General features: G+C 45.2%; 11 protein-coding genes across 11 annotated transcripts in view; 5 read left to right on the forward strand and 6 right to left on the reverse strand.

The window, feature by feature from the left end:
- PtA15_8A512 (uncharacterized protein) overlaps nt 1-2,511 on the reverse strand; it is a gene marked incomplete at both ends in the record, with an annotated part of 2,595 nt that extends 84 nt beyond the window's left edge. Inside the window, 13 exons of the mRNA XM_053171950.1 lie at nt 1-38; nt 106-171; nt 258-300; nt 376-424; nt 514-618; nt 713-871; nt 966-1,364; nt 1,448-1,639; nt 1,721-1,792; nt 1,889-1,958; nt 2,079-2,095; nt 2,206-2,390; nt 2,467-2,511. The exon at nt 1-38 is cut by the window's left edge and continues 84 nt beyond it. Coding sequence (XP_053023162.1) covers nt 1-38; nt 106-171; nt 258-300; nt 376-424; nt 514-618; nt 713-871; nt 966-1,364; nt 1,448-1,639; nt 1,721-1,792; nt 1,889-1,958; nt 2,079-2,095; nt 2,206-2,390; nt 2,467-2,511 — 1,440 coding nt within the window. The remainder of the gene's footprint in view (nt 39-105; nt 172-257; nt 301-375; nt 425-513; nt 619-712; nt 872-965; nt 1,365-1,447; nt 1,640-1,720; nt 1,793-1,888; nt 1,959-2,078; nt 2,096-2,205; nt 2,391-2,466) is intronic.
- A 9,307-nt stretch (nt 2,512-11,818) lies between these two features.
- Nucleotides 11,819-13,329, reverse strand: PtA15_8A513 (uncharacterized protein; the record flags this gene model as incomplete). Its single annotated transcript, XM_053171951.1, has 7 exons — nt 11,819-11,978; nt 12,047-12,252; nt 12,336-12,401; nt 12,483-12,626; nt 12,693-12,809; nt 12,889-12,999; nt 13,054-13,329. 7 exons carry the CDS (start codon nt 13,327-13,329, stop codon nt 11,819-11,821), a joined length of 1,080 nt encoding a protein of 359 aa, XP_053023163.1.
- Nucleotides 13,330-13,431: 102 nt separating this feature from the next.
- PtA15_8A514 (uncharacterized protein) lies at nt 13,432-15,899 on the forward strand (the record flags this gene model as incomplete). Its single annotated transcript, XM_053171952.1, has 5 exons — nt 13,432-13,477; nt 13,693-14,228; nt 14,593-15,031; nt 15,639-15,700; nt 15,777-15,899. The coding sequence occupies 5 exons, from the start codon at nt 13,432-13,434 to the stop codon at nt 15,897-15,899; spliced, it is 1,206 nt and encodes a 401-aa protein (XP_053023164.1).
- Nucleotides 15,900-17,259: 1,360 nt separating this feature from the next.
- On the forward strand, nt 17,260-17,752 carry PtA15_8A515 (uncharacterized protein; the record flags this gene model as incomplete). Its single annotated transcript, XM_053171953.1, has 2 exons — nt 17,260-17,334; nt 17,411-17,752. 2 exons carry the CDS (start codon nt 17,260-17,262, stop codon nt 17,750-17,752), a joined length of 417 nt encoding a protein of 138 aa, XP_053023165.1.
- A 45-nt stretch (nt 17,753-17,797) lies between these two features.
- On the reverse strand, nt 17,798-18,272 carry PtA15_8A516 (uncharacterized protein; the record flags this gene model as incomplete). Its single annotated transcript, XM_053171954.1, has 2 exons — nt 17,798-17,908; nt 17,982-18,272. The coding sequence occupies 2 exons, from the start codon at nt 18,270-18,272 to the stop codon at nt 17,798-17,800; spliced, it is 402 nt and encodes a 133-aa protein (XP_053023166.1).
- Nucleotides 18,273-20,426: 2,154 nt separating this feature from the next.
- Nucleotides 20,427-22,144, forward strand: PtA15_8A517 (uncharacterized protein; the record flags this gene model as incomplete). The annotated part of the gene is made up of 4 exons (XM_053171955.1): nt 20,427-20,594; nt 20,738-21,011; nt 21,099-21,418; nt 21,500-22,144. 4 exons carry the CDS (start codon nt 20,427-20,429, stop codon nt 22,142-22,144), a joined length of 1,407 nt encoding a protein of 468 aa, XP_053023167.1.
- A 92-nt stretch (nt 22,145-22,236) lies between these two features.
- On the forward strand, nt 22,237-23,949 carry PtA15_8A518 (uncharacterized protein; the record flags this gene model as incomplete). The annotated part of the gene is made up of 5 exons (XM_053171956.1): nt 22,237-22,602; nt 22,666-22,777; nt 22,857-23,491; nt 23,608-23,728; nt 23,807-23,949. 5 exons carry the CDS (start codon nt 22,237-22,239, stop codon nt 23,947-23,949), a joined length of 1,377 nt encoding a protein of 458 aa, XP_053023168.1.
- Nucleotides 23,950-29,819: 5,870 nt separating this feature from the next.
- On the reverse strand, nt 29,820-30,210 carry PtA15_8A519 (uncharacterized protein; the record flags this gene model as incomplete). Its single annotated transcript, XM_053171957.1, has 2 exons — nt 29,820-30,004; nt 30,072-30,210. 2 exons carry the CDS (start codon nt 30,208-30,210, stop codon nt 29,820-29,822), a joined length of 324 nt encoding a protein of 107 aa, XP_053023169.1.
- Nucleotides 30,211-30,367: 157 nt separating this feature from the next.
- PtA15_8A520 (uncharacterized protein) lies at nt 30,368-37,176 on the forward strand (the record flags this gene model as incomplete). The annotated part of the gene is made up of 8 exons (XM_053171959.1): nt 30,368-30,765; nt 30,866-33,479; nt 33,638-33,934; nt 34,038-34,221; nt 34,318-34,955; nt 36,022-36,357; nt 36,429-36,942; nt 37,046-37,176. 8 exons carry the CDS (start codon nt 30,368-30,370, stop codon nt 37,174-37,176), a joined length of 5,112 nt encoding a protein of 1,703 aa, XP_053023170.1.
- Nucleotides 37,177-38,599: 1,423 nt separating this feature from the next.
- On the reverse strand, nt 38,600-39,559 carry PtA15_8A521 (uncharacterized protein; the record flags this gene model as incomplete). Its single annotated transcript, XM_053171960.1, has 5 exons — nt 38,600-38,659; nt 38,727-38,812; nt 38,880-38,936; nt 39,003-39,183; nt 39,257-39,559. The coding sequence occupies 5 exons, from the start codon at nt 39,557-39,559 to the stop codon at nt 38,600-38,602; spliced, it is 687 nt and encodes a 228-aa protein (XP_053023171.1).
- Nucleotides 39,560-44,862: 5,303 nt separating this feature from the next.
- PtA15_8A522 (uncharacterized protein) lies at nt 44,863-47,145 on the reverse strand (the record flags this gene model as incomplete). The annotated part of the gene is made up of 4 exons (XM_053171961.1): nt 44,863-45,057; nt 45,156-45,380; nt 46,903-46,997; nt 47,076-47,145. 4 exons carry the CDS (start codon nt 47,143-47,145, stop codon nt 44,863-44,865), a joined length of 585 nt encoding a protein of 194 aa, XP_053023172.1.
- Nucleotides 47,146-70,428: the final 23,283 nt, after the last annotated feature.

A 70,428-nucleotide genomic window follows, 5' to 3' on the forward strand; every position in this document is an offset into this window, starting at 1 on the left:
TTGGCAACCAGCTTGTTCACGGATCGAGTGCATCGAGACTGAGCAACGGTCATTAACATCAGCGTGGCAAAAGATAACAAACAAAGAAAAGCAGATCATTCTCACGCTGCGGACATCCGATGTCGACCGTGCGGAGGCCGATCTTCGAGACCAGCGGACCAATGGTCGAACCTTGCAACGTTTAAAATAAAGAGCAGGAAAAAAGTCAGCCGCCACGGGGAACTTCACCAGGGGATCATGAGGGAAAGCAAACTAACCACAAGCCATATCGTTGCGGACTTCGTACTCTTGCAAAGGCACCTGATAGAAACGAAGAAAGTTCGGTCAGACGACAAGCTTATTCAGCTTCTTTCTCGATAAATGTGGGAATATTACCTTAGCAATGGCAGCCACTCGACGCAGCAAGAAGGTCGTTGCAGCAGTACTGTAAGCCATCGAGGGAAAAATGGAACTCGGTCATTCAGGCTGTCTCCCATGATGGAACAGTTGCTCATTTCACTGGGTAGATCTTACCTGGCATATCTTTGTTTGGCATTTGTTTTGATCGCCGGCCCTTGGTTGATCAACGGACGATGGTTTTGCTCATGTTTCTCAGGATAACAGGGATGCACGGCGTGCCTAGCAAAACCACGACACAGAGACAAAACATTATCTTTATATCAGTCTCAAATAAATGACCTATTTGGAGTGGGGAAGAAAAATGCAAGCAAACCCCATATCACAACTAAGCAGGAACGAGGCAGCAAGAGTTTGTTCGGTCAATGCTGGAGAGGGTTGGTTCGTGAATGAGCTGGAGACTCGAGTGAGAATGGCTTCCAAGAAGTTCGATTCGGCTCCTTGATGAGAGACCGAGCCAATCTCTTCATTATCCCTGAATAATTACACATAGCAACAAAAAAAAGTTGTTCAAACCGAGTTAGCATGATGAGTGAATGAAAAGAAAAGAAATATATAAAAAAACTTACCAAAGAGCGATTGTTCGAATCAAACCGCTCTGTTCAAGGCCTTTGGAGTTAGGCCCACCCTCGACGGATTGGGCGAGGGCCTCGACGGCGGCGAAGGAGCTGAAGAGATTGTCGAGTCTGGGGGAGAAGATGAACTCGGCCCGGCCACCGCCGACGATGGACGGGCTGGTGTCGAAGAGTGACAGTTCGAGGTCGTGGATATCACTCTCCTTGACCGGGGTGCCAAGCTCCTCCGATAGCGACTCTGCCAGAATGGACAGCAGTAACGTATGGTGGTTCTGTTGTGTCGACAGCGCAGACTTGGTAATTGGCGGTGTTGAGTCAGTCGGTTTGACGGTCTCGTTCAATTGTTCAGTGGCCATTGATAGAATGGGAATCATCTGAGTCTCGGGATTATATCTATGTGTATGGGATAAGAAGGACTAAATAATCTCCTCATTACTTCTTCCTCTGTCTCCCCCGTGAAAGTCACGTGATCTTACTTGAGTTGGTCGGTTTGAGTTCGTTCCAAGTGAATTGCCAGAGTTGGGAAGCGAAGGATCGGACGCGGAATATGGACGAGGTGGGAGGAAAAGCTATCCGAGTCCGCCGATCCGTCCTTGCGGTCTTTGACTATCACTCGTCCAGCGATACCAAGGTCTCGATCCAACCAGGTGGGCCAAATTCCTCCTCCACTAAAGTCAGGACATTCACATCAAAACTCTGGCAAGTCACTAACGATAATAATTTTTGGGAATGAAGCAAAAAAAACCAACTAAGTTTCAACCCCAACTTGCAGATAACCCATTTTAGTCTGTTTAGAAACTGGACGGATTTTGAAACAGGGTCTACAAAAGGACCAGTAAAATGAGAATCAAAGGAGTTACCGGACGTAGGGAAATGGAGGTATGAGGGAAATCTCTGCAATGGAAGCCCTCACTCACGAGTCTGTGTGGCAGCCTACGATCGCCAGTCCGTTTCCAGGCTCATAGGCTCCGCCAACGGCAAAGGCGACTAAGATTGTTCAAGAATTAATTTTTTGTTTCAAAACGAACGAAAAAAACGAAGATATTAGATCAATAATCATCATCTATGAGAAGAACTCAAGAACGATTCTGATCTGAAACACTTAACTGATAGAGCTCTGGTTCCTGAGAAAGATCAATAAAAGGGCAAAGTATAATTCAGTCAAAAGAATGATCCACCGAATAAAATGTTTTGTTTTGTTTTTGGCGTGAAAATTGAATGGTCTGGTACAGACCTAGTCACGTAATACTTCTCGCCCTTTTGGATCAATCCAGCCCACTGGTCTCGCTCCTTTAACCGCTTGAAGCCTGCGGATTCGAGTCGCTTGATCGCGTTTGAGACCGCATGGAAGGGTGTAGGCGACTGGTTGATGAAGGCTAGAAACTTGTCAACGATTGCCGGGGGTGGTGGGTGGTGGAACTGGATCCAGACGATGTATTCAGTGTACTGTTCTCCTATCTTATCTGATCTGAACGAGTGATAAGCTTTGACTGACCATGTTTCCTTGTCCAACTCCGGGGTGTTCGAGCGGAATTAACATTTACAAAATATCCAACTATACTTCCCAGTGTGGAGGGAAGTGACGTAGTACAGACAGTCCCACTCCCCCGGGGCTGTCGGACCAGGTCGGACCACACCGGGCGTATTGTATGTGCGCCATATCGACCAAGTCGATCATTCGTCCAGCTCCCAAGCTATATGTAGTGCCCTGTGGACAACTGCGCCATACATGATGTTGTGATAAGGAAAGTAAACTTTTTCTGCCGCTTTCATAAATAACCTACTGGGACGAGACGAGACGGCCGTCATTCTCAATCGGTTTTGCGGGCATCTGAGGTGTACACACTTGTCGGCCCTACTGTGTCGAGGCAAAAGAGTCGTCGGGAAAGCTTTACATAAATACATACTTCATGATGTGACCTTTCCCATCAACTGTGATTGTTTCGAGTATCATCTGAAGTCTGCTATGTTTGTGTCCTGGTCTCATGAACAGTACGAAATCACGTGCAAAAGTAAATATCTACTTCGCAAGAGAATAGGCACTTCGGGTACGATACACTTCTACTATCTACTTCGCAAGAGAATGAGCACTACAGCTATCATACAATTCTTTGTTTGACCATGGCAAAAGAGAAGCAGTTGAGAGTGATAAATGCCCCTGCCATTTTTTACCTTGGCAATTCTATCCCAGTGCTTCATCAATATTTTTCTACTAGAGAATTGACCTACAGGCCATGATTTTAGCCAACTTTGTTGTCTCTTTACAAATACTACATTGCCACATCATTTCAGCCAACCCAATTTCCCATCCGAAATCTTGGGTAAAGAGAGCGGAACAACTGATGCCAGCAGTTGCTTTCAGATCTATTCAAGATGAGGGAGCAGCAACAAAGTTAGATTGTATGTTGAGATATTCATCTTGTCTTTGTTTCAAATCACAGATCAAACATAAAACAATCCCATTGCAAATACTAAAATGTGATGATTCTTATTCTATAGTTACCAGAGAAGTTGGAGAAGCAGGTCTTTGTGCAAAATTTTCATGTGTTCTTTTTTACATTTTGTATGCTAAAATTTGATGCTCTTTGTTCTTTAGGAGGTGAAAGAATTGAAGAATTTGAAGGTTAGTGGCTTGAGTATCATTGAATGAAACCTTTCAGATTCAGAAAGACCTGATACAAGGATAACTCTGAATTTTTATTCAGTTCCATCCAAAAAAGGGGGAAGAGCTGTGATTCATGGATTATGTCATGATGAAGATTTGAGTGGTGGGTAGTATTGGTTCACACTCCTTGTCCATTCCACTCAGATCAAATGAGAAGGTACTGAACACGGGTCTCAACCTTCTGCTGAAACAGATGAAGGAAATATATCAGCCTCAGATAATTCAAAATCAAATGAAGATCATTATATTGAAAGATTTAATGATTTACTAGTAACTTTACATGACAATTGGCAAATAATTTATGAAATGGAGAAATTGGGAGCTTTGAAATCCAGGCAGACTTCAGAAAAAAATGATGATGAATGTTCTATTTCAAAAGTTGATACTTTCCTGAAAGCTTTAACTCAAACTCAACAGGAATTTCTAGGGCCATTAGTGCAGCATCTAAAGCTTAACTTGCACAATTATGATCATTCAGAAATTTTCAATGAAAATTTCCACCCTTTGAAATATGAGACTTTCCTCACAGAAAAATTGAACAGCTCACAGTTAGCCATGGTTTGGGGAATTGCATTGAAGATGGGATATCTGCCCACAACAAAAGAAATTTCACAAGGGACGTCTGCTCAATTCACAAATAAGATTTGCTGCAGAAATCCAGATGAAATTCCCACAAAAATTCCAGGTGAAATTGCAATTCAAGCTTCAGATGAAACTTACATGAAGACTGCAAATGAAATCTCAAATTTTACTGACAATGAAACTTCATCAAAGGAGACAGATCAACTTATAGAATCAGTTTCAAGATTAAATAGTAATGATGATGTTCAACAATTAGTCAATAAGTTGTTGATAACTTCCGAAGCTACTGAAGACAAAGAGAATACATTGGGACTTCTGGAGTATTTGGATTTTTTATACAAGTTTGAAGCATTTGAGAAAAGTAATCCTCAAAAGTTTCAGGTTCAAAATGTTATTTGAAACTGCTCCAAATCAAATTAGGAGTTGATCCATGATAAAAATTAAAAAAACCTTGAACATAAGTTCAGATTAGATTCAACTCCCATTCCACTTAATAGTGAAATAGGGTTTATGCTTAGCCACACCGCCTTGTGACTGTGCCCTGATCATTTCAACATTCTCACATCAAGTTTTTATTGCAACTCCGCAGACCCAGAGCGTGCAAGATTACTTTTGAAACTTTTACTTTGTAGGTGGACAATTACACATAATTTAGGCCTCATTTGGAAGCAAAATGATGCAGGAAATATGTGATTTCTTTTCCTTACATCCCATGTGAAATCTGCTCAGGTCTGCCAAAACTTGATCAGATTTCAAAAGAATCCGGATCATATCACCTATATTGCTGGCATACAAGGCCTTGACTTTAAGCTTCCCATATTTTCTTGTCAGACAGATAAATTTCTCAGAAATCAGCAATAGGACATGCCAGCGCAACCCTTGTAAACTCCCCATATTCCTCATTACATGACCTGTTCTACTGCTATTCAAATTTTATTACAGTTATCATTCTGTAACATACAAAAAATATTGAGAAGAACCTTCAAAACATTTTTTGACTTCCTTTCATATCTAGGAGCCTCCCGGAGTCCCAGATGTTGGTTTAGACACAAAAAATCTAGATTTCCACAGGTAAACATACATACCTTATTGGGCTGAAAATAATATCTGGGGGGGCTCGCAGATCTTTGGTACTTAACGTAGTGTAATGGAGTGGGGTGATGTCCAAGGAGCCGGGCCTTGAATTGCGGCCCGCGGGGCCCGGACCGATCCTGGGGAGGAGTTAGGTTTGGGCCCACGGCGCGGGGCTGCGGGTACCGGTGCAATCCTGGACCGGAACTCAGTAGTAGTCCGGTTTAGCGATCTCCCTAACCGAACTGAGGCGCCAAAACCCAAAGGAGTCCGGTACAATCGAAGCAGCGAAATCAGAGTAAAAATTTCGCCCCACCCACCCACCCAGTTTGGGGTCCCACCCGCCCGGCGGGCTCGACCTTGATTGCTAAGTGGGGCATAAGCCTGGGGCTGCTATGCCTTTTTCCCCCAAGAGGGCGCGCTCTCCGTGAGAAGCGCGCCGCGAAAAACGCCTGATGTCTGGGAGACAGCACACAAGGCGAAAAGGGGGGAAGAGAGAGCACCTCTCCAACCCATACCCGGCCAACTTGAGGAAAAGGAATTCCTGGGTTGACCTAGACAAGAAGTGTGATTACTTCCCAACTGACTCCGAGTGAGTCTAACCATTGCAATGACCTAAGGTTAGACTCACCAATACCGCAAATCCCTAAGGCGGATTGGATGATGGGAAGTCTTCCATTTTACAATTTGTATTTGCAGATCTATCCCAGCCAGGGCCAATTTTACACATTGCTTTGCATCACACAACCACACTAAAGATTACCAGCAACTGCATCGCAGAAACACGAGGTGAATTTTGAGGAGAAAAAATATTTATTGCTGTGTGCGCATCTTGCGGGGTCATGCTTATGGCAAGGTAAATCATTTTTTACGCCTTCACCTTGCGCACAGGAGAAAACTATTGACCCTTCAGTATTTTGGTCATCCTGACGTCGTGAACCTCCCGTGCGCACCTCACCAAACCGGGAATCACTTTGCGCACATTAATTTCCAGGTCATTTTTTTGAGAGGTGTTTCTTCCTGGAAGCGCAAACTAGAGGGGCCCTGAAGGCCCCCCAAAGATTAATTATGCGTGATACCGAGGGGGAGGAAAGACATCCTCTTTGACTTGGCGGGTCAGTTCACTCTGCACCAACATGCTGATGGGGCAGTCTCCGGAGCACGCAGGCACCGGCCGATGAGGATCTCTCCTCTCCGGGGAGGTACAGTCTGTACTGACCAGCCAAAGACCAAGAGGCCTCCCTCTCAGCAAGCAGGCACATACTCCTGCCGTCACACATATTTACCTCCTATGCGTCAAGGAGGCTGCTTTATCCGCCGGTTGGTACCGCCTGTAACGACACGCCGAGGTACTCCTCGGCGTCGTAATCGTTGTTTGGGGCCATTCCACTTACGAGGGCCCCCTTTGTATGTATCTCCAGGAAGACATGCCGATGAAAGAAATCACTGTGAGCAAAGTCACTCCGGGGTGCTTTGAGAGGCGCTCGCAGGACGTTCGCGTGGACGAACAAAATCCCCGTGCGCCACGTCTTCTCTCCTTGGAGCGAAGTCTAACAATTTTTAGGAGATCATATTCTCTTCGGTCTTATTTAGCCTGACAAGCACGAGTCGCAGGCCCACGGCAGAAAACCAACAAGATTGATATGTACAAACCCAGGCTATCTCGGATAGACAGAAGGTGGGCCCAGGGCCATGAGCAACATACGGCTGATTCAGGCTTCGGCCCAAGAGGCTTGGTGGAAACATCCTTAGCGTCAAATCTGCTTCACGTGTTATCTTACCAGAAAGTATTAGGGGGATTCATAATTGAATATTCTTAACTTCAGGGCAAATTTGAAGGTGTTTCTGAACAACTTAAAAAAAATGATGAATTGTACTGATTGATCAGAAGCACCTCCATGTGGACAGATTTCTTTTTTTTTTTTTTTCAGAAGCACCTTAGAATTGACTCCAAAGTTTTGTAAAATTCAATTCTGAACCCCCCTAATTGGATGCACTTGGGTGTCCCAGAGACAGCACCCAAAATATCATCCATGCCTCTGGCCAGAGGCATCCAAATCTATTAAGTCAAGATCCTCTCTCACAACGGCGTCACAAGCTGTCACCATGGGTCTGTTGGGATACCTTCTTGGACTTCATGACAGTGCTCGGACTTGGTCGTCCCAGTGATGGATCCACAATCCCAAAATGCACCGGCGCCGGTGTACCATTTATTTTTCTTTGGCTCTCTCCCTCCCTCCGAAGGGCGGAGGGTTACATAATGCTCCACTACATAGGGATTTTTTCCAAAGATATCTAAATATGTTGTGGGACAGATACCTCTTTCCAGCGGCCCAGCTGTAAACTCTAAAAAGCACAGACGCGCTGAGAATCTGCCCTCAAGGTAGTCAGCAGAAACTTGCGCATGAGGAGATCCGCCGCTTTACGGGACCCTGCGCAAATTTGTCGGTTTCAGGACTAAGCTGAGAGGGATGAGCAATAGCCAGGTTTATCCTCTCAAATGCTTCAAACTTGCATAAAAAATCCAAATACTCCAGAAGTCCCAATGTATTCTCCTTGTCTTCGGTAGCTTCAAAAGTTATCAACAACTTGATGACTAAACGTTGAACATCATCGTTTATATTTCAATCTTGAAACTGATTCTAAAGTTGATCTGTCTCCTTTGATGAAGTGTCATTGTCAGTAAAATTTGAGATTACAAAAAGGATCAGGCCATTGGCCTAACCTCCCGGTTGTAGAAGAAATACCATGGTCGGTAGAGGTAACGAACACGACCTGCCATGGTCGCTCGGACCAAGGGCTTGCTGTCAGATTGTCTGCGCAGTGCGATGTCAGATTAAGGGGAGACAGGTCATCATTGACCTGCGCTAACCTAAATGTTTCCCCACAGCGGGGCTGACGTGCTGGAATCAAAAGACCAGCCTGCGACTCAGCAAGATGAAAAGCTCAACAAATGATACACCACGCCACAAACCAACATTCATTGACAGAGGCAGCTGCGCCATAGCGCTGTGACAAGGATACAACTCCTTGAGACTGTACGGCTTTCAGAAATAGCCACTGACAAACAAGTACCTGTCGGTCTCAATCGGATCTCGGAGCATGTGATTTGTCTAAAAAGTAATTTAGGATCGATTGCAAGCTTCATTTGATATTTCTACGTTTTGTCTCATGGAAAGGAGGCCACATAGTTTAGGGATCGTAAACTTCCGTGCTGCTGTCATTGTTTTATCGCCGGAAAAGTGAGGCAAGTTGACTATATATTGCTGCTACTTTTTAGTTGCACCCTTTTACCATCCCAGTTCCTCATCATCATCAATTATTAAAATTTCTACTGGATACCAGCCAAGATAACCATGCTTTTAACCAAGATACTAGTTTCATTACAACTCTTGTGTCACCATGACATTTCAGCACACCCAAATTCTTCCTCAAAATATTTAGGTAAGAGATCAGAACACCTTGTGCCAGCAGGGGCCTGGAGCACCATTGAAGACGAAGCAGAAGTATCAAAGTTAGATTGTATGTCAATCTTTTCATCTTGTTGTGGTTTAATATCACAGATCAGGGATGAAGAAATTCTATTCTGAATACCACAATTTGATAATTATTTTTCTGTAGCTGTGAGAGAAGTTGGAGAATCAGCTTGTATGCATGTTGTGTCTTTTGTTACCTTATGTCTGCTAAAATTTGGTATTAATCATTTCTTTTCAGCCAAAAAAATGAAAGAATCAGAAGGTTAGTCCTTTGATCTCAATGAATGAAACAACTGCAATGTGGACACACCTCTGATACAATCAGATATCTGAATTTTCATTCATTCTCATCAGTAACTTGTGGAACATCTGAGATTGAGGAATTGCATCCTGATGAAAATTTGAGTGGTGAGTAGTATGATTTGACATTCCCTTTCCTTTAGCCTCAATTCAAATGCAGATGCACTGAATCATAGTTATGCAACTAATTACAATGGCAAAAGATAAATTTAAAAAATTACACATAAACACTTCAGGATCAAGTGTTGATCATTACATTGAGAAATTTCTTAGATTATTAGGAACTTTTCATAATAATTGGCAATCTTTTCACAAAATTGCTAAATTCATTGAGTCTCAAACTTTAGATGCAGATGAAGAAACAGTCTTTATGTCAAAATTTGTTATTTTCCTGGAAGCTTTAACTAGTCAACAAAAGTTATTTCTGTGGGAATTGATAGAGGGTCTAAAGCATCCTTTACCCAATAAGGATGGCTCAAGCATAGTACATGGGCATGTTTATCCCCCAAGGTATGAGTATTTACTCAAAAATTTATTGAATGAATCACAACTATCAATGGTTTGGGGAATTGTGAGGAAGATTGGATATCTTCCAACAAGAAAAGAGGCTTCACAAGAAGACTACAATATTTCCCATACAATTTTAAATATTAATACCATCAAACATCCTGATCAAATTGACATTCAAAATTTAGATAAGATTGACCTTGAGATTCCCCAAGAGCTTTCAGATAGGATCAATAAGGAGAAGTCCGCTGAAAAAGCCACAGATATGCTTTTAGAATGGCAATCAGAATTATATAAACCTTGGGATGTTCCACAAATAGTCAAGCATCTAATGACCACCTTGGAAGATACACATACCAAAGAATATGTTTTGGAACTTATGGAGTACATAGATTTTAAAGAAAAAACTGTAGAATTTGAGAAAAGAAACGCCAAACAGTTTTGGCTTCAGAAATTGGATCCTGAGCAATCCAAAGCACTTCAGAAATTAATTATGATATCACTTGTTTCAGTTTGAATATAGATTCAAACAAATTTCTCCATAGTCTAAAGTGTCTTTCCATCTTACAGAAAAGAGGAAAACTGGCAAGAATACTGATGTGCTATGATTCTACTTGATGCTCTGAAAATGTATCATATTCCTAAAGGCTAGGTTTCCACTTAGAATTTTTCAAATATTCCAGTGAAAGTTAAACTACTGATATTTTTCCTTTTATCTATGCTAAATACAATCTAGGGTATTTCAAACCTGTTTTTGTGACAAAATAAACCTTAATAAACAAGAATTCTCATGTTTCCACATCTCATACACAGCCATTTTTCATAAAAAAAATCATCCACAAGAACCATCTGAAAGAAATATGTCTCTTTACACAGCTATCACATGTTGGAATTCTTTGATCATCCCCAAATGGGGTGTCACACCTTTTTTCCTTTTACTCATTCATTTTCACAAATGTTACTGCTACGAAAAATTGAACATTCTGTTCATAGTTTACTTATATATGCAGGCTACAGTGAATGAGGTTTTGATTATCCATGTATTTTGAGGGCCCTTTTTTCCACTTAGCCATCTCATCCGAGGCTGAGGCCCATTATCCCTTGAATAGATTGAGTTTTTATCGGCCTGTTAAGCTACTCTACTTTAGCCTGCGCTAATGGTGCTCACAGGCTCATGGTTTCTTCCCTCTCATTACTGGTTAGAATTTAATCATCATCATGGCATCTGACTGAAGTTGAATTTGAGAATAAATTTTTCAAGCAGAGAATTGTATACTGGTAGATTGTGACTGCCAGTTAAGGAGAGAGGTTTGAAAATTGAGCCATGTAAGACAGAGTAAGGCTGGGATCCAGGTCTCACTAGATACATACTTGCATTACAATTGGCTACAACACAATGTTTAAAAACTAGAGTGTGTGCTTTAGTCAAGGAAATCTTGTCTCTGTTTAATAATGACGGTGTCTTAAACCCTTGTATGACCATTTGTGGTGCCCCCAACAACATGATTCTACACCACGGGTGCAGTCTGACGTCGATCCGACGTCGCAATTTGCGTCAGCGCCCACCTTTCCGACGCCGCGCTAAGCCAACGTGGAATTCACGTTGGGAGGCAAACCGTCGGACGCGTCAGATTGCCGCTGGCGTCGATTCGGGGGGTCGGATTGAGCCTGGCGTCAATCCAAGCCGTCGGATTCATGCCGGCGTCAATTATCCCGTCGGATTGATGTGGGCGGCAAATTTTCAGGTTTTTTGACTAGCGAGACAGTCAGGTCGTCAATACCCTACAGTCAGAGCAAGCTGGTCGGATTGACCCTCACGGCGGATCTAGAGCAGCTTTCCCGACGTCATATCAGGGTTGGGCTGACTCCGACGCCAAAATTGGGTCAATCTTTCTCCCTCCAGGCGGATTTAATCCGGCAAATTATTTTGTTCCAGGTGGGTTTTGCTCCGCAAATGAATGCCCAATCAGATTTGGTACAAACCCGGAAATTATTCATTTTGCCATTTGTAACGGTGCTGAAATTGCGAGCGCAGGAAATTTATACAGGACACGTTGTAGATAATAAATATAAAAATGGTGGTGTAGTTTGGTGTACGACTTTTTTGGGGGATGGGAGAAGATGTGTATGGCGTGTTCTAGGAAAAGGGGGGATGAGGATGAAAACAAGACTACCAGCAAACAGTGATGGATTCTTTATGGGCTTGAAAAACACGTGAGCCACCCGGGTCCCGAACTACAGGCAGATTAGGTGGCAACAGGGGAAGGCGCAGAAGGCTCAGGAAGTTGCATGGCGTCCTGAACTTCTTGCATGGTCGGCATGAGAATCCTTGCCTTCACAATATCTTTATAGAGCTTACCCTGGCCAAAGAGTTCCTTGTCCTTCGCAATGACCAGTTGAGCATGTCTAGTTTGACCAGTAACAAGAGGTTATGATCAGATCGATTGTTCTCAAGTGAACCAGAATAAGCTTACTTTTGTCGGAAGGCAGTAGACTTCCATCGGAGATCTTCTAAACGTTGATCAATCATTGTCCACTGTGTGACACCTTTGGGGTGATGATTGAGGTAGTTCGAGGCCGTCTCCAATCGTAGATGGCTGAATCGGATTCGTTGCTTCCAAGTGATGTTGGTGTGGACTTGTTGCCCCTTCTCACTTTTTGGAAGGAGTTCCTGGATCATCTGTGACCAACCAGCAAAAGGAATTTGTCAGCTTGCACTCGCATTTGTAATTGTAGAAACAGTACAAAGAAATAACTTATTACCGCCTTGATCAGCGTGTCAATATCTGGCACCGGTGCACTTGGCTGAATTTTTTGGTTCTCCAACATCTGAGTCAAAAGCTTGGAACAAAAGTGTCAACCTAATGCAAAACGTTGAGCATTTTCAAAGAGGAGCAGGGTGCTGCTTACCCAGTCTCTCAGCTGTTGTCGAACGTATTTCACCAAAGAGCTAAGTGCCTGACGATAAGGCGACTTTCCGGTAGCATTGTTCCCATCATGGCCTTCCGGGTAAAACTTGGCTTTGTATTCCTCTGGTTTTTGATCGGCTGCGTCCTGGGTAGTTTGATGAGAACAAAGCTTCCAAAAGGCATCAAATCAAACAATCGAAAGGATGCTTACTCTGGTTAATTTAGGAAGCGACTTGGCAATAATATTTGAGTGCTTATCCACTGTAGCAGTGTAAGCTTCAATATCAGTCTTGACTATAAAACGCCTGGCAGTGTCGCGAATAAAATCCTAACAAAGAGAAATTGGTTATTGTACAATATGTTGAGCGCATCATAATGCAGATAACTGATTGATCAGAATCACTCACTTTGAAAGGATCCTGAGTAGTTGTTCCGGTGGTTTTGGGCTCAGTCGCAAAATGTTGCGCAATCGAACTCACGAGATAGATGGATCTTGCGTAATGCTCTTCGGGGGGAGACTGTTCAAAAAAAAATCAGGATCAGTAACAAACAGCAATAATGAAAAGACTGACCTTAACAGCTTTGGAAGCGAGTGTACCAAAGTGATCATTGAGGTGGAAATCGTTTTGAAGCTCTTCAATCAGAGAGTCCATCAGATGATCAGGATCTTCCATATGTTGATCCGACTCGGCTCGATCTTGATCAAAGCCCAATTCATCGCGGCCAAAGAGTTCGGAATGTTCAGTCTCTTGCGGCCCGTTGGTGGATCTGTTGTTTTCATCATTGATCTGACTTGGGGCTGGATGGTTAAAGATGTTTGAAACATTGTCTTCATTGTTGTCAGACATGGTCAAGGGATGAAGACTTGGAAATTTTTTGGAAGGTGTTGATTGGCTGATGGATGAGAAGAGAAAAGACGAGGTTGTGGAGGAAGAGAGACCACGGCTGGGATGGTTGAATTGGAAAAAGTGACGCAATTTAAGTCACAATTGAAATGTCAGAAATGCTGAAAAGGGCAAGAGGACATCAAATCGCTTGAATTCCTTTTTACTCACAACGCACCCTGAAAAACATCATCCGAGGTCCTCCTTTGTCAAAATCCGGCCATGGCGAGACACATAAACAACCTGGTGGATGATACTTGTTAGAACATTCCAACAAAATAAATTCGAGAAAACAGATTACTTACATTTTTAAATCTGGTCAAAAAGGTTTTAACGAATATACAACACCCGATGGACCACGATTTGTTTGCAAACCTTGTAAAAGTCGGCCTCTGAAGAATAAAGTCAAACATTCAAGGCTCGGCAACCATCTGTCAAAAGCAAAGAGCTATTACATTTCACTCGAGAAGGAGAGGCTTTCTTGTACCGGGAATTCTACTGTTGGCCATAACGTACAATCACAAGGAGGTCCTAGTAACAGTACTGGCTGGGAAGAAGAGGAAAACTTGAATCAAGATTTCGAGGAGATGTTTCTAGATAGGAATTTTGGTAATGCAGAAGATGATACTCACATGGAAATCAACAGTCCGCCCAATGATATGCCGCCTCCAATTGAAGAATTTGACGAACCCGCCTTGGCCAAGGAATACTATGACTCTGACGACGATCGGGAACTAGATTGGACTGATATGCTACCGGAAGATGACGATGATCAGTGCTCAGAAAAAGAGGAGAGGAAAGAGGAAAAGAAAGAAGATGAAAATGGAGAAAACTCAGCTTGGCATCCCTTCCGAAATAAACTCGTAAGCTCTGAGAAGCCAAAACTCACTCAAAAGATTTTTAACATTCATCCGTGTTGCTTTGAAAAGTATTTGGCGGGATCCTTGATTGTAGGGTTCTTACATAAAATTATCTCACGCTCAATTTATAACCACATACGAGTGGTACTCCTCACATTATGTAATCTAAAACTTCCCGGATATGAAGCCTTGCGACAAGAAAGAAAGAGGATACGTACTGCTGTCCACTATCCAGTAACACAAAAGAATGCTAGCACGAGGAAAACTTGTTTTTCTCTTTCGGCGAAGAACATTGTCTCCCATGTACGTGTATTTTTTGCTTTCTTTTTGATCATCTCACTTACAAATTCTGTGTTTTGTTTCTTAGGAACTGGCCAACCCTTTAGTTAATCCACATTTAGATTTTTTTCCCATTGATGCCGAAGGGAAAGATATTTTCAAGCTATCACAGTCCCGGAGATGGTTGGAAGACTTTTCGCGCACTCAACGCGTCCAGATGTGTGTCTCAAATAAACAGCATTACTACATTTTTGAACCGGTAATGCAAAAATCCTCCTCAGATATTATTGTTCCTATATTTTTCTATAAGTACAAATGTTCTACTTATTCGAAGTGCTTCAAGCCATCCATTACCTCAAGTACCGGCGGCGGCAATGATAGCTTAGTAATCCAGATTCCATCCAACATTCGGTTCGAAGACCCTAATTTGATAACATTACCCGTTGGAAAATTGGGATCAATTTACTCGGAAATAAAGACTAAGAAGGGAAAGAAATTGGCGGAAGTTTGCGGAAGTTTCATGGAAGGTTTGTGCACTTTTAATTCATATTCTATTCGAGTGACTGCCATTTCCTGATTTTATTTGAGATTACCATACACATCATCTCTCCATCAAGAGTTCCACTGTGGTCAAGTGACCAAAATACCTCTGCCTAATCCCTGGAGGACCGAAGCGCACAAGAGGATCATTCGACACACACCAATAAGCCTTTACTGTGATGACACTTCCGGGAATGTGTCAAAACAATGGAACAAGCATGTTTCATATTATTTTACGTTGGCCGGACTTCCTCCGGCGATTTCAAACCAAGAATTCCATTGCCACTTCTTGTGCACATCAAACACCGCCGGTCCTTTGGAAATGGGACAGTTGATTGTCCCAGAACTCAAGTAAATAATTCATGCCGTTTATGTGATGTGGATTCCGAACTGAAAATGGGTTATTATGTAGTCAAATGTCCTCTCGAGGATTTGATGCGTATGATATTGGTCTCCAGGAGGAGGTCTTGGTTATGACCCCGGTGATGTCCTTCCTTGCGGACTCTCCGATGCACGCCGAAATTACAAATACTCCGGTACCTTCGTCCTCCCTCAATCCGTGTCGATCCTGTGTGCTTTCGGCTCCTAGTCTAGTTGAAAAAGTGACAATGAAATACCTGAGGGAGTTCTTACAGATTAGCTCGCATGGAACTCAGGTATTTATGATTTCCCCCTCATTTGCTTAACAAGTTATTCCAGCTTCCTGATATCATTCTCTCTTTGATTGATTAGGCTTTCAATCAACACCGGTATTGGCCTAAGATGATCAAAGATTCCGAGGCAATCTGGGAATTGGTGAAAAAGAAGAAAAGCGAAACAGCATCCGATAAACTTTCAATTGAACGTGGCGTTTGAGATCAACTCAATCGTCATTTCGCATTGGAAATTTACCAATCAAAAAGACTGAAGAAGAAACTTAAAAAGAAGAACGAGCCAATTCCGGCGCATCTGACTGCCGTTATTCCACCATACATAGCAGATCTGATCAAAAATGATCCCAATTCATTACTCAATCCGTACTTGGAACTCGAAGGTAGGTCAAATTCATTCTATTTTGTGGGATATCTTTCTCTGGAGTGTATATCTGATTCCTTCAATGATGACGCCAGGATTTGACGGTTCCAGGCACACTCCTGTGGAAATCTTACACATCTTCTCGCTTGGTGTTGTTAAATATGTTTTTCGTGATTTTATGGACCACCTCAAACCCGACGAGAAAGCGGATCTTATAGGCTTGTGGCGATCATTTAACACCAACTCTTTGAATATTCCATCACTTAAACCCGTGGGTATGGTTAAATACTCTTCGAGCTTAGTCGGTAAAGATTTTAGAGTCATAGTTCAAGCAGCTCCATTTTTATTCTTCCAATTCATGGACGAGCCGACGCGGAATATTTGGCATGCTCTTTGCCATTTAGCACCGCTTGTATTCCAAACCCATATTGAAGACATGGACGAGTATCTGATTGAACTGAAGATCTGTATTGACATTTTTTTATATCATGTTATACAATCATCTGCGCAGTGGATTAACAAACCGAAGTTTCATATGTTACTCCATCTACCAGATTCTATTCTTCTCTATGGACCCGCCGGTCTGTGTTCAACTGAGAAATTTGAAAGCTACAACGGTATTGTGCGCAATGCTTCAATCCACTCAAATCGACAAAGTCCTGGTCAAGATATTGCTATCACTTTCAGCAGTTATCATTCATACCGTCAAATATTTTCTGGAAGCGTTTTTTTTGATCGGTTCAAGAAGAAATTAGCAAATGTTTCATCCCATGTAACAGATGTTTTCGCCCTCAATACCAGCATTCAAAATCTCTTTGGCTATAACAAATCCATCTCATATCCAACTCAAACCTATCCCTTGATCAAAAAAGCATACGTCTCAGAAATCGATACACTTGCGGTCCCTCAAAGGCTACAGGATCATTATCACGGCCACAACATCCAGCAAATCTCCGAGGTGCATCTGAATGATAAGGAAATACTGAAGAAGAGTTATTTTATCTTGGTATGTTGGCCCTCTCCACCTGCACATCTCAAATTCTGATTTCTACCAACTGAACTGCGGTGCGACCAACAGTTTAATCTTCCTTCAGGTCAAAACTCGAATAATCCTACTGTTGGTCGTGTGAATTCGATTTGGTGCATCAGGAGGCCTTCAAAACCATGTCGGTACATTCTCCACGCAAGTATACTCAAAAGGATGGAAAATTTAAATGAGTGGTATCAAATGGCCGAGTTCAGAGTTACTGAACAGTCCCTCTTTGTCAACGCAAAGGTATGTAATGAACTCCTATGCTTCTCCTGCAATATACTGAATGCTGCTTCCCTCTTCGCTGTTCTAAAATTATCAGGAAGTTGAGAGTTGTTTAAACCTGCAGCACAATTGCCACGATGGTAACTGCAAGCTTACGAAGACGCGTAAGCTGAGAATAGAAAGGAACGATAGCGAGGTTAGGGCGCTTGAGACCACCCATCAGGACAACAAGCGATTCATCTTGAATTCCTGCTCCTTACGTTCTGTCAATTCGCATCAAAAGATATCCGGCCTTGTTTTTAAGAGGATCGAACCACTTCAATGGATTGATACTTTGCACGAGGGCTTGAATAAATGGAAGGCTAATAAAAAGAAGGGCAAGACAGTAATTCCCTCCAGACCTTCAACCTCTCGTGTTGATCCTAGCTTTCGTATTTAGACTACACAGTGTATGTATTATAATATAGTACAAAACAATTTCAATTTAAGCCTTGGTGCTAGATTCCGGTGCCTTGTGATTCTTGTCCAACTCTGGTAAGTTACGAGGTGGCGTCTGGCTTGATAGGCGATGAAAGACAACAAATCCACCATCGCTCTATTAATAAATTTCAAACCTGTATGTTAGTATTGATCATGAATGTGAATTTGAATGACGAATGAGAACATACAGAGAACGGTTTCTCATCTTCCCTATTTTCCTTCTTAACCGCTTTGCGCGCTGGATTGTTTCCCTCCAAAACATGTGATCGAGGGCTTCCGGGATAAGTCGCATCTATACAGTATACATGAGTTTGGCCGATGATGTATGGGTGGTCGTGACTGTTTCCGGGGAAGCTGTTTGAGGATCTGTTGTTGATTTGCGGCCCATCGATGATGTATGGGTGGTCGTGGCTGTTTCCGGGAAAGCCTACTGGGTTTCCTCGACGCATCGCAATGACTTGAGCAGGAGAGTTGTTCATGTTTTTGGTGTTCTTGAGGTGATTGCTTCTTGAATTGGTGGTTGTTACTCGACAAAGTTTATAATGGCACCGTCTTGACCTCTGGTCAACCCAGATGGGCATGATCCCCGGGCTATCTCGGGTGAAGAATCAAGCCCATGAGGTCAGATCAGTCGGCCAAGTTGACATCACAAGCCGACCAACCCGTCTAGTGGGGGGGGGGGTCAGATGGGTTGGCTCGCCTCCTCGGACAGCAATTACAAGCCGACCGACCCGTCTGGTGGGGGGTCAGATGGGTTGGCTTGACTCCTCAGACAGCCAACCTGTCAAAGCCCACTGACGACCTTTCAGGTGAGCCGACGCTCATGCCCCGGCCGTCGGGACCGTCGCCTCGATCCATGCGCCAGGCCGACCATGCTTACCAGCGCATCTGCACGGTCGGACTGCCCTTCCCGTCAGGGAGGGCTTTTTGGCGTCAATTTACCCCGGTCGGACAGGTCAGGCTGACCCTTTGGCGTGTCCGACGTCGCGCCCGGTCGGCCTGACCATAATCCGACGCCGGGGCAAAAACGACGTCGGCACCGCTCAACAACTGGAGCCGTAGTGTACTCTTGTTGGTTGTGGTGGTATTGAACTAGCCACTTGCACTGCTCTCACAGATGCAAATATCATTGAAGAGTGGGAGAAACAACATTGTTGACAAATGATGTTATGTACAAATGGGGCGCTGATGTTTTGGGTGGTTGATAGCTCAAGAAGGCGGCAGAGGAAGGGGAGCTACCTGCTTCTGTTGTTCCAACCATTTCACAATCATTGTCTCTGTGGTTGGCCGTGAGTACCAGTAGTGATTGTTGAGCTTGACATGGCCCCTTGAACAAGGGTCCCAGGGACCCCATGCGAAGCGCTCTCCAAAGGAGAGGCACATGTTATCCCTCAGCTTTGGCTGGAGCAGCAAGGATTTTGAGAGGTTATTAGAGGAGTTCTAGTCAACAGCATGGGTCAGAAGGCTTACTTGCTGGTGAAAACTTGATCTCAATCAATACTCTCCAGGAAGTAAGGTCTAACTGTCCAATGAATGGAGAGGTGCTTTACATAACTGCTCAAAATTGGCAGATTAAAGCTTTTAACTTTGGTGGAGTGCAATCTCCCGGGAGAGTGTTGGAGTACAGCCCGGAGGCAAGCCATGTGTGAGGCTTGCAGAAGTTTTGCAGTTGGGACTTGGCAGGACACAAAACAGAAAGCTTGTACAGCCTCTCCATTGAACGCACAAAGTGCAGGAGAGGCTTGTGTCTAAAAGGCACATGCTTGCATGTCACAGTTGGGCTTCTGAGGTCCTTATTTTTTTTGTAAAAATCATATAGAATACACACAACCACCCAGTGGATAATAATGTTGAACAGGGTGTGCGCAATATGGGAGTCTTCATCCCCATCAAGAAGGATTTTGAATTTTTCATAAATTGCATGTGTAGGATTTTTTTCAAACCAATTTTAGTCCAACATGACTTTTTTTTTCTTTTTCTTCAAACCAAGCCATTCCTTATGTAATCAATAGAGGACAAGACTGCCATCCCAGGGTGTTAGATAGAAAAATTTGGGAGGAAATTTGTCAAGGAGGAATCCTGATTGAGAAGCTAGAATCAACTTGAGTTCAATCTTGACACTGCCAGCATATTTGGCTGGGTTGAAGTCATCCCAGTTTAACTGGGATGCACTCAACCAATTTAAACTTGGTTGATCTCAACCAATTTAATATAAACCCAAGGGGGGTACCTTGGATTTATATTTCATCAGTTCAGATCACCCAAGTTTAAATTGGTTGAGTGCATCCCAGTTTAACTGGGACAACCTCAACCCAGGCAATTGTGCTGGCAGTGTGAAGAGTCAGATTGTTGGATTTTTGTGATCTTGCAAAAATTCCTGCTGGTCCGATTTTCAATATTTTCTTTTGAAAAGTGGATGAGGAGGTCCGCGCCACCCTCCTCTATCTCTGGCCCAACTTTTTACCTCCGGGGAGATGGATGTACAGGAGGTGCAGCCGTCGAAAAGTCGGCTACACCAAAACTGGCCAACCGTGACGCGGTTGTAAGTCGGTTTCCCTCCTTCGGACTGCCCGCCCCCGCGCAGAAGAGGGACTTCGACCAGTTCGACAAAACAGCGCAAGACGACCGGAAGGATGAGCACACTGATCAGCAGCGTGGCACGCTCGGCCAAGAAAGCATTTGATGAATACCAATCGATCGACGATCCAGCCGCGAAGAAGACAGAAGGACTGCGGAGGCTGAAGCAGGCACTGGTCGAGCGGAAGGAAGAGATCCTGGGGGCAAACGACTTGGATGTCCAGGTGAGAATTAGAAGAACAGACAGTCAATCAAAAGAAAAAAAACATCAACCATCCCCACTAAAATCTGCAAATCCGTATCACACCAAGTTGATCACGAGAACCTGAACAAATAAATAAATAAATAAAATAAAATGCATGTTTAGGCAGCAGAAGGACTGGTCAAGGAAGGCAAACTGTCGGAGTCGATCCTGAGTCGGCTGAACCTACGCTCGAGTGCGGACAAGTTTGAGTCGATCGTCGATGGGATCGAGGGAGTGATCAAGCTGGAGGACCCGGCAGGGAAGATCGAGTCGGTGACCAAGCTGGACGAGGGACTCGAGCTCTACAAGGTCAGCTGTCCGATCGGGGTGCTTTTGATCATCTTTGAGGCTCGCCCCGAGGTGCTCGTCAACATTGCTGCCCTGGCCGTCAAGAGTGGTGAGCCAGAAGAAGAGATGTGTCTGCATGGGGGTGTGGGGCAGGAGGGGGGATACTGACGGATGATCTGTTTGCATATCTACATAGGCAATGCGGCCATCCTCAAGGGCGGCAAAGAGTCGATGAAGACTCAAGAGATCCTGACGACGATCATCAACGAGGCGCTTGCGAGCTGTCTGCCAGCCAACCTGATCCAGACCATCTCTTCTCGATCGGATGTGGACGAGCTCCTGCAACAGACCCAGTTCATCGACCTCGTCATCCCTCGTGGAAGCAAAGAATTGGTCCAGTATATCCAAGACCATACCAAGATCCCCGTCCTGGGCCACGCCGATGGTCTCTGCAACATCTATGTCGACCAAGATGCCGACCCCGAAAAAGTTATCCGGTGTGTCCTGGATGCCAAGGTAGGTTCTCTCTTCCCCTCAAGAACGTCTTGGATTGGGAGAGTTTGATTTTTTTTTTTTTTTTTTATCTTCTTAATGTAGACCACCTATCCGGCAGCCTGCAACTCTGTGGAAACGCTGCTGGTGCATCGCGCATGGCTCGGGCCGGCGTTTACGGAGCTGGTGCTGCATCTGCTGAACGAGAAGGTGACCCTGAAGCTGGACCAGGCCAGCCTGGATGTGCTCAAGTCGAGTGCCGAGGTGGCGAGCCACCTGCTGTTCTGGTCGAACTGCTCGCTGGCCCGGGAGGAGGACTTCCGGACGGAGTGGCTGTCGCTGACGCTGTCGATCAAGACCGTCGCCGATCTGGGTGCCGCGATCGGGCACATCAACCAGCACTCCTCGCACCACACCGACGCGATCCTCACCGAGTCGGCCGCCAGCGGCCGCCGCTTCTGCCGGGCGGTCAACAGCGCCTCGGTCTATGTGAACTGCTCGACCCGGTTTGCCGACGGCTACCGCTACGGCTTCGGCACGGAGATCGGGATCAGCACGAGCAAGATCCACTCGCGCGGCCCGGTCGGCCTCGACGGCCTGGTGATCTACAAGTGGATCATGGTTGGCGGCGCCGGCCGGGCACACATCACGGCTGATTACGGCCCGGGCAAACCCAGACAGTTCCTCCACGCCAAGCTTCCCGTCGACCATCCCCATCCGTTCTCTGCCGATGCCGAGAACCAGCAGTAGCATCCCCCCTCTGTCTGCGTCGTGTTGCTTGTACATAGCCTACACACATACACAGCCATAGCACGAGTGTTTTACATTTCCAATTAGCTCCCATGCAATCCAAACCCCACTTCCACCGGGAACCAGCCATGTCGACTGCTGGGCTGCTGCTCGACGCCTTCCTCGGCGGCACCCTCCCCGCCCGCCTCGTCCTCCTCCAGGACTGCCCCGCCCAGTCAGCACAGCCCATCCTCCACCAGCTCGCCACCAAGTCGAGCCGCCCCGCTCCCGGCCAGCAGCCCGCCAGCCACTGCTCCCCAAGCAATCCCCCCACGGTCCTCATCAGCCACCCCAGCAGCCTCGGCTCGCTCGACCTCCCCCCGTCCTGTGCTCGCTTCAGCCTCACCGACCACCAGGACTGTCTCGACTCAATCCTCCCGCCTACCCGCGAGCTCATCGCCCATGCCCTCTCCCTCCACGTCCGTCATCCCACCCCCCTCGCACACCCCTACACGCTGATTTCCGATCCCCTGCCTCCATAGAAATCATCCCCCGTCTCGATCGTGGTCGACTCCGTCCAGGAGCTCTTTCGCCTGACCTCTGCCCAACTGGCATTCCGATTCCTCAGGAGTCTGTTGGACCTCTTGCCGAATCGTACGCATCATCACTCTCATCCCTATCGATCGATCCCCGTCAATTCATGTGCATTTTATCCTTTCTGCACATGTCGCAGCCGAATCGCGTCTGATCGTTGTAGATTCGCCTCATCTGCAAACCAGTTCTTCCGATCACTCGATCGTCGACCCCTCAACCGCACTCAGGTCCTCATCTCTCTCGGCGAGCTACTTGCATCTGAAGATCCATCCGACCGGCCTTCTCGACCATCTGATCAATGTCTTTGGCCTCCCCGTCCCGGTCCCATCGGCGCAGCAAGCGGGCACCCATTACGACGTCCGACTGTTTGGCCTGCTCGACGAGCTCGCTGGGGACTGTAATCCGTATCTAGAGCCGATAGGGGCGGAGAAGGACCGGCTGACGGTCGTCCCACAGGCGCTCATGGTCCCCCCATCCCTCGCCCCATCCTCGGCCAACACGGGCACATGCGTGATCGAGTGGACCGCCAAGAACCTCCCCCACTGTGCCGCCAGCCCGTCCACCTCCATCGGCCTCAAACCCATCACAAATAAGAAAAACTGCCGCGTCGGTCGGCCTTCCACTCATCTCGCCTCCATCCAGCACGGCCTCGAAGCCCTCAGGCTCAACCTTGGACACCCCTCTCCATCGCACAGCTTCAGGCTCGACCCGCTGCCGCTCTCTAAGGTCCTCGTCAAGCGAGCCTTCAAGCTCTCGAGTCGGCCGACCGATCAGGTATCGTTGTTTCTCTCTCCCTCAGCCCCCGCCCACCGTCTGCAACAGTCCGACTCTGCCCTTCATCCAGCACGCTTACTGAATCCTCCTCATCTAACGGTCATCTCTATTCTCAGCCCAATCCTACGCCTCTCGATGGCCAGCTAACCTTCAATCTGTCCTTGACCGACAAGCAACGCGCCGAGCGGGAAGCCGTGGCGCTGCCGTTCCTGCCTCGACGGGCGAACGACGGCACAGGTGAGAGAGGGAGAAGGCTCGCCCATCTATCCTGGCCAGCGTCCCATAACTGATCTTCTTCCCCGCGCTTCTGCATAGTCATCGAGGCCCCCGGCGAGATGTTCGATGGCTCGTTCCAGAATAACCCCAATGCTCCGAATACCAACACAAGCGGAATGATCCTCTACGATCCTGACTCGGCTGATGACATGGACGACGAAGAGCCGGATGACGACTTTTGATCATTTCCTTTCCTTCCATCGACCCCCCCTTTTTTTTGTTGGCAAATAAACACAAAGGAAAAAGATACATTTGCAGGATCAGGGGCTTTTATCATCAATGAAGAAATTCCGTCCGAAGATGTGAGAGAGAGACGAGGATGAGTATTTTTTGAGCGGACTCGGTGATCACAGCGAGGGATGCGCTCAAGCTCAGATTATGAGAACCAATGATGTTATTACTTGTGTAAATAAAGTAATATATACATGATTTTTGATGAACAAAAATGAGATAGAGACAGGCATCAAATTAGAATGAATACTAGAGGCTATTCCTCAGGGCTCTAGACTACCAGACGAGGAGGAGGGGTTGAACAAGGAGCTGGTTCTGAGGACTAGGGCACTGTGGGTCTTAGTTGTTGTTGCTCTGACTCAATGATTTTATTTCTTCTCTGAGGAGCAGACACGTACACACAACTAGAGAGCCCCCTGCACAAGATCCAGAGGGGGCCTGAAAGCATGTAACACACAGGACAACAGGAACAAGACATGTACTGGAACTGGACAGGAACAGTGACAGGAACGGTGTAAGACTCAAAAGTGGTAATGAAACCCTTTTGCTGAATTTCAAAGGGTATGATGGAGTTGCAAGCTCTGCCCTTCTGTTATCAGTCAACAAGACTCACCAAGCTCAGCTTGGCAAGTTTTATTAAGTGATAGGTCTGGTCTGTTCCAGATGAAATCTGTTTGACTGGCAATGTGTAAGTGTTTTAATTACTTTGTTATAAGGGTTGAATTCCTTTATTATAAGGGTGGTTATAAGGGTTTTAGGATTTGAGTGTGGATGAGTGTTGGATGACTTGTGAGTTCTGGGTGAGGAACTGGGGAGCAGACCACTGGGGGTGGAGAGAGCTACTTTTATAGACAAAAGTGGAGCCCCAGAGGGGCTTGTGGGTTAGGGTTTCAGCTTATCGAGACAACAGGGTGAGGCACTGTAAGAAAAACTCTAGAAACTGCTTGCAGTTGAGATGCAGCAAGCCTGAATCAAGCCTCAGCTCAAGCTGGAGACTGGAGTCAAGCACCAACGGTGGGCCGCTACGCTAAACTATCCGTAGCGTGCGCTATCCGCTAGTTTAGCGTTGTGTAGTTCCTGACACATTGCTGTTAGTTGTAGCGCCCGCTACGGGCCGCTACGCTACGCTAACGGGCGCTAACAGCGCTATCAGCTTTTTTAGCGGTTGAATAGCACTGCTAGCGCTGATAGCGGCGATAGAGGCCCTGTAGTTTCAAGGGGTGCCTGTTAGCGGTAGCGGGCAATCACTGCCCGCTAACGGAAAACCCTGTCATTTGTAGTTTAGATCCGCTACGCTGCGCTGAACTACGGACTAAATGTAGCGTAGCGGCCCACCGTTGCAAGCACCCAAATTCCGTGCTGGTGCACCTTGAGTGTGTACCATGTTCACCATCTCAATGCTGAACATGCTGTAGTGCTCATGCAGTAGGCTGAGGAAAATGAGCATCCTCCTGAGAACCCTTTCATTTGCTTTTAGTAAACACTCCATGTGCCATTGAATCCAGCCAGAATAACATAAAAAGGGTATGAACACATGAAAGGGATATGTACATATGAAAGGAAGATATACACATAAAAGGGGAATGACAGAAGGTGTATTAACACATAAAAGGGATATGTAGAAATGATGAAAGGGGCATGTTTGCATGAAAAGGGTATGTATGCATGAAAGGAGTTTGTGCAAGAAGGAGTATTTGCATGTGGAAGGGATATGTAAACATCAAAGGGAGATATAAACCTGAATGATGAAAGGGGTATTGAAAGGGATGTAAAAAACTCAAAGGGGAAATGTAAAAATGAAAGGGTCATGAAAACATGATGAAAGGGGTATGTACACATTGTGAAAGGGATATATGCACATGAAAGGGATACACGCACATGAAAGGGGTATGTGCACATAAAGGGGTATGTACACATTATGAAAGGGGTGAATGCATACAAAAGGGATATGTGCAAATGAAAGGCACATGAAAGGGGAATTTTCACAGGTACCAACTCAGTATTTTGGAGCCTGTACTCAGTTTTTTGTACCTTACACTCACTCTTGCATGAATTATGCAATGTGCATGGAATCAACCAGTGCTTGATTCTTGAATGAGGCACAGCTTGCCTTGAGCTCTTGCATCTCAACTGCAAGCAGTTTCTAGAGTTTTTCTTGCAGTGAGGGATTTTAGCTGGTGGGAGTAGATACAAATGATGTCATAACCCCTCAGGGGTGCATGAATGGTGTCAGAATATACAACAGAACATTCTAAACATGCCAGGGGTGCATACATGATGCCAGAATATACAACAGAACATTCTTACGCATGCATAAGGTGACAGTAGACTGCATGAGCTGTCATACAGGGGTGATTAGTGTATGTATACACAAAGTCTGAGGCTGCAGAAACAGTGTAAATGATGTCATACTATGTATATAAAGGAGTGTATTCAGCTAATATGTAATGAGTGTAGCCTGACAGGGAGATGTATGTTTGTATCCTGTGATTTGTATAGATGTACTACTGAGAAACTTGGGTTGAGGCAGGTGACAGCTGGGTTACTGGGGCTGGCCGTGTGATAGGTGTCCATGAGGTGTAACTCCCAAACTAGAGGGGGCCCAGGGGTGCTTCCAGTGGTGACTAGGGGTGAGATTGGCCCTAGAATCCATTTCTGGGGTCCACTTGGTGGTATCTTGAGGCCTAGTTAAGAAATTATGTGTCATAGAAAAAACTTTTTATTTTTCCACTTTTCTGTCTACCACAACACTACGCTCAAAGCTGAAATAGCTTTGCACCCTTTGCGTGTAGCGTTAGCACAGATGTGCGCGATTGCGCTAACGCTACACTAAAAAATAGCACATTTGCGCTGCGCTGTGCTACGCTAACAGCTATGGTTAGCGTAGCTGAACCACTGTTGCTTCTCTTTAGTTGGGTCCTTTTTCTTCTGAGTTGTGTGGGGGTACTTGAAATTTTCTAGATTGTAAACTTGAGCCATATCAACAGTCACAATAGTTCCATTACAACTGCAACTTTAGTTCCCTCAAAGACGGGGGTGGTATATTGGCCGCTGGGATTTGGTTTGTTGTTGGCTTCATCACCCGAGGTGATAGTAAGTATAGTCTTCTTTCTCTTTGAAATTGCAGCACAGAACTTTCCAGTGGCAGGAGCAGGGCTTTTGGGGACCAGTGAACAACAAGAATCCCCATGGGTGGATACAAATCATGGCCAATTGCTTGGGGTACAAAGAAAAGTGAACTCCTGGCAATCCATGCGGAATCAGATGGTGTAGATGGTTGATTGTTGTCGGATTCAGCGGGTATGGCAGATCTCTGAGATATCATGATGCCGACAAGGATGGTGGAGATGTTGACAAGGACGGTGGATATGTCAACAAGGATGGCGTAGATGTCAACAAGGAAAGTGGTGATGTCAAAAAGGACTATGTCCCAGTGAATGCACCCACAATCTGCGCAGCTTCCAGTGGCAGGGACAGCGTTTAGCTGTGTTGGCAGAGTAGCAGTCAGGAAGCGCCCATGTGGGGATTTGGCTATTCTGCAGCGTTAGCAGCCTTTTTTCTGCTGCGCTAACACTGACCCCTCTCAAGATGAAGAGAGACTCAACTATATTTAGCGCTAGCGGAAGCGGTTTTTCAACAGCTTCTGCTACATGCCTCTGGGACGTAGCAGTGTGACCGCTGCGCTGGCTAGCTGTTGGGCTCTGTCAGTTTCTCATGAGGTTGCACTCTTTGGACGGCAAGTTTATCATGTACTAGTCTCTGAGCTAGTTTCAAGTGCAGGGAAAGTTTTTCTGAGGAAATTTTATCATGGGCATTGGCTTGCAAGACATTGGAGGCATTCCAGAGTTGAAGCTTGGTTGCAATCTGGCCAAGTTGGCTCTGCTTCTGTTCAAAGTCCTTAATTTTTATAGTGGCCACAAGTTGGTGGAGTTGATAACCTTTATTCTTTTTTTCTAAATTCTTGCTTTCATTCTTCAACAATTGCATCCATGCTGCATCATCTTCCATGCATCCCAAGCCATCTTTCTCCTGATTGATCAAATCTTGGAGCTCATTCAGGATAAATTTCTGATCTTATGAATCAATCCCATGCAGTTGACCAGCATTGAGTCTAGAGTCTTTTTCAATCTTCCTTCAAGTCCATGCACCAGGGGGGAAATGGTTGCACTCTCCAGAGAGTGCCAGATGGTAACTTCTTTCAGGAAGGCTGCCAGATGTGAGCTGTGCCTCAGTTTTAACTCAGTCATGTTCTAGCTTGATGTCATGTTCAACTGATATCAATCTCTGCTCTAGTCATGCTTGTATAATCTGCTGATTTAACACCACAACACAAGGCTGTGGCAATTGAGATACTTCCAGGCATATTTTCTTCTGTAACCATCAAACATGCCATCTGTTGCAGCAGTGCAATACATGCTTATTCATAGGGATTGCACAAAGTACTCCTTGGAAAGTACACAGCACTCGTAGGGTAGTACTTTCAGGCTTACAACAAGTCCCCATCTACGGTGCCGGATGCAAGTGCAGGTGCTGGGATCTAGGACTGAACAACAGGCAAATATTTGGTACAAGTACACACCATACATCTGTGACCCGCAGGTTGTCTTGTTTGCACCACATTTTACTATTGGATTACACATAATAGGGGGGTTCACAATTGAAATTTGTAAAACTTTGGGACCCATTTTAACCTGTTTATCAACATATTTTTGAAAAGTTGATCAATTGCACTGATTGATCAGTCACACCTTTTTCTGGACATCTTGCCAAAATTTTAAAATTATGTTCATAAAGGCCTTAAAACAACCTCCAAAGTCTTATAAAATTCAATTGTGAACCCCCCTAATACAACAGTACAACTGCTGTGCTGCAAGTCAAATTGACCTCTGAGGCTCTGGCTGGAGAAATTCCAACAATTGAACATCTCTGACTGGGGAAATGCCTCCAATCATAGTCCTCACATTAAACACAAAATTTAAGATGGAATATTACGTAGTAGCCCATGACACCCAAAAAAAAAAAAAACCAGCGCAGCTGTTCATATGGGCCTCGAGTGGCCCATCAGTGCTCGTTGTCGGTGTGGGGTTTTTGGTAAATTGATCCACAATTATGAAAAGCTAACAAGGCGCGGACAGGAAGGGTGCAAATAGATGTCCACCATCCACGTTAGAACCCTTCCATGCACTCACAGTTCAATAGCAGGTTTCATATGCGGGAAAAGATATGAGAGATTATGGATTTTCATGCATCCAGGTTTGGATGGAACTTTTATACTTGCAAATTTGATTTTGTGATTGTATAATGTGCACGATCGAGATGTAAGAGAAGTATGTAGTCTACTTCGTTTTGATTTTTTTTTGCCTGAAGAAAAGGACAGGAAAAGCGCCTCGCCCCTCTTTTTCCCTTCGGGGAGATCTTTCTTATTTTCGAGCACTTCTGCCGGGTTAAGCCAAAGGACTCAAGATTCTGGAGAGAAAAAAATGATAAAAAGGACGGGATGGATCAGAAAAGATAGCTCTCAAGCAAGAGGGAAGCTACAAAGGATGGCGTTGGATAAATTGGTGGGAAAGAGAGAGAGAGAGAGAGAGAGAGAGAGAGAGAGGAGGAACCGACTTGATCAGAGAGGGCTTCGGATTACTGTTCTTGAATCCGATCGTCAGGACGATTGGGATCCAAGTCCAGTGCAGAATCGTCTAAAGAACGTCAAGTGATTCATTCATCCAAATAAAACGACAAGAACATCAGTCTTCTTGGCTTACAAAGCTGAAAAGGTGCTGAGATCTGTACTGATGATTATTTGTAAGCTCTAAGATATGTATGGTTAAGATGGAAGCGCAAGTACTTTGATCGCTGCAGTGACTTGGTTGACGCGTTCCTGGATGATGATTGTGGGGTCAGTGATATATTCATATTTTCCAGGGTGGATGATGATTCGACAAAGAGTTTTATGAAGCTCAACTTTGGTATCCTCGTTCAAATTGATTAATCCCATGGCCGTAGGAGTCTCTGGAAGAAGATAAACGTAATTCAGTTATTTTTTTCTCTCTTCGAACTTCGGAGACAAGGGAACAACCTGTGCTGATGCAATTAGATGGTCGTGGTTGGTCTCCAGCTGGCGAGGCTGGTCCTGGCTCGGGTGATGAACGGGGGTGATGAGCCCACCCGGAGGAGCTCGTCAGGGTTTTTTCGCCGGCCTGATTGGTTTCTGCCATGGTTTTTGGCCATCACAGCAGTCATCACGGTGCTCTTCTCTTGGCCAATCCGACGAACCCACCCTCCGCCATCTCTCCTGCTCTCTTTCCTCCCTTCTCTCCTCTCTGGCCTCCGCCCCATCTAAGCACTCGACCGTCCCTAGAAAGCAACCTGATAATGTCCAACCAACACACTTCTCTTACCGATCTCACCCAGCTCGTACCCTCCTCTTCAGCATCCTCGAACTCGGATACGACCCCACAGAGTCAGCAGCAGCCATCAGCAGATGAGACCGTCGCCGCATTCAAGTCTCGCTTCCTATCCGATCTACCCTACCTATGGCTGTCTCCTCGCTGCCTCCTCAGCCTCGCCCTCAACAAGAACTCGCCCATCAACTCCGATCAATCCCTCAACGCATATGCCTCTGACTGGTGGGACTGCAGCGAGGACAGGCGGAAGAGGATCGAATCGGAGGCCGGCCAGGGCTTCGGCACTGGCCCCCATGTCTGGGCGCTTGCCGGGAAGGCCTACTACTATATGAGGAGGACCGGCGGTGATCAAAGTATTATTACCAGGTGAGTCTGCCCATCTTTTCTCTTCTCACCTCAGCAGCCACGTATTTCTATCTCCATCTGAACAATCTTTATTTACATCTTTTTCCTGTTATCATCTTAGGGGTGAGAGCGGGAGTGGAAAATCTGAAGCCAGACGACTGGCACTCCGTTTCATTGTCGATATTTCATCAGCCCTACCCGGCAAAAAGGGTTCCAAACTCGTTCAACAGATCCCTGCTGCACAATTCATCCTCGAATCCTTTGGTAACGCCCATACACTCGAGAACTCAAACGCCTCCCGATTCGGCCAGTACACCGAACTGCAGTTCACCGAGCACGGAAAACTCTGTGGACTCAAGAGCTTGGAGTATTATCTGCAACGCTCCAGGGTGGTCAGTCGTCCGAGTGGTGAACGTAACTTTCACATCTTCTACTATCTCACTGCCGGCGGATCCCCCGAGGAACGTGCATATCTCTTTCTCGATCAACCTCCCACCGCTACCGGTCTCGCTCAGCTTCCTGGCCAGGCTCTCCGTAACCACTCTGACCATTCGGCAAGCCAGCCTTTTAGGTTCCTCACTCAGGCTCGCAATCAATCTGGCCAGTCCTCGGCCGCTTCAGATGCTCAGCAGTTCGTCAGACTCAAACAAGCCTTCAAAGCCATCGGCTTCTCCAAGAAATCTGTCGCCTCTACCTGTCAGCTGCTAGCTGCGATCCTTCACCTGGGCAACCTGGAGTTCGTGCTTGACAAGGGGAAGAATGCCGAAGCAGCTACCGTTTCAAATCCTCCACTACTGGATGTTGTCGCTTCATTTTTGGGCGTCAAGTCTGAAACCCTAGAGTCTACCCTAACTTACCAAACTCGAATGGTTTCCGGTGAACGATGTACGATCTTCCTTGATTCGGAAGGTGCTTCCCAGAACCGTGACGATCTTGCCAAGATGCTCTATGGCCTTCTGTTTAGCTGGCTTAACGAAACAATCAATCAGAAGCTTTGCAAGGATGATTTTACGTCATTCATATCGTTGATTGATCTTCCTGGCACTCAAAACAATGTCTCTCGGGGTTTGAACCAAGGGGATGGGAACAATCTCGATACGTTCTGTTTCAATCTCGCAAACGAGCGCATCCACGGCTTGGTGCTAAACGAATTGTTTGTCAAGAATAAAGCGGAATACGTGACCGAAGGCCTTGATGCTCATCTCCCCGGCCTGAAGGCTCCCTTTTATGACAACGCAGAAGTCCTTCGCGTCCTTACTCACGTCCCCGGTGGGCTTGTACATATAATTGATGATCAAAGCCGTCGGCCCAACAAGACTGATCAAACGATGTTGGATGCCATGGGCCGACGTTGGGGCAATAACACTAGTTTTACCTTCAAGGATGGTGACGAACGACTCGACCGGCCTGGATCGTTTACTTGCTCGCATTACTCTGGACCAGTTACTTATTCTGTCGAAGGATTCCTAACCCAGAATCGAGATGTGGTCTCTCCTGACTATCTGACTCTCTTTGGTGCCTCACGCCGTGCTTCTACCGCGCACGGGTCGACAAATTCATTCATCCGACAGCTTTTTTCTGACGCTAATCTTGCCACGACCACTCACCCGCAGAGTGAGAAGACGATCGTTGCCGCTCAACAACTTCAAAGGCCAATGCGTGCTCCGTCTACCCGGCGAAAGAATCGTCATGATGCACCAGAAAAATCTACCAATGACGATCCAACCGAAGAGGCTGCTAAGAAGGACGTCAAGGTCGAAACCGAGGGCAAGCTAGTCGTCTCAGAGTTCAATGAATCTCTCACCACCCTTCTAGAAACTCTGCAAGACACCAAGACTTGGTTTATCTTCTGCCTCAAATCAAATGACTCGCAACTCTCAAATCAATTTGATGGGAAGCTGGTCAAGCAGCAAGTCAAGTTTTTCAACATTCCCGAACTGGCTAGGCGGCTCAAAGACGACTGGATGGTTAGCCTGGAAAATAATGAATGGTGGGATCGTTATAAAGAATGCGACCCGATCTCGACTGATGTTATGCGTTTGAGCTTGATATCTTGGGAAGAAAGGATCGAGGGAATCAAGAATATTATGGGCTGGGATAGCCATGACATCATGATGGGCAACTACAAAATTTTTATGAATGATGCGGCATTTCGCCAATTGGAGGATCGACTTCGTGCAGTCGACGTTGATGAGCAACGAAGGTATCAAGAGAAAGCAGCCGTCCAGGGGACCGCCGATACCTTTGCGGGGAATGACCCGTACGGTATGCCACATCAGTCACCAACCTTCTATCCGGCGGGGGCGCACGGCAACTCTTCCGAGATCGGTTTGCCACTCGTTTCCCATGCGGCAGGGCAAGCCGGGCACATGGGTGGATTCTACGACGATGATCGGAAGACGGTGATGACAGATACGGAGGGCGGCTACGGCTCTCCGATGCACGAAAACGAGAGCAAATCTTACCTCGGCACCGACCGCTATGCACCCTCTCGCAACATGTTCGACTCCTCAGGCAAGCCTGCTGACAGCGAGAAAGACGCACTCACCGAGGGCGATCAACCTGGGCGCGGAGAAGTGGCCGAAGAAGTCGTCGGCGAAAGCAGCCTGCGCAAGAAGTGGCTCTTGTTGGTTTGGGCTTTGACTTTCTATGTCCCCAACTTCCTTCTGGCCTGGATCGGGCGCATGAAACGGCCGGATGTCAGACTAGCATGGAGAGAAAAATTGGCTATCAACGTAAGTTCCATGATTTAATACGATCCTACTCTTGCGCTAGTTTCTGATTAACTGACTCAAACCTTGATCATATTTATTACTATCAGATTGTGATTTGGTTTTGTTGTGCGATTGCGGTGTTTGTGATTGCGATCATGGGCAACTTAATCTGCCCAAAGGAATTTGTGTACTCAGCCAACGAACTGAGTTCCCACTCCTACAGTGGGAATGCCAACAACATGTTGGTGGCCATCCGCGGGGAGGTCTTCGATCTGACGAGCTTTGCACCCTTACATTATCCTTCGGTTGTCCCTACCAAAGCCGTCCAAAGCTATGGTGGAACCGATGCCACCAACCTCTTCCCGGTCCAAGTCAGCGCACTATGCTCTGGTAATGGCAACGGTATTAGTCAATGGATCATTTTGAGCGGCGCTAATACCACTAGTCTTGAACCGAATTCCGTTTATCACGACTTTGTGAGTTCTTGACCTTTCCTTTTTCTTTTTCATACTCGTTTGGCATACTCGTTTGGCAAATGCACCTACGTTCCTCACCCTTTCTTTTTTCTTTTTTTTCCAGAGAGCCTTTACATCGGATTCACGTCCAGATTGGTACTTCGAACAAATGTACTATTTGAGGTATAACTACCGAAGAGGTTTTATGGGTAAAACTCCAAAGGAAATTTCCTCTTTGGCTCGAAATGGTCGCAAATCTATTGCTATCTTGGATGGTAGCGTTTATGATTTAACTGACTACATCACAGGTAAGAGACATTTTGATAAAGCAACATCACCCAATTTCCTAACAACTTTTCTGCGACTTCACAACTTTCCTGTCACTTTTTTCTGCCCTGCTACAGTGGGTCCCGGAATCAGAACTCCGACTGGCACGTCTCCTCCTTCCGTCGATTCGCAGTTCATGAGCCCCGATATTGTCCAACTCTTTCAACAAGGAGCTGGTGGTGATGTGACCGACAGATTCAACGCACTCAACATGGACCGGAACGTGAAACAAGCTCAACGAATCTGTCTGAGAAACCTTTTCTTCGCCGGCAAGGTTGACAATCGTCAATCAGCTCAATGTCAATTTGCACAGTACATCCTCCTCATCTTTTCAATGATGATGGTCTCGATTATCGGGTTCAAGTTTTTGGCAGCCTTACAGTTTGGAAAGGCTCGTCAACCAGAAGATCATGAGAAGTTTGTGATCATTCAAATCCCTTGTTATACTGAAGGTGAAGAATCTTTGAGGAGGGCTATCGATTCAGTTACTCAATTGAAGTATGACGACAAGCGGAAATTACTCTTTGTTGTTTGTGATGGAATGATTATCGGGTCTGGTAACGACCGACCGACTCCGAGGATCGTTCTGGACATCTTGGGCTCCGACCCCAATCAGAACCCCGAAGCATTAAGTATTCTCAGTCTTGGTGAAGGTGCCAAGCAACACAACATGGCCAAGGTTTACTCTGGACTCTACGAATCAGGCGGACATGTTGTACCGTACATAGTTTTAGCGAAATGTGGCACGCCAACCGAACGATCCCGACCGGGCAACAGAGGTAAACGAGACTCGCAGATGATGTTGATGCGCTTGTTCAATCGGGTCCACTTCGACGCGCCGATGTCGCCATGCGAGCTCGAGCTCTACCATCAGATCAAAAACGTGATCGGCGTCAATCCGGCTTTCTACGAATACGTGCTCATGATCGATGCAGATACTACCGTTGATAAATTCAGCTTGAATCGCATGATTTCCGCTATGATGCATGACCAAAGAATCGTCGGGCTCTGCGGCGAAACCTCTCTGGCCAACGCTAAACACTCTTGGACGACGATGATGCAGGTTTACGAGTACTTTATCTCTCATGTCAGTTCACTTTTTTCACTTGCGTATATTTTTGGGTACCCAGCGACTGACTCCAGCTTGTATTACGCCTCCTTTTCTAGCATCTGTCCAAAGCGTTCGAGAGTTTATTCGGATCAGTAACTTGTTTACCGGGCTGTTTTACCTTGTATCGTCTCCGAACTTCTGAACACAAACCACTACTAGTCAGCAACCAGATCATTGAAGCATATTCTGTCAATCGAGTCGACACACTGTGCGTGTCCTTTCTTCGCCAAAAATTGCTTTGGCGGCATGTAACTAACCTATTGACGAATGTGGAACTTTGCAGACACATGAAGAATCTGCTACATTTGGGAGAAGATCGATACTTGACGACGCTTCTATTGAAGACCTTTCCGACTTTTAAGACGACGTTCATCCAAGATGCATTTGCGAAAACGATTGCACCCGACGAATGGAAGATCCTGCTCTCGCAACGGCGTAGATGGATTAACTCGACTATCCATAACTTGACCGAACTTTTGATGATCGAACGTCTTTGTGGTTTTTGTTGTTTCTCCATGAGATTCGTTGTCTTCATCGATCTCTTTTCTACTCTCATCCAGCCCGTCACCGTCGCTTATTTGGCTTATGTAAGTCAATCTACGATTTCAAAACAGAGAGATTAGGTTTTGATTTGATAGTTTTTCTTTGCCCCTGTCAACTTTGTGTGTAGCTCTTGTACTTAGTTGGCTCGAAATCTGGAGTGGTACCGACAACGTCGCTCATCATGATCGCCGCGATATACGGCTTACAAGCCTTGATCTTTGTCTTCCACCGAAAGTTTGAACACATTGGATGGATGTTCTTCTATATCTTAGCAATCCCGATCTTTTCGTTCTTGATCCCGATCTACTCTTTCTGGAAGATGGACGACTTCAGTTGGGGTAATACTCGTGTCGTCCTTGGTGAGGCTGGGAAGAAGTTAGTTATTCATGACGAAGGCAAGTTCGATCCTAGTTCGATCCCTCTGAAAACTTGGCAAGAGTACGAGAACGAGTTATGGGAGAGGGTCAGTTTTTTTACCTTTCATCTTCTCTTGATGTATGATTCACAAAAACTCACGCTTGGTTAAATTCTTAGGGATCTAATCAGTCCATAGGCTCAATTATTGCTGATAAGCGCAATGCTTCGGCCAAGGAGGCCTCCTTGTACGGTCAAGAGACGAGCTACGATCCGCCAGTGATGATGCCATATAGTCGAACCCACTCGCCGGGATTAAACGAACACAACCACGACGCCCGATCGCTCTTATCAGGCTACCAAGGGGGAGGGGGCAGTATCATGTTGATGCCGCAAGGGAATGTGGGCTATATGGATCCGATGGCTGGGCGGGCGATGTCGGTGCATTCCTTCGGAGGGCCCCAAGCGATGATGGTGCCCAACAGAGGCATGAACGACTCGCCTAGTCTGATGGGCTTCATGCCCCCAAATAACGGCATGATGCCCATGGGCATGGGTAGCATGTATGGACCCGTACCCGGTTTCATGCAGGGTCAGGCGAGCGATAGTCGTAGAGGTAGTGCCGCCGGCTTTCCGATCCCCAGCCGAGGCGGATTACCTTCGGATGAACAGATCATTGCGGACATCCAAGCAGGTCAGTTCCCCCCTCCCAACCATCCCGCCTTTTTTTTCTTCAAACCCATGCTTTCAGAGAAAAAATTGACAATTCTGCTGGCTTGTATCATTCCTCGTTTTAGTCTTGGCGCGAGCCGACCTCAATACGATCACTAAAAAAGGAGTCCGTCAGGAGTTGGAGGCTATGTATAGGACCGAATTGGGCGATAAGAAGGCCTTTGTTAACCAGGCCATCGAAGACCAATTGGGTTGATTCTTTTCATTTCCCCTCCCTTTCCCCACCTTCTAACCTCTTTTCAGCTCTTTCTTCTTTCCAAGCTGCTTTGTTCTCGTCGCGTCGTCGTTTCTTCGTCTTCTGGTTGATCGTCTCTTTCTCTCTCATCCTCCTTTGTGCTCTCTCTTTCTCTTTAGTTCAGCCATCATCCACACACATGTACAGACAATATTCTTTTCTTCCTTTCTCTTTTACTTATAGAACGTGTTAGTTTGTGCGTGTGTATTACATTGATCTTAGAAAGGGAGAGAAAGCCTCTTTATAACGTTCTTTTTAGCTATTGTTTATGTATGACACAAACAGAAAAATATAATACAAATGAAGAAGAGTATGTGGATCAAGTTACTCTTGTGCTTTCAAGAAGTATTTAAATTTTAATGAGTATATGTTCCTAAAGTATCATCTCATGTGCATATGTAATTCAATATTGGTTCAGTTTTTGAATGATGTCTTTTTGTTTCCCTTATTTCTAGTTATATTCTTTCTCATCCTGCAAATCAGCTCAAGTCAGAAACGCATCTTTATGGCTAGTGAGACTATGCTGTTGGAGCATCCGGGGACTAATCTCAAATTGCACATTCATCATGCTTGTAAGCATGAACTTCATGTGTTTAGGTGCCAAACACATAACATATAGGCACCTAAACACATAACCTCTGACAGCTCGGACCCGCTAATCCCCACCCATGCGGATGGCCAATTGGAATAGTTCTAGAGTCCAAAAACGTGTGGTGGATACAATTGTCTACCCACTGTACAGGGTAAAAAAATCAGATCTCTAGAAAGGGTGGGGAAGATGATCTGCAGTGCCTTAGCCAGACCTGATAGGATTTTCAGCTGTAAATGCTGGCTAGCCTGTCAAGGGAAAAGGTGATTAGAAGAGTTGAAAATGAGCACCTGTTTCTATGGAGGAAACAAGATTTGACAGGGGCCTGATGCCCTTGCAGTGGCAAAGCTGCCTTGTGCTCTAGTTGAATACCAAATTGCACAAAGACATCCAAGAATCAAGAAGGTTTGAGGAGAAAAGTATGATGTGGCTTGCATGCACTTTTGAATAAAAGGCACTGAGATTTTTCAGCACCCAATAAATAGGTGTAGGTGGATCTGAGAAATGATACCACTCAAGATTCATCCAAAACTCTGGTGACTTGAGGTTCAAACTTTCACATCTACCAGGGTAGAGGAAATGTACTTGAAAAACCCGATTAGAACAGTCAAATAGGTTTGTAGATTTGTATATAGCTAAGTAAGCATCAGCCTAACACTTTTATCAACCATTCACTTTGAAACTTGAGATAAGATTTGAAAAATGTGTACATTGAGCAAGGTATCCAAAAAACTCTAATAAGAGGAAATGGTGACAAATTAATTGTAATGGATCAAGCAAACATTCATGTTGCCATTAAAGCCCGCAATCATGGACTCGGGTCATAATCAATCCCATCAGCGCAACTAATCCTACCTGTTAAAAAAATAAGGGTTTCAGAGGTGATTTTTGCTTTAATGGTATTTTGATTGAGCGTACGTACCACGGGAGAATCAGCAGTGCAAGAAAGAGTATAAGTATGTGTGCCTGTCGATCTAGGGGTCAGCCACGGCTCCCAGCGAACTTGATCTAACTCGATGAATCATCAGTTCATCATCGCTTTGGGCTTCGCATAATCAGGATACATGAGACTAACTTTCGAGCTTAGCCACTTCTTGGTCATTTTCGCCTTTCCTCTCTCTGAAAATTTCACCTAGTAGGGAATATCATTCAGCCGGTTTGGTTAAAGAAAATTATGAAAGTTCTGCGCGGTACCTACCACCCTTGTCCCAATAGTGTCTCTTGAACACATAACTAAATTGTTCACCGCTCGGCGCCACAAAACTGAAATACCATCTGTCAGCCTTCCAAAATCTTGGGTCAATTTCCACCCTAGTATGGGTTGCTCCGGCGACGTCAGGCTCGATATAGTAAGATTTGCGCTTGCAAATATCGCCTTGCTGTGGTATGCATAAAACAATGAGTTTGGATAACAAGGCCAGTTTTCAGGAAGCGATCTGAAGTCGAACTTACCGACTTCAGCTGCAGTAGAGGGTTAGAATTTCGATTCATGACCACAGTTGAGGAGATGCCGTTTTTGTAATCTCGCATGACCTTATCAAAGAGGAAAGCGACAGAACCGTCTGGGTTGTGAACTGGAAGGGAGCCATTCGAGTAATCCAGCCCTTGCCTCATTATGTAAATATTCGTAAAGGTACCATGCTCGTGGTGTCTGCGTACAAGCTCGGAGGGCGAGGGCGAGGAGGTTTGCGTCGTAAAAGCAGAGACCACTAATAGGCTGGCCATACCAGCGGCAAATATATCGAGCAATCGCATTTTGATCTTCAGTCCGAGAAAAAGTGGGGGCTGCTAGTCAAGATGTGATGCCGCCCAGTCCCGGTTTAATAGGCTCACTGTCGAAAGCTGAGGCTTCGTTCGACGTCGCACATGCACATACTGAGCCCATGAGCAGTGTGGAAATACTGGAGGTGAAACTTTCCCAACAAAGAATCCAGGCTCGAACTTGTCGCAAGTCACTCATTCCGGAGTGCTCGGCCTACGCGTACCGGTATGTGTAAAGAACGCGCCAAACTTTATGGCCTTTTCCTTTGGACGAAACTAAAACTTTACTTTTATTTTACTATGTGGATAAACAAAGATAACAAAATAAGTCTCTTGAGGGAAAGGAAAACAACGTAGGCCCCGTTTGGAGCCAATATAAATATAGGTGATATAATCATTTGTAAATTCAATAAAAAATACAAAACTCAACATAAAGAATCCAATTTTTTTTTGTAGGAAACCTACAGTACTGGTCTCATCAACTATGAAGTCAGATTTAACTGATTCAGCCATCTTCAGCACCATAATACCATTATATTGCTTTGTTTTGGTCAAAAGCAATATAATGGTACTACAGTACTGAATATGGCTGAATCAGTTGAATCTGACTTCACAATTGAAGAGACCAGTATTGTAGGTTGCCTAGAAAAAATATTTGGAGGCTTTATGTTGAATTTTGTAGTTTTCATTGAATTAACCAATGATTATATCACCTACATTTATATTGGCTCCAAACAAAGCCGTAACACTTCATAGTATTTATAAAGAATGAAAATAAATTTTAATGAGAGAATTTCTAGACATCATTTTTCATGTTTTTATAACAACCATACAATAACTTATCAATGATCCGTAATGATAGAAAAGGATCCGTATGAAATCCCAACCCGTAACCAGAGAATTTACATAGAATTTACAATTGTTTTAATATGTTTTTATTTTTATTTTTGTACTTTTTTTGTTTGTTTCTGACTTGAGTTTGACAGTATGCATACACTTCAACGCTTTCCCGCGAGGGATATCCGGTACACAATCCGGGATATCTGGTGAGGGAATTTGGATCGCACCAGATATTTGAGATGCGAGGTTCCCAAGCCTCCGAGTATTGTCGGATAGTGCAATATCCGCGGGTATGTCTGGTTCCTGCATTCTTAATGGCAGACTCCTTAGGGGATGGCAATTGGGCGGGCCCGCCAATGGGCCGCCAAACCCAGCCGGGTTCAGGCCAGGTTTGGGTTGGATATCAGGGGAAATCTGCAATGTTAGCCCCAGGGTAAAGTGCACCGCTCCTACTGCTGCTCTAAGGCTGAATTCAGCAATCTACCGCTGATTCTTGCCGCTGATCAGCAACAGCAGCGCCAAAAGAAGCGCGCTGGCAATAAGCGCATGTAGCGCAGCGGAAAGACCGCTGGATGGCTAACCTAACTAAGCCTCTCAAACAGAGGGGGGGGGGGGGGGGGGGCACGTCCCAAAGAGACTCTCTGTAGGAGAGGCTTATGACTTATGTCATACTTTTTGCCTGAGAGTTTGGGGCTTTTGTGGCTTTTTATGCCCTTTTTTCCTTTTGTCCTCCACACAGCAAAAACTGACAAGCCTCTGATGAAGCCCTGAAGGGTCAAGATAGCTCACCATCTTGGCTTCATATCCATGTCCTCATAATGAGGATTGGATGCATGAGCTGGATTGGCCGAGGCATATTGACCAGAGCTCGGAGAGCTTGGATCCTGTGGAATTGAATTGAATGAGCATACTGTTTTCCGAGGTCAGTTCAATCCACATATGTCATACAGCCCAGAATACCCCAAAGACCATAAGTTTGGAGGGTCATGGGAGGAGAACGCTTAGACTCCCAGAGACTTGTGTAGCGGCAAAAGATAGGGAAGAGTGAGATGAGTTTCATGATCCAAAGGGCATGCCTGGGGCCCTTTGGGAACAGGGTCAAAATTTGAATGGCACAAAACACCCACCAAAAGGCCTCAAACCCTCAGGCCAAAAAGTGGACATTAGTCCCAAGTCCCTCCTTCGGAGGTCACGCTTTGCGCAAGGGCGCTTCGCGCCATCCCAGGCTGTACCAGGGCCCTCTGAAGTGGGGGACTTGTGTTAAGTTAGGATGGATGGCTGGCTGCAGCTGACCGCTCATTTTTCTCCACCCCACTAGGCAATGACTAGTACTACTGCCGCCGCAGCAGCGGGGTGCAGCGCATTGACACCCAGTTTTTTGATTGGATGAGGGTTCACGTTTTAAAAAAAGCAATGCTGATTTTGTCTGCTCATGCACCTGTGAGTAAGGTTTATGCCTTGCAGATTGCTTCCAAAGGGGAGCTGCCCAGCCAAACCTTTTTGCTTTCTCATGATTTTCAAAAGCTGCATCTGCTGGTTTTGGTTGCTGATTTTCGAAATCAGTCTTACATGAACCCCCCTATTTATATCACCATTCACCCAATCAACCTCCCTACCACCCCTCCGCCCCCCATTAGACCTCACCCGTTCCTTATAACCATGTTGGGGCGCAGAAAAATCAGCGCACTGACGCTGAAAAAGCGGCCGGCAATCATTCAGCGGGGTTTCCGCTGCGCTGCCGCTGTTTTCAGCAGATTTTCTGCTGAAAAGGGCATTAGCACATTGGTTTACCACTGATTGGCCGCTGGTTTAAGCGCGCTGAAACTTGAATGTTTTTTACAGTGATTTTAATCAGCGGTTAGCATAGCGCAGCGCTCCCAAAAACCACTTAGCTTACCGCTTTGCTGTGCTTTGTGCAGCACATTGGTTTCACCATGAGTCAGCCCAACCTAACTCGGTCTGCACAGGCGGGAAACAGGAGAAAGCAGCAGAGCTTTCCACACCAGTGAGCAGGAGCAAGCAGCAGAGCTGTCCACACCAGTGGAGGCATATGCCTTCTGTCAAAATTCCTGCATGATGAGTTTTTTGATTTGGGCTAAAAACCCTCTATTTTGCCATTCTCACACACTGTAGCCACTTTGTGGTTCACATCCAACCACTTTTCACAGAAAATGAAGGCCTGCTTCTTGTCATTTTTTTGGTGTTATGTAGTATTTTTTTCATCACTGCTCATTATTTTTATAATGATTTTTGAAGTATATATGTAGAATAAGGATGCCACCCAGACCTGGGGAATCCGGCACTACCCAATTGGATGTTGGCAGATTTCTGTATACATACGGCATCTGGCCCGGTGGAAAGTAGGCCTAATTGGCCTCAAAGTGAGCAACTGGACCCTTTAAGGATCCAACTAGAGGCCAAGGCGGCTTTGCCGCTGCAGGTGTGTGGTACATCCAATGGCCAACTCCCTTGTTTTTGCCTCCTAGAGAATTTGTAAATTGATGTCAATGCTCCTTATCCCTGCTTCAGAATTCCACTTACTTAATCTGTGCTGGCACACCCTACCCATGACTACTGGAAATACAGCCAACCATCATTTGAATTGTATCTTCATATAGAAATTGTAACATGTGTGATCCTATAAATGATGGTAGCAAACTTGTTACATCAATAATGAATATTGGAGTGTCTGTTATACTTGATCAAACTCAAAGGAGAGGTTAAGTATCTTTGTACTCCATCAGAATCACAGTAGCCTGTTTCTCCACTGTTGATTGTATACTTTCCTTCCAATAATCATCTAATTCACTCCCATGATTTTATGGATTTAATATAGCTACTCAAAATTCTTTGTTGCTGTGTTGCTGTGTTAACCATCCCATAGAACAAAGTCACAGATGACTTGACAATTCCTTAGGAGAATCTCACTTCAACTCCAGCAGACCTTGAGCCATTTTTCAGATTCTGCTAGAAGGGTACTGTCTTTAATTTAATTTGTTTTTCCTGATTTTTGTCAATGTTGATTGAGTGGATCTTGTGGAAGGAGAAAGAAATACAGAACCAGCAAATATACATCAATTAAAGGCTCATCAGAGTATACATGGAAATTTTGATTAACACTTATCATTACTAATGTGTTATGAAAGGCACCATTATGATCAAATTGTTAGCTGCATAATGTTTACTTGAAATCTGATATCTTTCAAAGATTTTATCATTATTTCTGTCAGACAAAAACTCTACATTGGATCAGGAGCGGGAACTGTGCAATTGGGAGGTTGGCCAAATGTCCAGTAATGGAGGCCCGAGGCAACATAGATTGTGTGTGTCAACTTCACTAGTTTCGGCCTTGTTCTTTTTCTCCACCTCTTGTTTGGCTTTCAATTTGGCCTCCTCCTTTTCTTTGATCTGTTTGGCAGAGAGGGTTGGAGGTGTGGTGGCCGAGGCATTGAGACCCTTGCGTTTTGCCTCTCTTGCCAAACATTCCTCCATCTTGAATCGTTTCATCCGTAGATTGAGGGACAAGGCCGTCTTGACAGGATTCCGTTGTCTTGTGTTGTCTTCTTTCCTATGGTGTTCGCGCTCAGACCGGTTCTTGTTTTCAATTTGTTGCTTTTCAGCTTGTCTGAATTGGAATGAAGTGATCAGAGGTGGACTCAGTCACAAATACCCGGCCTGGTTATTCGGTTTAATGAAAGGATCAACTGACAAGTCAGAGCCTTCATTAGCGTTTGTATCCTTCCATTCAAAGCTGCTTCAGCTATCGAACTTAAGCCAAAAGTCATACAAGTTTTTGAACTCCTCTCGAGTGCTGTTAATTTTGCCGATGAAAGGAACAGGTTGATTGATATTGAATCAAGCCTCTCGTTCAAACGCAAGGCAATAGAGCTGAAAAAAGGGTCCAGGGCTTGCGTTCACCTCCTCAATCTCCATCATCAATTTCTTATAAATTGATTGAGTCAAATTGTCAGCACTTCACCGGGTCTGATGATGTCTCGTAGGCTGGTATAGTGGTCTGATTTGAGTAGGTGTTGGTTCAAAAATAACAGAAAAAAGAAAATTTGTACGGCACCTTTAGAAATGCACTTCAAAAGCTGTCATCGTTTGTGTTGCCTGCTCGTCCAGGTTTCTTGTTGGGATGATGGCGCGAGACTTTCTTTCGGTAAGCACACTTGATTTGATCAGGGGTAGCTTTCCAACGCAACAAAGATAATCCTAAAACAGCATATTGGTCTTGGTTCTACAGCGGAGGAAGTTGGAAAAATCAGACATAAGCCTTGATAAAGTAAGTTCAAGATCAGCCAGACTTGGTCTTACCTTCCAATCACGTGGATGGAGCTCAAGCAGGTATCTTCTTTCAGGCTCCTTTCGGACTCAATCATCCACTTCATCACCAAGATAATCAGTTGAGCCGTTCTTGGCAGCTTCTAGTTCCTTCAGGCTCAGGGACGAGCAGGTCAGGGAGGTCGAGGGCGGGGGAGAATTGCGTCGGAGGTGGAAGAGAAGGTGTCGCCAGATCCCAAGCCCTTGGAGTTGGACACCTCGGGGAGGGTGTTGGCGCCGATGGCGATCTCGTCGGAGCCTTTGGCGCGGCTCAGACGGCTATCCGTTTGGGTCTGATAGCCTTCAAAGAGGGCTGCTGGAGGCAAGGGCTGGTCCGGGAGCGAAGGCGGGTGGGGCGCAAGAACGGACTCCAGAGGCTGGACCGGAGCCTCGTCGGGGGGGGGGGGGGGGGGGGGGGGGGACCAACAGAGCTGGGGCCGATGACAGGCGACCTGGTAGCGGGCGAAAGCAGGCCGACGAAAGGCGTGTGGGAGCGCGAATTAGAGCGGCTGAAGCTGGGCCGGTCGGCCAGCGGCAAGGTGTTGGACATCGTCGAGTTGGCCGCCGAGAACGGGTCGTCCTCGGCCTCGTCCACCGTCCCCCAATTGGCTGGGCTGAGCTCAGATGGCCCAGACTCTGGTCTACCAGCCCGCTGTTCTCGGCCGTCAGTGTCAGGTTGTGGTCCTGCTACTCTTAGCTTTATCATACCTGCTGGTGTCACTCATTCATGACCTGTCATTTACAGGTCTTACCCTCAATTAGGGATCTTCATGTGACACCAGTGGATGTTCCTTAACCCACCTGCAGCCATTCATATCCAAGCGTCCTTACACTGCAGGCATCTCGATGTCGCTGCGGACCGCAGCAACATCTGACGATTCAGTGGGGATTTGACCCCCGCGCGGCAAGTATTGCAGCAACACTTGGCCGGCTGTCCATCAGCCGGCCACCGGGGTATGTACACACAACGCACCTCTCGATGGCCAGCACAACAACCGGTCACCAAGAGGAGTACGCACTCCTCTCGATGGCTGGCCCAAGGACCGGCCATCAGGAGGAGTCCTTGTGCCAGCCGTTGAGAGTTGTCCACACTCCTCTCGATGACCAGCATAACAACTGGTCATTGGGAGGAGGAGTCCACACTCCTCTCAATGATCAGCACAAGGACCGGTCATCGGGAGGAGGAATACATACTCCTCTCAATGCCAAGACAGGCCGGCGTCGAGAGGAGTACATGCACCTCGATGCCCGGTCTGTGCCGTCCATCAAGGGAAGTGTGTATGTACTCCTCCCAATGACCGGGCCTTGGGCCAGCCATTGAGAGGAGTGCGTACTCCTCTCGGTGACCGGTCGTTGTGCCGGCCATCAAGAGGTGTCTGTACTCCTCTTGACGCCGGTGTGTGCTGGCATCAAGAGGAGTGTGGACTCCTCCCAATTACCGGTCCATGAGCTGGTCACCAAGAGGAGTGAGAGGAGTGTGTAATCCTCTTGATGGCCGGCACAAGGACCGGTCATCAAGAGGTTGTTATGTATGTATTGGTGGCCGGCTGTCCAAAGGCAAATCAGCCGGCCAGATGTCGCTGCAGCTGACGCTGCATTCTGATATGCAGCGTCATGATGTCGCTGTGGCCCGCAGCGAAAGCGAGATGCCCGCAGTGTTAGTACAGTGGTTAGTACACTTGACATGGATATAAGAGACATGGTTTCAACTCCCATAGGACACATAATATTTTATGGAGTTTTACAGGTTATGAGCCCAGCGCTACTGCGTGATACCTAGGATATTATGGAGTCTTGGTATGATAAACCCCTTTCATAGAACGGGGGGCTGTCAGGTTGTGGTCCTGCTACTCTTAGCTTTATCATACCTGCTGGTGTCACTCATTCATGACCTGTCATTTACAGGTCTTACCCTCAATTAGGGATCTTCATGTGACACCAGTGGATGTTCCTTAACCCACCTGCAGCCATTCATATCCAAGCGTCCTTAGTACAGTGGTTAGTACACTTGACATGGATATAAGAGACATGGGTTCAACTCCCATAGGACACATAATATTTTATGGAGTTTCACAGTCAGTTGAGGGAGCCCACTGGATGATGCGAGGTCCGCCCCGGCTTCCTTGAGACCCACCCCGTCCGCCTGCTCAGGTCGATCGGATGCGCCGCCGGACAGCTTTATGTTCGGCTAGAGTCCATTTGCTCAGGACCCAAGCGGCATGGGATTGAAATGTGCGGCCAACGGGTAGTGTTCTGCGCGGCTCAGGCGCTGTTATTTTGATGTTGCAAATGTAACAAGGATAAGCTCATCCGCCAATAAATGCCGGCTCCCAAAATACAAACTTACCAGCTAATTTACCGATCAAGGGTTTGCTGTAACCCCCGGTGATTTGGAAATCTAGTGTTATGGGAATCATGATAGTTTTGGGAGCCAGTGGCTTGCAAGGTGACACTCATTATTTTGCTTCTGGAGGTAGTGGTTGGACTCAGAGGTGGGTCAGCCAAGCGAGGGAAATTGATGGAAAATGTGCACTGCGCGCCCACAGGTTGACATGGGAAAGGGCAACAAGGCAGGGTCAGCATTGGGCTTGGCACAAGCAACAATTAGGCCAGTTGTGGGTTTACATACCCATTCTGTTAGGTTATTTGGGCAAGGTACGGACGACGGGCGTACAGTTTACGGCTGACCAGGTGGCTGCCTGGTGACTGACGGCTTGACTACCACTTGGAATGGCTGGTTGCGGTGGGGATCCGAGTGACGGCGTAGGTGCGGAGTGGATCCAGAGTTGGATGATTTGAGTATAAATTCTGACTTGTAGCCGGACACTTTGTTCCCCAGACAAACCTCTTTGCTGCACTTCCAGCTAGGGGTTTGGCTCACACCCCTCCGCTGTCGCACTTGCACAGTTTGAGGGGTTAAACTCGTTGGCCCCCCTTTGCATAATGCCTTAAATGCGGCGCGCTGGGGGTCATCCGCCTATTATTTTTGATCTTGCTAGACAAGAAAGGATAATGGGCAAAACTTCCAAGAAATTTGCTTGTGTGTGGATTTTTGGTGTCAAACTGTAGTGAGGGGGAAACCCTTGATCTTGATTTTTATGATTGGCTGTCTTTAATAAACTTGGATTCTTTGTTTTGAACTACAATTATGTAACTGCAACCTGGTGTCTTGACCGTATTTGCTGGGTCCTGATGTTGGAACATCTCTACCCAAGCCCTATAGGCACTGTATAATGCTAATTCTAACACAATTTGAGACAGTTGGAAAGTTTCCAAGTTGGTACTCCAAAATTCCAAAGGTCCAAGGTTCAATTTTGCGTGCACACAATGGACCCAGCGCAAGCTGAAAAGCTAAGATCCGGCAGGTACCAGGCGCTGGGACCAGATTTGCCGGGTTTGGATATTGGAAAAGGTCTACCCAAGCCCAATGTTCTGGGTGGCATCCTAATTAGGGTTGACAATTGGGCCGGGTGTCCAACAGGCCGCCCGAACCCGGCCGGGTTTGGGCCAGGCGCGGACAGTGCTTTTGTGGAAATATTGAGCTTTGGCCCGGCCTGTTAAAGTTGCTAAACGGCGCGGCTCGGCGCGGGCTGCCCGTGGGCTTTGCCTTGCTCATCTGGTGCGGCCAGAAGCTCAGATGATAAGTGTGCCATCCCGGAATCCAAGACCCTGCCACAGGACCTGTGAGAAAATCTCTCTTTTCTGCATTTACTGAGTTGAACAAGGTTAAAAAAATCCACAGGAAGCCCTGTGAAAATCTAATCTTCATGAACTATGTGCCCTTCACCTAGTTGGCAACTTGGTGTACAGACAGCAGCCAATCCAACACACTGGGTGCCAAATTAGACCTCTACCTTGAGGAGAGGAATGTCGGCATAACCAGTGATGAACAGTTTGATCTCCCCAGCTGGTGGAAGATCAATGCCTCCCGCTTTCCGGCCCTTTCAAAGCTCACCAAGGTAATCTTGATGGCCCCGGCGACCTCTGTGGCATCAGAATCGGCCTTTTCCACTGGGGGGCGTGTCTTGGACAACTACCGAAGCCGCCTGAGCAACAAAACCACCAAAGCACTCTTATGCACTCAAGACTGGATTAAGAAGTAGCCTCTTTTCTTCTTTCTTGACTAATTTATTTTACATTCTTTTCTATAACTTTTTGCTTGTAGCTGCCCTAGTTGCATAGTACATGTCTTCGAATTGTAAAAATACATGTCTCCTCCAAAACTACATTTTTTGAGGGTCCTTCTACCTGGCCCGTGGGCCCCCAGGGGGCTGCCCGCGGGCAGCCTGCCATGGCCCAACAGGGCGCCGCTGGACAGCCCGTGTCCGTCTCATTGCGGACACGGGCTTGGACTGGACAGCAAAATCTGAGGTTTTGGCCCGGCCCAGCCTGTCCAATTAAGTCGCGGGCTGAGGCGGGCTAGCCCGTGGGCGGCCCGAACCCGCCCAATTGTCAACCCTATGCATCCTTAGTGTAGACACTACTCCAGACTCATAAACAACTGTTATGAGCTGTAGCACGGGCTCTGCAGCACAGACTCTCATGTGTGCATAGCTTACACGCACATGTCATGGACCACAATCTCAAAGTTCAAGAGTCTGAAGATCCAGACTGCTTTCTCATCCTGCAATCTACCAAATAACATCCAGAACCCCAATCCTTAGATCTCATCTTCCTCTCCAGACCTGGCCATAACAAAAACCCTTCCTGTAAGGGTTCTGTGAACCCTCACTGGCGACAAGGAGGAAAGTGGGCGAAAGGGGACGAGGCCGGAGCCTTTGGGAACTTTCTAGTTCCAAACGGTGGGGGACTCGATTGCAAAGGGCTAGCCGGGAGAGAGGAAACTCTCTCCAGTAAGTACAACTAGTCATGAAGGGGAGAAATAGGAGAATGAAAGGAAAAGCGCTCACCTAGCCGGGAGAGAGGAAACTCTCTGCCGGACTAGGAAAGGAGAGGGTCAAGTATATGTATTCGGTGGCGCGGGGTTCACAATCCCGTGAACCTTCATGTGAAACCCTGCTGAAGGCAGGGGCTTCACACTTCCCCCTTGTTAATTTAATTTCTTTTCTATTATACATTCTTGGCTGTGGCATCTTGGGGGCCCGTGGGAAACCCAAAATAGGTATGGGCTGGAAAAAAAATTCATCAAAACTGACCCAGCCCAACCCACCCAGTGGTATTTTGGCCCAAATTGGGCCTGCCCTTGGGCAGTGTGAGCCCGTACAAAGTCTCAGGATGGTAAATGGATCAAGAGGTGGAATTCAAGATGCATAAGGTGGAGCCAGATATTCAAGGTTTTGACCCTCAAGTTCCAGTGGTGGGTTAGTTTGCAAGGTCTGCCACAGGCAGACTTCAATGTTCAAGGCTTTGTCCAATCAATCAGCAAGGTTTCCAGCTCCAATTTTTTCTTTCATCTCTCACAGTTGTTTTATATCTTTTGTGTTGTTGTGAGGTCTGTGCACTTTTCACGCGTGAGGAGAGGGTGAAACCTCCTGTGAAATGCTCCACCCAGAGTCCAAGTGTGATTCCAAATTTGGAGGATGGGTTGACATGGGAATTTCTGATCCACAGAAGAACCATCAAGATTTTGATTGGTTTTCACAGTTTTGAGTATTGCACCACTGTTGTTTCTTTGTTTCCAGACCTCTACAAACCAACAAAGCTGCTGCTGGTGTGATTAGGGATGCCAATTGGGTGGGCTTGCCAACGGGCCACCCAAACCCAGCCTGATTTGGGCTGGTCATGGGCCAACTTCTTAGGGAAATTCCCAAAGGTGGCCTGGCCCAAGAGACCTGGTGCGGCAACCCTGTTCCCACTCATATCATAAATATCCTTCACATATCCATCATTATTATTCCAGATTCAGATTCTACACCATATTTCATCCCTAGCCACTCACTCATACCACACTGAATTTCCATTGGATCAGAAGTTATTAGCATTCATAGTTTCATTGTTATTTTCTTTCTTCTTACACCTCATCTACATTACATATTTCAGTCATCATCACCATAGCTTCATATATTACATACATAACATAGATTTCATCATCTGTAGTCATCATAGCACACACAAACAATCATTACATATCTCATCCATCATACATAGAAATTACTAGTGCTCATCATTACTTCACTACTTCACTTCATTACTACATTTCATCATTGCTCATCTTCAGACTTTGTTACATTTTTCTCATCATGTGTTCCCTTCTGTTTGTATTTCCTCACATATATACACCTCTCTAGATGTTGTATCCCCACAGGCATTTTTTCTATCCCATACACCCTGTAGGACCTTTTCATCACACCATTAGATTTGTCTTCATCAGTACATATTTCACCACGCCATTAGATAAAATTGTCATTCACCCATATTATGCACTTTCATACATACCAGAAATATATCCCCCTGCATATATCATTCACATTTGCACATCAACTTTCATCTTTTCCCTACTCCTCTCCTCCTCATACCCTACAGGTACAAGTAGTCAGATCATAGTATTAGTTAGTATAAGATTATATTATAAAAGCCACACCTTTATTCTTTTTTCTTAGTGTTACACTCATCCCCAGCAGTATTAGTCAGGAGGGCAGCTCTTATATCAGCATCCTTGGCATAAATTACATTAGTACTAGTGCAGTTATACATTTCCCTTCCCAGCTCTATTTTCCCATTTGAGTAGTTCCAAACCGGATAAATATTGGGCTAGCACAGAAAGCCCGTTGGCCCCCCCCCCCTATACCCCCTGTTGAAGTGAAAAGAGGAAAAACCCTTGAGACTTAATTGCTCCTCCCTGCCCACCTCTTGACTCCTCCACACTCCAAATGTGGAGTTTGCACACCCCACCTCACAACACCCCCCCTCAAACTCCACACCTCTAACTACAGGATTTTTGAAAACAGGCTAATATAGAATGAGAAACAAAATGGAGCTCAGAAGAAAATGAAACAGGAAAAACAAAGAATCAGGAAATGGAGGAAACAGCAGCACTAAGGAAAAATTTGTTTCATTGAATTTGAGTGGATGGTTGCCTTGACGGGTTTTGTCAGAAATTCCGCTATGTTGACGTTGGTAGAGACCCAATTGAGTTTGATATGATGTTCACGCACGGCATTGTTGACAAAGAAAAAATTTCTTTCCAAACTCTTCATTCTGCGTTTTGACGCGTTGTTGTCCGGAATCAAAACCGCCGCTCTGTTGTTGCATTTGATCGATAATTTTGGGTGAAGGTCGAGAGATTGAAGTATTGGTAGGAGAAAGAGAAGGAAGTCCACTGATTGTCCCAGCGAAATGAATTCTGCCGCGCACTTTGAAGTCGCCACTACCTTCTGGCGTCGCGAGCCCCATGCCACTGGAGCTCCGAAAAGGGTGATAATGAATCCAGATGTTGACCGTTGGAATTCCCCCCCCCAGTTCGCATCTACCCAAGTCGCCATTTCCTTGCCTGATGGCAAAAGTTTCAAACGTTTAGATCGAGTGGTGTGAATATACTGGACCAGGTACGACAGAGCAGCCCAGTGCGAGTCATTTGGATTGTTACTGAACCGAGCGAGATAGCTCACCGCAAAGCTGATATCTGGTTGAGTGCCGAGTGCTAAATAGTTGATAGAGCTGATGAGTGATTGAAAGAGTGTCGCCAATACTGGTTTGCCCCACAACGTAGATAGGTTATTGCCGGTCAACGGAGTATGTGTTGTCATGTGATTTTTATTTACCTCCTTTCGGTATTTGTCGACTAGTTGGTCTATGAGCAGATGTTGACTGAGAAAAACCGCGTTGTTCTCGTATTCCAGCCAAATGCCGACGAGTTTGTCAGGTCTTGCGTCCCACTTGAGCCGGAGATTCCGGTCCATGTTCTGCCGGAGTAGATCAATGTCCTGTTGGTTGTTGCCGAATACGATCCCGTCATTGACGTGTATCCAAACAATGATGATAGAGCCGCCCTTCTTGTACCTATACAGGCACTCTTCCACCTCGTCGCACTCAAAACCCCAGCTGTGTAACAAGCCTTTGAAATGCTTCCACCAGCATCTGCTGGCTTGCCGGGTTCCATACAGGGCCTTCTTGAGCTGGAGAACTTTCCCCTCCAGATGAGGAAATAGTTCCACAGGAGGATCCACATAGATGGTTTCTTCAATAGGACTATGAACAAAAGCACCTGTGATGTCAAAAGAATTTATTATCCATTTATTCCGCATTGCTAGGGTGAGGAGGATCCAAAGAGTCAAGAGCGACACTGTCGGAGCAAAAGTAGATCGGAAATCCTTTCCAAGTCGTTGTTTAAAACCCCTCACAACGAATCTAGCTTTCAGTTTGTTGATTGAGCCATCTGCGTTCCGTTTGATGTCAAAAACAAATTGAGTTCCAATCAAGTGTTTGTCGCCTTTCTCCAAAATGTCGAATGTATCGATATCAGTGAGTTGTTCCCATTCAGAAAGGCATGCCTTTTGCCAGTGTTCCGCCGCTGGGGAACGTAGTGCATGTCTCAGAGTGGTTGGTATGTCAGCATCGGACGTAGCCTGGAGAAGGTCGATGTTGTTGTCCTGCTCCTCACATATTTCCTTTGTGCGTTCTCGTCCGAGTGTCAGAACTCTGCAAACAGTTGGATTGTTAGCTAGGGACGTGGGAGATGGGAATAAAGGTCTGCCCTGGAAGTCTAAGAACGAGGCACACTCAGAGTTGATTACTTTCTGAGTAATTGGATTCCAAAAAAACCAGCCCCTCTCGTCGTCTTGGTACCCCACAAGATATCCTGTCCATCCGCGTTGATCTAGTTTCCTGCGTCTGTCTTTTGGAATGTGGACACTGGCGCGCGATCCAAAAGGGTAGAAAGTCTCAGCACAAGGTTGTCGGCCAGACCACTGTTCAAGAGGACTTGTTTTACAGCATTGATTAGGGATTTGATTGACTAGGTAGCATGCACACCAATAGGCATACAACCAAAGCTTTGACGGTAACTCAGAGTGAGCCAGTGTTGTGCGGGCGATGTCGCCTAATGTTCGGTTTAGCCGTTTGGCCTCCCCATTCTGTTCAGGTGTATATGGGGAGGTGAAGATGATCTGGGAACCTACAGAGTCAAGGTAGTCGGAGAGAGGCTTGACGGTGTACTCCTTGGCATTGTTGGAACAGATCAATTTTGGGGCCGCATTAAAGTGGGTGATCAGCTTTTTCACGAGTGCAATGATGATGTGGGGCACTTCGGAGCGAGATTTTATGGCATAGACGAATGAATATGTGGTTGCGTGGTCGCGGATAGTGAGGAGAAAAAGGTTGCCGGAAATGTCAGGATCAAATGGGCCCATAACATCTGTAACGAGAAGGTCCAGTCGATTGTCCCGGGGAATTATTTTGGGTAAGGAATGTTGATGTCGCTCGCTTTTAGTTTGCTTGCACGTTTCACAAATGAAGGGAGTCCATTGTTTAAGATTGAACGACGGCACAAAACGTCTGAGAAAGTCTTTCACCACCAAGTCAGAGATGTGCCCGAGTCTGCAGTGCCATTCGTATGCGGGAGAAATGAGTTTGCTGGACAATCGAGTAGATACAGCGCGGACAGAAGACAAGAAAAATTTGAAGGAGTCCGGATTAATAGTCCATGAGCAATTGTGAAGTTTAGCTGTGATGGAAGCGAAATTGGAAACTAAGTGAATATCGTGATTGGGAAGGAAGAAAGGCTGTAAACCGGATTCGATTAATTGGCCAAGACTAAGGAGCGTGCTGGTCATTTCCGGGCTGTACAGCACTTTTGGAATTGTGAGGGTACCATCCCCATTGACCATCTTGAGGTGTCCACTGTGAGTTGCCAGCATGGATCCATTGGATGAAGCCAACTTCAGCCTCATGGGTGGCTTAATTGGAGATAAAGAGGAAAACGATAAGAAAGATCCGCTCACGTGATGGGTTGCCCCAGAATCCAAAACAGTGCCAGCGTTGGCGTCACCCGTCGCATCTGCGCCCACAGCCAATCAAACCGCCACATTCTGACTCGGGCCTGTGGGTGGGTTGTTCGGGGGTGCAGCCAGACGGGCGAAACCGGAAGCGGGGCGACAAGTAGGTGGGGTTCCCGGGGGTGGCAGCTTGGCATCACTGCGGAGAGTTGGACACAACGATCTCCAGTGACCCGTGACCCCACAGTAAGAACAGGGCTTGCCATTGAAGATATTGGGGTCGTTTGGGCCCTGGTTGCCTTTACGGTAGTTATTGATGGCGGCGGTGATGTTGTCCACAGTTGGGTGACCCGGTCTCCCCACGTTCGGTTGTTGGTTGGCGTTGATGTTGTTTGACTGTGGTTGTCTCGGTTGACCGCCCGGAAAATTCCTTTGTTGTGGACGTTGTGCATTAGAGCCGTTGTTGGTCCATTGGCCCGGATGGTTTGGAGGACCCCAAGGTTGATGTATCCCGGAAGGCTGAGTTGGAAAAGTGCGAAAAACGGAGATGGCTGTCAATTGATTAGAGGCAAATCGTAAATTTTCACCGTAGGAAGAAGTGATAATTGTTTGGATATCCCTTGCCGTTGAAAGAATTCAGAGAACTAAGAGCATATTTCTTGAGTCAGAATCTTAATCACCACTATATACAAGTGTTGATCTTAAGCTCTTAGGAAAGAAAATTACCTAAGAGCAGGCGATTTTCCGCTCTGACAAAGTAAAAAATATGAAAGATAAAACAAGAGTGGTGTTTTGATTTGTGAGCCTGAGTCTCTATAGTGACAGCAGGACACAAGAAATGGGGGACAACAGTTTGATTTCTTGGGATAAAGAAAATACAACTGTAAGAGAAAAAGAGAAAGAGAGAGAAAGAAACCAAGCAGGCTAAGATAGAAGAGAAGTACTAGGTTATTCTAGTGGGAATGCACGTCCACTGGCAATGCTACTCTTCAGAAGAGTGCTGCTAATCTGTGCTAGAAGTGCTACAGCTTCCTCTCAGGAGGGTATCTGGATTAGATAAGTTTAATCCAGCCACAGTTTTTTAGACTTCTCTCTGGACAGTCAAGGTTCTTAATGGGAAACCTGAGGGACAGCCCTGCAACCTAGATTTTGAGGCAAAGGCCAAGTGATTATAAGGGACAGCCCTGTGATCAAGATAGAGGCAAAGGCCTGTAGAATTGAAGGGACAGCCCTGTGATCAAGATAGAGGCAAAGGCCTGTAGAATTGGAGGGACAGCCCTGTGATCAAGGAGGAGGCAAAGCAAGAAGAAAAGGCAGATCAAGCAAGACACAGAGTTGTACCTCTGAGATAATCAAGGTTCAGTGAAAGAGGTTACTTACTGTCAATATCCTAGGCGCCTGTGACGGTAGGTATACTGGGAGTAGAGTAGGCTCTTTGGTGGTGATCCTGGGGTTATCTGGGTGGTGGTTCTGGTGTGCTGAAGTCTGTGTATCCTCCAGCTGCATGGGGGATCCTGACTTCGAAAATTTTCAAGGTTGGCTGACATAATCACATATGTACATGTGGTTGGAGAGCTCTGTTGCGCCTACAGGGCGCTGCTGCGCATGCTCATCACAAACAAGGAACTCTATGAAGGAGTTGAGCTGTTGGAAAGTGGCCAGTGGACACTAGGGTTGAAATTGCATGGGAAAACAGAATCTGAAGTCAAAACAAGGTTAAACCTTAAACTTAAAAAGATATAAGAGAGTTGAGGTAGAAATAATGACAAAGGCAGACATTAGGTCAGCTGCGCTGACTCTAAGGCTGACATGATTTGTCTGTTTCCCGTTTTCAATCTGGCTTACAGCGGTATGGCGAGACGGCTGAGGAGTCGAGCAATGTTTTCTGTGTTTACATTGGTTGTTGCCCTTATTAGCCTTTTTTCTCTTTGTGCCTAGCTAGCAGTGGACACAGGGGTCTTACCGATTGTCTCTCCAACTCTTCGAGTGGAATCGGTTTGGTCTTTGTCTGTTTGGCTTCGCCTAAAGGATCAAGACAGAGGGTTAACTCTCATCTTGTCTACATCTCGGTTAGGAATCCAGCCGCTTACCCTTTGGCGCTTGCTGTGATTCTTTCTCCGAGTGTCTTGGGGCTGGGAATATCCTTGAGCCTAGTCGTCTGGCTTGCGTATGTTGTACCTGCATGCACCAGAGGTGGATCAGTTTTTTCAACTTCGCTTGCGCAGTCTTGGACTGCAGAAAAGGTTTGCTTTTTGCTTACCTTTGTCCGCAGCTGATTGAGCTCCTGGCATCTCTCTCAATTTATGAGATTGATGCCATTCACCTAGGCGTGCATTCTCACAGCCGTGACATCCTTTTTATCCCCAAGCTGGAGGGAAATGTTTTGGAACAATTGGGATCGAGACATCGAGGGAGGAGTCGGGGAGATTGCCTGCAGAATGAGACTTTCCACGAGAGATGGCAGGCCAGCGCCCACTTTCTTGAGATCTGAGAATACATCAAACGTTCTGTTGAAGAGGGCCTGAAGTTGAGCTGGTTCCGTTGATGGTTCCGTTGATGGTCCCGAGATTCAAAGTCCCAATAGTTTATTGACCAGTTCCATCTGGCGAAAGCGGACTGTTCCTTGAAAATTCGCTTGGACCGCTTCATAGGCCTCTGTGCCTGTAGTGCAACAATCTACCAGCGACGATAGCTGTCAGCCTTAGAGATACATTAAGTATCCAAAAGACTGCAATAACTCAGTAAATAATAATAATTATTGAATTATTATTGCAGAATCAGATTCCTCATCATAAATTAAGGGGGGTCACCCACTCAAAGTACCCCCTTATTCCTATTCCTTCATGTACTAATTGTATAAATAAGAATTGGCCACAGAAGCGCCCAAAAAATAGTATTACATACAAAAAATTAGTAAAACAATTAAAGTACATAAAAATAAACTGTTGTACAATAATGAGTAATATTACTCGTGTAAAAATACCCCGTGAAAGTATTATGTAGACTTCTACAGAAGCTCTTTCACATGACAATTGGTTATAAATATGTCATGTGACAGAGTCAGGGAAATTAGTCTATTTTAATACAATTAAAATACCCACAGCCAAGCCCTTTTCACGGCTACAACCCAGGATACTCCCATAGGGAGAAAAGGACTCAGTGTTTACGCCCACTGAAGTCCCCTCTATAAATAGAGGCCTATTTGGCCCTCAGGAAAAGATCCCCCAGACCATTCACCGCCTACAAACTGTAAGTTACTGTGAATATTCTCCTCTGCTACTATTGTAGCCCCTTTTCCCTTTAAACCATCCCCAGCACGTAAAATCCACTGGATTAAACCTTTAAATATCAAAACTCCCTTATTAGCATATTTACAAGCTTTATCCTTAAAAGTAGTTGCCGTAAGACCCCCGCCTCTGACAAGCAGCCAATCAGCTTAAGCGCTTACCACCTACTTTTTACGCCAAATTTATTCACTGTAATTAATAATTATATATTATTAATTACATAATAAATCTTCCTCTTTTTAAAAGAGTGTTTAAACCCTTGTAGTGGCATAATTACCACAAAACAAGCTTAGTAATTCACATTACTAGTGTTTACATCAGCACAGTTATAGTGCTAGGGCTAAGAACCCTTAATTTTGACGGGTTTTTGCCCTAAGCTTCATAAACAGAGCTGTCATTTGGGGGCCTCATCGTGTTTTTTTTTTTTTTTTACCCAGAGTACCTGTCAAGGATAAAACTGACTTTTTGCTGAGTTTTTTCCTTATTTTTAGCAATTATCCCCATAATTTTGCCGTCAGAACTCCAGTTATTACATAAAAACCAATTAAATCCACTAAACAAGTACGAATTTTTCCCTTGTTTTTGACTTATTGCGTATTAGAGATAAAACCAGTAAAATACACATAAAAAGTACATAAACTAAACCACCAAAAACATATTTCTGCCCGTTTTATCCCTATATTTCGACTTTAGTGTCTGCTCCCGTGCCAGCCGCTAAACTCGTTGATAACTACCCGGATACTAACAAATCCGCCGATCCGAAAACCGCGGCCGAGAAGAAACAGTCTAAACGCACCAAGTCTCTCCTGCCCGGCTTCTTCCTCAGCCCATACCAGGACAAGAAGAGACCGCACCCGGCGACGTTACCCGCTCGAATCATCGAGAAGCAATTCGACCCAAAAGCCGCGGCGCTCAAACTACTCGAAGGTAAATCTTTTTACTCACCTAACCGAGATACAAAACAACAAACCTCAAAAGTACTAACTCTTCCGAAATGGTTGATACCAGATCAGGAAAAGACCACTCAAAAAACCCTCCACCCACCAAACGAAGCCGAGGAAGGCGAGGCCGAGGAGGACGAACTCGAGGTAGTAACCGAGGCACCCCCTCGAGGTTAGTAGATACACCCTCCAAATACACGCAAGCCGACGAGTCCATACTAACATCGCTCGGCCCCAGTCCTGAACAAAGCGCAGGAGGACGCGATAGCGATCTTCAAAGCGACAAAGGCCGCTTATCTGAACGCGAAGAATTACGACGAGATGGACATTCTCAAATCATACCTCAAACAGGTGATCTCATCGTTCAAGGTCGTCCAGAAGTTCCTTCCGTGGAAGGAGATACTAGCGAAACACTCGGACGGGTGGAACCCGTACACGGAGCGCAAGCACATCAAGGTGCTTGAGAACGGCAAGAAACCGGCAAAGGAAAGCAACAAGCGCGATCCAAAGAAGCCGTACAAGATCCCAAAGATCGACCGATCCAAACCGGAAGCATTGGGATCAAAACCAAAACCGTACAACAGAAAGCAGAAGAAAGGCGAGAACAAGTGGAAGGAAACGTTCCGCATGGCTCGCGTTCTGATGGAAGTGAAAGACGCCATCGAGGAGTAGACCGGAACGCCAAACCTATTGCATTGTCCTCTACCTTGCTTCATAATACCGAGCCTGTCGCATCTTCTAACCATGTCCTATTGCCTGAACCTGTCGTACTATCTGACCAAGTCCTGCCATACAAGCCTGCATTACCGTCCGCTAAAGATCCTGTTATCCCATCTGCTAAAGAACGTGTCATCCCATATGCTAAAGAGCCTGTTATTTCATCGACCAAAGATCCTGTTATCAAGTCCTATCCACAAGAGAATCATAATACTATTGTTAGTAGTCAACCAAGTGTCAAAGACCGAGAAATCAACATTATTCCTAAACAAAAAACTAAAACAGTGCGACAAGAAGTTCAACGCCTAAACAAGCAGGAACATAGTGAGAAACAAGCTAAAGAGATGAAAGAAAGTAACAAACAAAAACTCGAGGAGCTTATTGACCCAAACAAGCCCCTAGCACGAGTGGAGGATTTTTTTAATCAAATCTTGATTAAAAATATTGAACACATTGATAGTAAAATCAATGCTATTCACCTTAACGTACATGACAGCGCTTTTAAACTGAAAAACTTAGCGGAAAATGCAGTAGAAAGCGCTAGGGATATAAAAATTATTGTACCTGAGGTCAAGAAAACTACAGGAATAATACAACAAATTAGCAATATTAAATTGGGACTGGTAGATTATAATAATAAACTACAAAAAGTTACAACAGAAATTCAGACAAATGCTAAAGAAACTACAGTAATTGCCAAATTAAATGCAATATATACTGATATTAACAGATTGGATATTACCAGTAAATTGGACCAATTAAAAATAGATAGTGAGCATGAGTCAGAAAACCGTGAAACTCAAGATGAAAACATAATTGAGATAATGGACAAAGTTGATAAACTAGAACAACTTATTATACACAATAGTGACAGTATGGCAGATGAAATCATCAAAATTAACAATAAGTTTGATGAAATGCAGAGTAAACTTATGGCCAGCATGGATAACATAGCACTAAAAATTGGCAACAATATACAAATGCAACCCCAAGTTCAGACACCATACAAACAAGGAATAAAAGATGTACCACCACATCAATCCAGCAATCCTTTCAGAAGAATGGCAGAGGAGGAAACACCCTTGAGAAAGGAGTACACAGTACCACCTACACCATTTTTCAAAGAACAATCATATAATCCAAGTATCCAAACTATGAGGGATAACTCTAAAGATGTACCCAGAATTAAAGATTGGCCATCATTCAGAGGTGAAGGAGAATATGATCACTTGGACTTCATTAAAACAATTGATTTGTACCAAGAAGACTTTGAGCTCAGTGATTCCTCAATTACTGGAAGACTCAACAGCCTCTTCAAAGGCTGCGCCAAGCGCTGGTTCACAGACTTACGCTCAACCCATGGCAAACAATCTTGGGAATGGTGGAAAGAACAAATCAACAGCAAATGGGGAAGCCCAGCATGGCGCTTCAAAATTGAAAATAAATTTGATGAGAGCACCTTTGATATTGAAAAGGACAATCCACTTAAATGGGTCATCTCTCAGAAAGACAGATTGAAAGCCATTTGGCCCAATTTAACAGACAATGAAGTCCACCTGAGAATCCTCAAAAAATGTGGAGGAGATCTAGAGCACGCCATTAAAAGTAGACTACCCTACAATGCAAGTACAGAAGATATTGTTAACACATTAGAAGATATAACTACACGTACACGCATTGGCAGAAGGTACAAGCCTAAATATCAAGGAGATAAAACTGAGAAAACAGAAGAGAAGAAACCTTCTACTTCAAAAGACCAGAGTTATCAAAAGGATAAAAAGTGCTACAACTGTGGTAAAATGGGCCACACCTCACCCAACTGCCCCCAATCAAAGAAAAACATTAACAATGTTGAAATAGAGGCAGAAGAAGCAGCTGAAGAGAAGACTCAATCAGACACAGAAGAAACACATGATGATGGGTCATCAGTCTCATCAGGGTCTTGCAATATGATCAATATAGACATAGAAATGGCTGAAGCTGAAACAGAGTACAATTTACCACAAGCATGGCATCCTGGACAACCTATAGGAAATATACAGGAAGCTAGACTGATGAAAACTAAACCTACAAGAGGAAAAGGCTACACAGCTGGAAAAACCAACATCACACATATACTGTTTAATGGTAGAGAAGCTGAAATGTTACTTGACAGTGGCGCATATTGCTCAGTAGTACCTGAGACATACTTGAGAAAATTATGCCCAGACTACAAAGATATTCTTCTACCACTAGGAAAAGTAAGAATAAACAGTGCCAGTAGTACCATGAAACCAATAGGAGTATTTGAATGCCCCATAATAATTCCCCACCCAACAGGATCAGTCAGAATGACAGTGGAATTCATTGTAATAGAGGATGCAGTAAGTAAACACTTCATCCTAGGAAATGACTACTTAAACATATATGGCTTTGACATAACCAATAGCAGGGAAAGATACTTCACTATTGGGAATGACAATAAAAAGAAGAAATTCCTATTTAAATCCAAAGAGCCTTTACCCGTAGAACAAGTAGAAATACATGATGAGGAAAAGGAGAGATTTGGAAGAGAACAACTAGCAGAAGCTAATTTCAATGATAAGCTGAGTGTAGATCAACTATTACAGTTACGCAACATGCTGTATAGGAACAAGACTGCATTTGCATCAGATAAAGAACCACTGGGGGCAGTCATAGGCCACGAAGTGGACATAACATTAAACATTGAGCGCCCCTACCCACCTTTACTAAGGAGACCAGCTTATCCAGCAAGTCCCAGAGCAAGAGAAGAGCTTGCCAAACACCTGGATGAACTAGTAAGGCTCAATGTCCTCAGGAAGGTAGGGCATAATGAAGAAGTGGAAATAACCACACCAGTAATTATAACCTACCATAATGGTAAATCACGCATGGTAGGAGATTTCCGTGCACTGAACACCTACACAGTCCCAGACAGATATCCTATACCAAGGATACAAGAGACACTGACAAATTTAGCTAAAGCAAAATACATTACAAGTATGGATGCTTTAAAAGGATTTCATCAGAATGTAGTAACAGAACGTGCAAGAAAATATCTGAGAATTATAACACACAAAGGTGTTTATGAATACCTCAGAATGCCTTTTGGAATCAAAAATGCCCCATCACATTTCCAAAGAATGATGAATATCATCTTCTGTGAAGAACTTGGACTAGGATGGCTAATTATATACATAGATGACATAATTATATGCTCTGAAACATGGGGAGACCATATGAGTAGAATAGAACTAGTTCTAACAAAAATAATTAATGTCAACATGAAAATTTCATTAAAGAAATGTGCATTTGGATTTGCAGAAATTAAAGCACTAGGACATGTAGTTTCAGGATTAGCATTATGCATAGATCAGAATAAAGTAGCAGCAGTGTTACAGAAACCAGCACCAACAAACAAGAAAGAAATGCAAAGCTTTCTTGGATTTGCCAGCTACTACAGACAACACCTGGAAGGCTACGCAGCTATGGCCAAAAGCTTGTATGAGATAGCTTCTAATGATACTGCCTTTGAAATGACCACAGAAAGACACATGGCATTTAATAAAATAAGAGAAAATCTGACTAGAGCACCTCTATTATTAATGCCAGATTTCAAGAAACCTTTTGTGTTATATGTGGATGCCTCAATGGAAGGACTGGGAGCAGCCCTCCACCAACTACAAATTATTAATGATAAACCAGTAGAGGGTCCCATTTGTTTTATATCCAGACAACTCAAGAAGACTGGGGCACGCTATGGAGCAAGTCAACTGGAATGCCTATGCCTAGTTTGGGCACTAGAGAAACTCCACTACTATCTAGATGGAAGTGTGTTTGATGTCATTACAGACTGTATTGCACTAAAATCACTCATCAATATGAAAACCTCTAACAGACATATGCTTAGATGGCAGATATCCATTCAAGTATACAGAGGTAACATGACAATAATTCATAAAGAAGGGAGATTGCATAAAAATGCAGATGGACTTTCTAGATGGTCCCTACCAAACACACCAGACAATCCAGCCTGGGCGCCTGAAGACCCAGATGAACTGCCAATTATGGGAATTAGCATCACTGAACTAGAAGATGAATTCTTTGAAGAAATCAGAAATAGTTACAAACAAGACAAGAACTGTACATTACTAGTACAAATATTGTCCAAAACAGATTCAAAGGATGATGACCTGATTGCAGCACTAGACACACCATGGAAAAAATCATACCAAGAGGGAAGATTCCACCTGTTTGACGGAATCATCTATCACAGATCCAAACATACATGTGTACTAACTGTAATGGACAGAGTATTGATCAATACACTATTACATGAATGCCATGACAGTACATCATCTGGCCACCTATCTTCAGACAGAACAGAGGACAGAGTTAGGAACCTAGCATGGTGGCCAACATGGCAACAAGATGTAGAAACATACTGTACTACATGTGAAAGATGCCAGAGAGCAAATAAAGCAACAGGCAAAAGGTTTGGGCACATGATAAAAATAGAAGAACCCACTAGACCATGGGAAACAGTTAACATGGACTGGGTCACAGGATTACCACCTGGAGGAAAGAAAAACTATAATGCATGTCTAGTTATTGTAGACAGATTTAGTAAAACACCTATATTCTTACCATGCCACAGAGATGATACAGCTATGGACACAGCCATAATGATTTGGCAACAAGTGATTTCATGGACAGGTTTATTCAAAAACATCATCAGTGACAGGGATCCCAAATTTACATCAGATCTATGGAGAGGACTGTACCGCCTATTTGGCACTAAACTCTCTTTCTCAACAGCATACCATCCACAAACAGATGGGCTGGCAGAAAGAATGATCCAAAATTTGGAAGACATGCTAAGGAGATTCTGTGCCTATGGATTAGAGTTCAAAGACTCTGATGGGTTTACTCATGACTGGGTCACACTATTACCAGCCCTAGAACTAGCCTACAGGACATCAACCCATGCATCAACAGGGAAAACACCAGCTATTCTAGAAAAAGGGTGGAACCCCAGACTACCACAGGATAGTCTGAAAAAGGACTTGGTAGAGGTACACCCCACAGCAGCAAGCTTTAAGAATATGCTGGACAAAGCCAGAAAACACGCCCAACAAAGCATGGATAATGCATTTGAATACAGCAAGGAAAAATGGGACAAAAAGCACAAAGTACCCAGCTTCAAAATAGGAGATTTAGTATTGATATCAACTACAAACTTTACTAATATCAAAGGACCTAAGAAGCTCAGGAACGCATTTGTAGGACCATTTGTAGTTAAAGCATTACATGGACCAAATGCAGTAGAAGTGGAACTATATGGAGAATTAGAAAAGAAGCACCCTACATTTCCAGTAAGCTTACTCAAGCACTATAATGAATCAGATGCTGAATTATTCCCTTTACGCAAGGAAATACCTGAAGCAGAAGTACCTCCACTTGAAGAGTCAGAGGAGAAGAAAATTCATAAGATCTTGAAAGACAAAAAGATAAGAGGAGAGAAAGATAAATTATATCTTGTAAGATACAGGAACCCAATTCATGAAGATGAATGGCTACCAGAAAAGGATATTAAAGATGCGGAGAAATATCTGAGAAGATTCAAGAACTCTAAACACAAAGATTAAATTATTTCAGAATTTAACCTTTCTTTAGAGGGGGCGAGTGTCAGCCTTAGAGATACATTAAGTATCCAAAAGACTGCAATAACTCAGTAAATAATAATAATTATTGAATTATTATTGCAGAATCAGATTCCTCATCATAAATTAAGGGGGGTCACCCACTCAAAGTACCCCCTTATTCCTATTCCTTCATGTACTAATTGTATAAATAAGAATTGGCCACAGAAGCGCCCAAAAAATAGTATTGCATACAAAAAATTAGTAAAACAATTAAAGTACATAAAAATAAACTGTTGTACAATAATGAGTAATATTACTCGTGTAAAAATACCCCGTGAAAGTATTATGTAGACTTCTACAGAAGCTCTTTCACATGACAATTGGTTATAAATATGTCATGTGACAGAGTCAGGGAAATTAGTCTATTTTAATACAATTAAAATACCCACAGCCAAGCCCTTTTCACGGCTACAACCCAGGATACTCCCATAGGGAGAAAAGGACTCAGTGTTTACGCCCACTGAAGTCCCCTCTATAAATAGAGGCCTATTTGGCCCTCAGGAAAAGATCCCCCAGACCATTCACCGCCTACAAACTGTAAGTTACTGTGAATATTCTCCTCTGCTACTATTGTAGCCCCTTTTCCCTTTAAACCATCCCCAGCACGTAAAATCCACTGGATTAAACCTTTAAATATCAAAACTCCCTTATTAGCATATTTACAAGCTTTATCCTTAAAAGTAGTTGCCGTAAGACCCCCGCCTCTGACAAGCAGCCAATCAGCTTAAGCGCTTACCACCTACTTTTTACGCCAAATTTATTCACTGTAATTAATAATTATATATTATTAATTACATAATAAATCTTCCTCTTTTTAAAAGAGTGTTTAAACCCTTGTAGTGGCATAATTACCACAAAACAAGCTTAGTAATTCACATTACTAGTGTTTACATCAGCACAGTTATAGTGCTAGGGCTAAGAACCCTTAATTTTGACGGGTTTTTGCCCTAAGCTTCATAAACAGAGCTGTCAATAGCTCATCGTGGACCATGATTTGGATGAAATAAAGTAAACTGTTGTTTTCTTGTGCCAATAGTTTTGCGTAATTTTCTTGGTTGTCAAAGAATTGCGAGTGACCGAGTGTAAGTAAGATGACTCGAGTGAGTCCGCGCTTCCATTTGTTAGAGTTACTGCCATTGGCGGCCAATTGTTCGACGTCTTGCTTGTATACGCTAGGTTGTTGTATAAACTTGTTCTTGGGGGACGTGTTGATTGTGGAAGCCTGCGACATCGGATGAATGATTGAGTCTGGAGTCGATATAACCTCGGATTCGGTAGGTGATGTTTCCCACGGAGAATTCAGTGGGGATGTCTCTTGGGGGATGTTAACTTTTGGTCAATATTCAGGTGTAGGAATAACGGTTGAAATCGATAGTCCAAAGGGGTTCCGGACTATTTGATGGTCGGATAAGACTGGAGCCGATGTTGAGGTGCCTTTGTCAATGTGTCGTGTAACAACTTTGGAGAAAACGTATGCTATTGCCAAAATAAAGAGGGAAGGGGGACAATAATGCTCTAACGGGTTTGTCTTTTCTTTGATTGGAGATGGGGGTAGCAGGGGTAGCTTTAGAAGATTCTTGTAGGCCTTTGTTTGTTTGGGGCGTTTGGCGCGCGTCGGCGGTGGAAGTGGACCGGCAAGAGTTGGCTTATCTTGTCTAGTTTCCACCATGCGATGGCCGAAATCGGTTTAAACTTTGGGTCGAGGTGCTAGTCAGTTGGTAGAGTCGTTGAATCTTAATCTGTTGAAGTGAAAAGAGGAAAAACCCTTGAGACTTCATTGCTCCTCCCTGCCCGCCTCTTGACTCCTCCACACTCCAAATGTGGAGTTTGCACACCCCACCTCACAACACCATGTAGTTCAAGTTCAACTACGAACCAGAATTGGTCACCATCCCAAGTCCCACTGGCTCAATCAATTTGGCCACCATTTTTGCTGGTCAAACTCAACATTCTGGTTTCTAACACTGGGAAAACAATATCAATGTCATTCCCCCATCCAATACAAGCAGTACCTGGTGTGGTGTACCCATGATACCTTGACCCAATGCAGACATTGGGTCCCGGGATCTAATGCAGACATTGGGTCCCAGGACCTAATGCAGACAAGACATTGGGTCACAGGACCTAATGCAGACAAGAAATTGGGTCCTGAAACCCAATTTAGACTTAAGGGAGTATTTGATAGGCTCAAATAACCCTATCCTGAAGAAAAAAAAAAAAGAGAGAAAAAAAAATCACAATTTTGGCTGGGGCCTGCGGGCAGCCTGTGGACAGCCCAGGGGTGGCCCGCCAGCTAAATGGTTTTGGGGTGGGCGGCTGTTTGGTAAAAACTGGCCCGGCCCAACCCGACCCGCCCAATAATTTAATGGCCCAAGCTCGCCCAATTGGCATCCCTAGGTGTGGTTGTCAAACCGGTACACGTGGCAGAATGAAGGATTCAGCACGGAACCAGAGGACCTGCACTCTAGATGTTTTAGGATTGTGATCTCAAGCTCTGCTTCCACCTCCACTGGTATATTCAAGGTTGGAATTCTGCCTCAGCCAATGAATTTTCAGTGTGATTATACTCTTTGCCTATGTTTCCTTTTGGTTTTCTTCTTTGGTTATGTTTTCCCTCATTCTATATTACTCCGCTCATTGTTTCTCATAATTCTTTCCTGCAGACTACCTGCGCTTTGGGATTTCTGTTCTCTGGTTGTTGTTTGGTTGCAGACTGTCGCGAGCTTGTTGTGTTTTTGTTCTGGCGGCTTTCCAAAGGTTGTTGTTGTCTTAGCGGCGGATGTGCATCAGACACAAGGGTCAGGTGAACGCCTCTCATCCTAGACTATATTTCAAGCTCTGCCTGAGCTTGGACAAGTACCCTCCTTCAATTTCCATCCTGATTCAAGGACTCAGGAGGATACCAGATCATTATCAACAAAGGGTAGTTACGTTACGTTGCGTTATCCGCGCAATTTTGGTAACGTAACTATCCCCGTTATGCGGGGCCCCCCGTTACTTTACTAGTAACGGGGCCATTTTATGCCCCGTGCGTAACGTAACGGGCCTCAAAAATGAGGCCCGTTATCGCATTATCCCCCGGATAACGCGATAACGGACCGTTTAAGGCTTTTTAGCCGCATTTTTTGCCCGCTCTCAGGGACTCCGCGCACCCGGATAACGCAACGAGCATGAAAAAAACCGGCTTAATGTGGTACAATAATGTAATTGCACCGCCGTTACGCGTAACGCGTAGATAACGACAAAAATTCTGTTACGTTACCGTTATCTACGCGTTACGCGTAGCGTAACTACCCTTTGTTGTCATTATTGATCCTGTTCCTCATTCTTTTCTGAGTCCCGCCAAGTTTTTGAGCTGATTCCCTAACTCCTTTCTGCATCCCTGACCTCCAAATCCGCAACCTTCATAGTTTTGAACCTTTTGTATCCCATATTTGCCTCTCCAAAACCATTGTTGGACCTATTCCTCTGAATCTCCCTCCTACACCTCCGCCAAGGGTATCCATTCCCTCCGTCTCTCAACAAATCCACACCCACCTGCTAATCTATCATTGTTTTGATCCTGTTCCACTCAATATTTTTACAGACCACCACAAGGGCAGCTGTATAGCACTTTCCCCTCCCCATGCTGCCTACGGTCTGACACTGTAGGAGCTCCATACTGGGCTTCCAACCTTGCTGTATCAACACTGGGTTGATAAGATACCAGTAACGGTGATGTATCAATATCGTATTGATTTTTGGTGTGTTATTGTTACCGTTACCAGTAACGGCAGCGCGTTACCAATATTCAATTTGAATATTGGATTTTTTTTCAAGCCGTTATGGTATTGCCGCTGATATGAAGTCAATATTGCCGCGGTATCAAGATTTTTTTTGGCTCTTTTACTGAGAGGAGTACACCCCGGACGCAAAAATTCGAAGGAGCTCCAGATTGACTCCGGAGATCGTTCGAAGTTCCCACCTGCAAGGCGGGGACGTCTTGGTCAGGTCAAACCGGATTTTCAAAGGGACTCCAAAGTCGAATCCCGGAGTCCTTTGAATCCATCTCGGAGTTTCTCCAAAGAGGATATCCACTTCAAGTTGCCTCCAAAGTGTACTTTGGAGAGCATCTGGCACAAAGTTGGAGAATCTACGGAGGAAACCCGAATAACATTTGAATTCTAATGACTTTGAATGTTATTCAATTGAGGATTCACACTCAATTCGAATATTATTCAAGCAGGGAGGCTTCCAGGCCAGCTCGTTTTTTCAAATGCTCATCAGCCTGCTCACTCCCACACATCGGGGACCCATCCAGACCCTTGCAATGCACCCGCAAACAGCTCAGTTCCCCTTTAGGGACGCTGACTACATCATGGACACATATGGTTTTTGTATTCAATTTGAGCGATAATAATAAAAAACACCTTACAAGGTATGTTGGGAAAACTTGCTAATAAAATAATCATGAATCTAGTAGTGCAGGCTAGTAGTAGAGAGAGAGGAGGGGGGGAAAGAATGCAGAAATGGAATTGAGAGATCAAGGAAGAGGGAGCTGAGAATGATTGACTCTTCATGCCATCACGGATCCCAGGCCTGGGGCTCAAGGGAGCTGATTCGGAACGGCGGATATCAAGCCGAGCTGGGAAACCAAACCCATTTTTTTGATCTTACTTTACCTTGCTTGAGCTGGTTGTATCAAAAAGCTGGGCGGCGCTGCACGGGTCAATGATTCCTAGGCAAAAGAACTTCATGATCAGCATGATAGGGCAATTGTGTTTGGCAGGAGAGGGAAAGTGGATGAAAAAAGTTGGCCGAGGTAGATCAGGAAAATGACCGGACTCACCAGCAAAGCAATTGGGCATAGTCGAGCGGCTTGTATCATGAGTATACAATGGTAGGGCGTTTGTCAGCCAGCTTACTAGCTAGCACCTCCTGGAGAAACCTTGTGGAAAGAGAACAACAAAGTCAGACCGTGAACAAACAAGAGGATATGTGGGCAACTGTCAACCATCTGGGGCTGCAGGCTTGTCCTGACGGAGCGTTTTCCAGAGTGGATCAATCCAGACAAGCTCGAGATATGTATTTATGTATGTACTCACAATAGGGCGGCTGAAGTGCACGACTTGGTCAACAGAGGACTCAATAGAAGCGAGCCAATCCAAAAGTTCAGCA

This window comes from Puccinia triticina, chromosome 8A (genome assembly GCF_026914185.1).
Source record: "Puccinia triticina chromosome 8A, complete sequence".
NCBI lineage: Eukaryota > Fungi > Basidiomycota > Pucciniomycetes > Pucciniales > Pucciniaceae > Puccinia > Puccinia triticina.